Below are 72,089 nucleotides of genomic sequence, written 5' to 3' on the forward strand. Positions count from 1 at the left end.
CTCCTAAAGAAGCCTTCGCCGCTGCCATGGAATCATTGCGTCAGCGTTGTGTAAAATGTGTACGTCTGCAGGGCGATTACGTCGAGAAGTAACGCCAGTTTCATCGATTTCGGTTGGGTAGTTAATTAGAAAAAAAATCGGAGGCCTTAGAACTTGAATGCACCTCGTATCAGGACAGATTTCCAGAACGAAGGTGTGCCGACAGGAGACGTTCGAAGCAATTTATCGGCGTCTTAGGGAGCACGGAACATTCCAGCCTATGACTCGCGACTGGGGAAGACCTAGAACGACGAGGACACCTGCAATGGACAAGCCAATTATTCGTGCAGTTGACGATAACCCTAATGTCAGCGTCAGAGAAGTTGCTGTTGTACAAGGTAACGTTGACCTCGTCACTGTATGGAGAGTGCTACGGGAGAACCAGTTGTTTCCGTACAATGTACAGCGTGTGCAGGCACTATCAGCAGCTGATTTGCCTCCACGGGTACACTTCTGTGAACGGTTCATTCAACAATGTGTCAATCCTCATTTCAGTGTAAATGTTCTCTTTACGGATGAGGCTTCATTCCAACGTGATCAAATTGTAAATTTTCACAATCAACATTTGTGGGCTGACGAGAATCCGCACGCAATTGTGCAATCACGTCATCAACACAGATTTTCTGTGAACTTTCGGGCAGGCATTGTTGGTGATGTCTTGATTGGACCCCATGTTCTTCTACCTACGCTCAATGGAGCACATTATCATGATTTCATACAGGATACTCTACCTGTGCTGCTAGAACATGTGCCTTTACAAGTACGACACAACATGTGGTTCATGCACGATGAAGCACCTGCACATTTCAGTCGAAGTGTTCGTACGCTTCTCAACAACAGATTCGGTGACCGATGGATTGGTAGAGGCGGGCCAATTCCATGGCCTCCACGCTCTCCTGACCTCGACCCTCTTGACTTTCATTTATGGGGGCATTTGAAAGCTCTTGTCTACGCAACCCCGGTACCAAATGTAGAGACTCTTCGCGCTTGTATTGGGGAAGGCTGTTATACAATACGCCATTCTCCAGGGCTGCATCAGCGCATCAGGGATTCCATGCGACGGAGGGTGACTGCATGTATCCTCGCAAACGGAGGACATTTTGAACATTTCCTATAACAAAGTGTTTGAAGTCACGTTGGTACGTTCTGTTGCTGTGTGTTTTCATTCCATGATTAATGCGATTTGAAGAGGAGTAATAAAATGAGCTCTAACATGGAAAGTAAGCGTTTCCGGACACATGTCCACATAACATATTTTCTTTCTTTGTGTGTGAGGAATTTCCTGAAAGTTTGACCGTACCTTTTTGTAACACCCTGTATATCTGCTCTTATTTACTTAATGTTAAATGTAGTTTGCATATGGCACAACACATTTACTAATTTGTCATTCTTTCTTTCACAGATCATCGGCAATTTATTGCTCTTTGTTGTTATTGTATTTGTTCAATTTTGCTTTGTCTTTGTTTGATTTTGTGCTCAACTTTGATTTGCGAAAATGCCGCGAAAAACTGCTAACAGTACCTCGCGATGTGCACTGAGTGAAAAAGCCGACTCGAATAATTTGACTGATAATACTAGCAACACTCAGAGTCATAGTGATAATCCTCTAATTACAGATAATCAGTGCATGCCGATCACTAGTAATGATTTTAATCCTAATGATGAGCAAACAAATTCAATTATGTCCACAGTAAATTTAACAATTGACGACGCGGCACGTTCCGATACAGTGAACGCTGCCCAGTTTGACACAACTGATTGGCAAAATTTACACAGTGAACAGACAAATGTTTCTTAGGAAAATGAACAACGTAGTCAAAATACGTCAGATTTATTTGATTCCGATGTAGTGACCTACAGTGCACATCCATTAGCAGACCTTTTCGTGAATCAAAAATGGCTCTGAGCACTATGGGACTTAACATCTATAGCCATCAGTCCCCTAGAACTCAGAACTACTTAAACCTAACTAACCTAAGCACATCACAGAACACCCAGTCATCACGAGGCAGAAAAAAATCCCTGACCCCACTGGGAGTCGAACCCAGGAACCCGGGCACGGGAAGCGAGAACGCTACCGCACGACCACGAGCTGCGGACTTCATGAATCAGACAATGATCAAATGGTTCACAAAACGTGACACATGTAGATACACCATCACACGGCACAGAAAATAGAGTCGCTAATTTTGGCATGGATCAAGTTATAGCATTATTAGTACAACTCAATGAAAAATATGAAAAATACGACAACCATTTCAAACAACTTAATGAAAATCTGGAACAGTGGAATAAAAACCTAGACAATTATTTGAAACAACTTAATGAAAAACAAGACAACAATTATAAACAACTTAATGAATCGAACAAACAACTTAATGAAAGTTTCAAACAGTCGAATGAAAAACACGACAACCTTAATGAACAGCTCAATTAACAGCTTACAGCCATTTCCGTGCAATGTAATGAAACTAAAGAGCAATTGCGTGAAGAAATTAAGGCTTGTGCCAGGAATGGTAGTGACGAATTAAGTAATACACATGCAGCCACAACGAAATTACTTAGAGATGAAATTAGTGCAGTCGCTAAACAATGTTCAGAAAACGCAATACAGTTACGGGTCGAGTTTAAATTAATGTCAGCAGAACTTTCACGCACTCTGGATGCGAAAGTCGATAAGAAATTTGAACAACAGAACAGGCAAACTGACGAACATTTTAAAGTGACAGTTATGAAAAATATTTCTGCCTCTAACACAGCACAGCATATGCCACATCTTGAACGTTTGTCACACTCACACAGCCAGTGTAACTTAGGTAATTTACAAAGAGTACGTGACTTGGATTCCGGGCAGACACAGACAAACGGATTATCATACAATCCTGAACCAGTTCATTCAGAGACGATAATTTTGATTATAAGCACTTTCTCTCCGTGAGAAAATTTAAGGTATTTAAGAATGACAGAACACAGATACACTCTTTGGACTGGATAAAACAATTTGCTTTTGAATTTTCACCGTCATTGCCTGTAACGCAGAAACTAAAATTTATTTGCAGCGCGTAAGTGACCTCAGGGGATTCATTACACTTCGATGAATATGTACCGTAACGTGCACAGGGCCCCGAGCCGTAGTAGTGCTATTTCATCTTTAGTTTTCTGCACTGCTGCCCTCTCTTTTACTAACCTCTATATCTATCAAAACAGCTCTTCAACTATCGATCTATCTCGAATTAGGGATGAGTAAAGAAAACCTGATATGACAAGTTTTACCTGAAAGTGACGGTTTTCATTAGACGCCCCAGAAATGATAACCACCAGAACTTTAATAACAAACAAAATTTTAATCATTAGTATGTAGAAAATTTTCAGCAATCGCAGACACATTTTGGCAACAATAGAGGTTTTTCCCCACAACAACCAACAAAACAAGGTCAACCAAGCTTTAATGTTTCGCTGCCTACACGTATAGCGTCGGCCCCACCAAATAGTAACGCACAGCAACAAGGAAATCACTACGTACAGGAAACACATCATTTCAACTCCTAATGCAACGCGCCGTATAGTAATGACTATCATGACAGACGTAAAACTAATGAGCACAGTTTTCAACGTACATTTAATAACAGTCGGTCTTACCAGCAGCAGAATCATCCACAACAACAGATTATCACGAATGAACCAGACAGTCGATATCATCACGAACCTAATATGTCAGGATGAAATAGCAGAACGGTACAAGTAATCGAAATGCCACAGCATCCTCCCACAAATAACAGGACATCAGAAAGAATTTGACTAGATACAGTACAGGTTGCATCTGCCAGCAACGTAAGCAATACTTTTGACTCACAGAATCTTGTTCACAAAAATGTTATTACTTTTGACGACTTTCGAGGCACATTTTTGCATGAAAAACCTGTTATTCAAAAAATCATTTCCCACCCTGTTATTGAAGTAAAGATTGGATCATCCACATTTTCAGCAGTAACCGATTCTGGATCACCTATGTCAGTCATAAATGAAGAAACTTCCAACGAATGTAACAAAGAGAACACCTATCCTACGTTACCATCAGGCAAAACTAAAGTAAAAGGAGCAGTATCTGGTAAAGGAGTAGATGTAAATTTACAGACACACTTAATGATTTTGTGTTGCAGGTCATACGTTCCACTCAAAGTTTTGGATGGTCCCTTATGGACAACAGACTTTATTTTAGGTTCGAATTTTCTGGTACAACATGACGCAATTATTGACTTTCAAAATTCCTGTTTAATGGTCAAGGATGAAAAAGTACAACTGGCATTAGAATTTCAGCACGCTATATCTGCAGATGAACAGGCGATTAATCGAACAGAGGTCATTTCCACACCGCGTAACTCGGACTGTCATTCCACATTGTTCACAGATACATACGTACACAACTACAATACACCAGACGAAGCTGACTATGACGTTATGCACATGATTTCTGATAAAGTAAAACAGAGCAACGCAAACACAGATGACGAACGTACTGAATTACGCAAAATTATTTTACAGCAAGCTCCAGTTTTCAACAACATCCCTGGTACTATGTCCGGTTTTGTGTGTGAATTTCAAGTTAAACAGCATGACACATTTAAAGCCAAACATTATCCTATTCCGTATATCCACAGAGAACAAGTGGTGGTGGTGGTAAGTGTTTAACGTCCCGTCGACAACGAGGTCATTAGAGACGGAGCGCAAGCTCGGGTTAGGGAAGGATTGGGAAGGAAATCGGCCGTGCCCTTTCAAAGGAACCATCTCGGCATTCGCCTGAAACGATTTAGGGAAATCACGGAAAACCTAAATCAGGATGGCCGGAGACGGGAGAGAACAAGTTAGAAATGAATTGCAAGCTATGCTTCACTAAGGAATTATTGAACCGGCAGTTAGTCCGTACATAAACCCGCTCCATATTGTTAAGAAAAAGGATGGCTCACTTCACCTCGTACTTGATTCGCGTCATGTCAACGACTTTATTATTAATGGAACAGATCGTCCACAGACACTAGAAGAACTTCTACATATATTTCATGGTACTGCTATTTATTCTACATTAGATTTAAAATGGTGGTTTTGGCAAATTCAGCTCCATCCGAACTGCAGAAAGTACACAGCATTTCTCTGTTTTGGTGATTGTTATCAATTTTGCAAATTACCGTTCGGTTTAAAAATTTCTTCAGCAGCATTTATTCGCGATTGGAATACTATACTTCCGACAGAACTTAAAGACAGAATCACAACGTATGTAGACATCCTTATTGCAGAAGCTAACTGGTCTGAACACAATTTGATTCTTGAACAACTGTTGCAAACTTTTCTTGCACAAGGACTCACAGTTAATCTTAGCAAATCTCACTTTGTCAAAACTTCTATAAAATTTCTTGGACATGTAATTTCAGCAGAAGGCATTACGCCTGACCCGGGAAAACTTCAAGCTTTACGTGACATTACTGTTTCAGCGACGAAGAAACAACTAGTCAGCTTTCTGGGTTTAATTAACTTTTTCCGTAAATTCATTCATTACTCTGCTTTAGACACCCTAGATTATGCCAATTGACGGGTAAAAACGCTATTTGGTCCTGGAATAGCCAAGTACAGTCTTAATTTGTTAATCTGAAACAAGCTTTGTTGAATGCACCACTTTTATCACACCCAGATCCTACTAGAAATTTTTCCATTGCCACCGACAGTTCTAACACCGCTTTAGACGTACATATTTTTCAGGAAATTGAAGAAGACGGTACTACAGTAATTGAAAACATTGCCTTTGCAAGTCGCATTCTGTCACCTGCTGAACGTAATTATTCTGTTACAGAACTTGAAACATTATGTGTTGTATGGACATTTACCAGATTTAGGCATTTTCTTTGTGGAAGACATGCTACCGTTTACACAGATCATAGAGCTATATAGTTTTTACTTTCCGCTAAATTTACACATGACAGGTTTAGCAGATGGAAACTTTATTTACAGGAATTTAATTTTACAGTTATTCACATTCCCGGTACACAGAATATTGTAGCAGACGCACTATCCCGTTCCCTTAGCAACAATCAGCAAGACATCGCAACCAACTTCTGCCAAGCAAATTTCAGCGTCATGTATATTCAACAAGATGCATTTGAAAATTTCATTTCGTCGTCATTACGAGACATAGCACAAGAGCAGAGCAAAGACAACGTGTGGAAAGAAATTAAACACCTTTGGCAAGATAAGAATAACGTTACCATCAGAAACCATTGTACTGTGCGCAAGAACATTCTGTTTCGCCGCTCTCACCCTGACAGCAGCAACTGGTTATTATGTATTCCTGACGAACTTGTTAACAAATTAATTTGGTATACTCATTTAAGTTACGCACATTATGAAGCCAGAAAAAGTTTTCTTATACTGAGACGGAACTGTTATTTTGTCAACATGGAGAAACGTATTCGATGAGTTTTAGCGTCATGTAAAATCTGCCAGAAAGCTAAATCAGAAACGACTTCACATATTCCTCCGTTACATCCCATTGTACCCGTTAAATTGAGGCACATGGCCGCTGTAGACATTTTTGGTCCGATTCCCAGATCTAATATAGGTTTCTGTTACATCTTTGTCGCTGTTGAACTCACTTCGAAATTTGTTACCTTCACTCCGTTACGCAAAGCTACTGCTAAATCTATTTCGAATGCATTTGTAAAACATTTTTTATTCCATGTAGGACATGTATTGAAAGTAATGTCCGACAAAGGACCACAATTTCTATCTGCGATATGAAAACGTATGTTACGAGCTAGAAACATTTTTCCGATCTATATATCTAAGTATCATGCTTCTTCGAACCCTTCTGAACGATTGATGAAAGAAATCGGTAAACTATGTAGAATATACTGCCATAAAAGACATATTGATTGGGATACACACATACTCTCATTCCGGGATGTAATTAACTTCATACCAAATGAATCAACTATGCTATCTCCGACTGTTATATTGAAAAATGTTGAACCACCTAACAAAATTAAAGAATCAGTATCTTTTCCTACATCTCGTCGACTACACCACTATGAAATAATTGACATTGCGCTCAACATCAAACGTGCCGCAGAGCGCCGGAGAAGACAGTAAAAACAGGTTTTACACGCCGTGACTTTCACATTGGACAAAAGATATTAGTACGCACACACCTTTTTTCCAACAGAGGAAAGAGTAGATGCAGTAAATTTGAGCAGATGCATATAGAATTCGTAGCATTCCTCACCACAATGTAGTACATGTCGAAACTTTGAGAACCAGAAAAAGCAAGGGCAATCACCATATTTCCAATAGCCTATTAAACCCTTTATTGAATGAACATACTTTATGATTTATCACACTGTAATGCCATTTCCAGATATTTATATGACCACTTACTGATGATGATTATATTTTTTCTTGGCAAGTGCCCAGCAAGGTAAGGTTAGCAGGTCGCTCTTCTTGTCGTTATATATCAGACTGCACATTTTCCCTTCTTTTTATGAATATATGATGATTTTCCTATTGAAAGTAGAATTTTCTCTGTATGCACTATGAAATCTTTAAGATGTAACAAACAAGTTGACTTTGACATTATTGCTTTATGATATCTCAATATCTTGACTATTTTACATTTTTTACTACTACATTATGATACTGTGTGTACATTTTTTGCACTCGAAAACTGTCTATGTTTTGGCCTAATATGTTCTCTATTTTGCTATGCTGTATGCTTAGTTATCACTAGAAACAAGTTTTCATTTAATGGGTATATGATTTAAATGCAAGATATTAATCCTGATTCATCATTTTCAGAAAGCAATACTGTGTAAAAGAAGTAAATCATACAACCATAGTGGTTTACTATGAAATGGAAATTTTACCATCAGAATGAAAGAAAGAAAATGGAATACCTTCTCATGAAGAGTAAATGGATTAGAATTAACAAGCATTAACAAGAATATACTATACACACTGTATGATAGCAGTCTTGACTAATTATTTTTCTTTCAGAATACGAGGCGATTACTGCAGGCTGTCAGACAGAACTACACATGTTAATTTTAGTGCTGAAATATGCTAGAAGTAAGAAACTCTATAGTATATGAAGTAATGAATGATAATGAACACTTATATGATGAAAATGGTAATGTGAATATTGAATAATAAAGTGTCTATTTTTTGCAGATGATTATAAATGATGATGAATAGTTATATGAAGTATATGGTAATATGAAGAATGAAGTTTTTCTTTGCAGATGATGATAATGATGAAGTTAGTTAAGAAATGCTATGTAGTTATTTAAGTATTTGTTGCAGTTCCTTTTGACAGCATATCTTATGTCGCATAGTATGACTGAATCTTTTGGGAAAGACAGGTAGAGTACATACATACTGAGTACACGTTTCATTACCTGTAAATTCGCAGTTTACTACTTTTCAGCATAATATGAATACATTTCTTCTTTCAGCTGAATAATCCATGTTGCATTTTTTCCAGGAGAAGCTTTTCATGATATTAATAGGCTAGAAGCAGTTAATTATTAACACTGTTCTAGTACTTGCATTTCTTTACCCACTTGTGTCTATCATTTATGAATGTGATCACATATATTGTACTTGTTTCATAACCTTGCTACAGCTGACTCATGACGAATGATGTTATTAATCTTTATTTCCAGCAATAAGCCAAAAGTAAATATTTTCATGCAACTGACTATCGATCCCAACGCAAATGCATTGTTAGCACAAATTTTTTTTTATTACCAGTATACAACTAAATAATGCTACCAGTTTAAGATATATTTCTAGTCCTAAATATAATGCAAATTTTTCTGATGTGTTGATTCCCTTATGTCTATGTATTATTGGACTACAGACCTTGAGTAATATTTACAATGTCTTACATTTTAAATATGTCTTATGTCACTTACATGATATCATATATAAACACTAACAACTTGATGCTACACACAATAACTCTTGTTTTGAATGATGACTTCTGAATAATACTGAATGATGTTATGTAATAATGCATAAATGCTATGCCAATAATTACTGTAATGAGATGACTTATGCATAAATGCTATGCCAATAATTACTGTAATGAGATGACTTATGGATAATGTTCTGTAATACTCCATACATTCTACTTAAATGCTGTGTAAATATCCAATGAATCCCAATAATTATTCAGATCGGTTGATACACTAGTGTAATTCTGAATGACGACTAGCATAAGACTTAATGTATCCTTCACCTTCTGACCTAATTACCAGCAATTCCCGCAATATCCGTATGTCCTGTCCATCCTCATGATCATGGAGCACTATATTTGGTGTTTGCACTAATTCTGCGTTGACGTAAGACTATGGATTCTACAAGAATGTGGTGTTGACATATCAAGCTGTCCACCACCTTGAACGATGGAGATGTTATTTCGGTCCTACTGTTTGGTGTACCTGATGTACTACCAAAACGATAACATACAATAATAATACAACTTTTCAGTGTCTTGGCTACACTGATAAATACTTCGGGGAAGAGAACTTCAGATTGTCTCACTTGGTGTTGTGCTTCTGTGGAAAGATATGGACTTTCAGTGCAGCTACGTGCAACCCACTGTGCTACAACCATGATGCTGTCCTTCTCATTCCTTTCCTAGTTCATGTAAAAATGCTGAAGACTTTTACAGTGCGAGTGCACTTTATTTCACTCCTTGATATGTTTAATTCATGTAAAAATGCTAAAGACTTTTACAGTGCATGTACACTTTATTTTATTTCTTAATCCATTCAGTTCATGTAAATAAGGTAAAGACTTCTACAGTGCGAGTGCACTTTATTTCACTCCACGATGTGTTTAATTCATGTAAAAATGTTAAAAACTTTTACAGTGCATGTGCACTTTATTTCACTCCTTCATATGTTTAATTCATTTAAAAATACTAAAAAACTTTTACAGTGCGTGTGCACTTTATTTCATTTCTTAAGGTATTCAATTCTTGCAAAAAAAAAAAAAAAAGAAAAAATGCCAAATACTTTTACAGTGCATGTGCACTTTATGTCATTCGTTAATATATTTTGTACTCATTGTGTATACATTTTGTCATTCCTTAATATGTTCTGATCTCAGTGCGTGTGCACTTTTTCATTTCTTAATATGTTCTGCACTCATCAGTAATTTATGTACTCTGTGATTGTAGACTTAGTAAACTAAATAGGTTATAGAAAAATTTGTTGCTCATGGCAAATTTTTGCTCCCCCCCCCCCCCCCCCCCCCCCGACAGTGAGGTGCAGAAACGACATGTTGCCGCAAAACAGATCGACAAATTCGGCAGACTCTCTGTAGCTCAGTCGATCCAGAAGGTGACAAATAGCACCAGAGCTATTGCAAATTTGGCAGATAAGGTGGTAGATGCAACCACAACTTCTGTCCTCACGAAAGGGTTGAACTTTGCACCTGTACCAAGGACCATACCGAAACAGGACATCAGCAGCAGCGTAGAGGAAGCAATCCGGGGCCTACCCAAGGAGGAAGCTGAGCAGATCCGAAGGGAGACTTGCAGGATCATCGACAAGTCACGACTCCCTAAAGTCAACATTACTGCGCCGGAGCGAGAGGCTATCCGCGCATTGAGGGATGATGCTGACATCATGGTCCTCCCAGCAGACAAGGGAAATGCGACGGTGCTGATTCGCACAGTCGACTACCAACAGAAAATCTGCTCTCTGCTGCAAGACCCAGCCTACAGGAAACTAAACAAGGACCCTACATCGACGATGACCAGGAAAACCGTGGCGCTACTGAAGGACTCAGATCTACCAGAGGCAGTGCAGAAACGGCTGTATCCCAGAGCGCCAACGACACCGCGCCTGTATGGATTGCCCAAGATTCACAAAGATGGGGTGCCTCTACGGCCGATTCTGGGCACTATCAACTCGCACAGTTATGGACTGGCCAAATACCTGGCGACACTATTGAAACCACTGGTGGGACACTGCAGTCATCACGTGAAAAACTCCGCAGATTTCGTTAGAATACTGAAGGACATCCGAATACAGAGTGATGACCTACTCGTGAACTTCGACGTCACCTCCTTGTTCACGAAAGTACCGCTACAAGACGCCTTGGCGCTCCTTAATCAGCACTTCGAGCCTGAAACAGTGAAGCTCTTTGATATGCACTTACGACCACCTACTTCAAGTGCAATGGAGAGCATTATGAACTTGCTCCAGAGATCGCGAATCTTTATATGGAACACTTTGAGGAGGTGGCACTACAAACTGCTCACCGTAAACCCAGGCACTTCTTCCGCTATGTGGACGACACTTTCGTGATTTGGCAGCATGGCAGGCAGGCACTGGAGGAGTTTATGGACCACCTAAACGGCATACATGAGAATATCACCTTCACGATGGAAGTAGAAGAGAATGGCTGTATTCCATTCCTGGACATACTGATCAGGAAGAAACCGGATGGCACGCTGGGCCATTCAGTATATAGAAAAAAGGCGCACACAGACCTGTACCTCCATGTAACCAGCTGCCACCATCCGGCGCAACGCCAGTCAGTACTGACCACCTTGGTACATAGGGCGCATGTCATTTGTGACAAAGAAAGCCTCTCAGACGAATTACACCACCTAAGAGAGGTAATTCGGAAAAACGGGTACAGTGAAACACAGATTGGCAGGGCCTTCAAGAGGAGACAGGCTGACAAATTTCAGGAAGAGGAAGAGGAAGTTAACAAGAGACTCGCCTTTCTTCCATATTTGGGGCCCACATCAGCCAAAATCGGGAGGCTATTAAGAAAATCAAACATAAATACCGTCTTCCGACCACCGCCGAAGACGAAAGAGCTGCTGGGCTCAGCTAAAGACCCACTCAAACTAAACACACTTGGTATATACAGCATTGCCTGCGAATGTGGTGTGCAGTACATTGGTCAAACGCAGCGCTGCATCTCTAAAAGGTGCGAGGAACACATCAGGCATGTTCGACTTGGACAGATAGAGAAATCTGCTATAGCTGAACATAGCACCAAAGAGAACCACACCTTTGATTTCGAAAACACCAGGGTGCTGTGCCGAGCCGGGAGCTATTGGGATAGCGTCATTAAAGAATCAATAGAAATACGGGTCCGCGAGAATCTTGTGAACAGGGACGAAGGCTATCAACTGAGCGCGGCCTGTAATCCAGCATTAGCCGCAATGCGCCAGGAACGCAACAAGAACCGTCCGGCTCACGAGACGCGATCAGAATGCTCTGACGGAGACACGAACGGCGCACCCGCTTCCCCCTCCACCCCGCCCGCCGGCTCCTCTGGACCCAGCCTCCCGCGGCCAGGTGGTGGAGGGCACACCGCAGGTATAAAGGGACCGGCATCCGCAAAGTCTCGGCACTTCGCCAGAAGATGATGAGTATATAATTATACTTTTATCTGCTGGGAGGTTGCGACGGGAAACTCGAGACTGCAGCCTAGGTAAACTTTTAGGCTCGATGCGTAAATTAAAATGTACCGAAAGTCTCTATCATCTTTCAAGTACATAGTACAATCTTGTGAAATCGAATGAATCTTCTGAAAACATAGTGTAGATCAGCAGCGATAAATATAGCTTTCTTCAGTAAAAGAGACATATTGGTGTCGTTAATGTATGTGGGAATGAGGGAAGAAGTTCCTGAATGTGTAATGCCTAGACTGCAGCATTGCATGAAAATGAAAGATTGATCAATGGAAACCAGCAAAAAGAGACACTAGAAGACTTACAGTTTTAAACATGGCTGTCTCTTAGCAATCGTATATAAATAAATATAGCTTTTCGGTTTCTTAAAATTTCATTTTGATGAAATCATTAGAGGTGTCGAAATCTATGTCAACGTACCCAGATTATTTGCAACCAGTTGGCTGTGTGATTCCTATGCTGAGACGCTAGAAGCATTTGAAGTGTGGTGATACCGGAAAATGTTGACAATTGGATGGACAGACAAAGAACATGATGAGAAAGTACTAAAAGGGAATAGGATATCAAAGAAGTCTTTGAAAGAACTTTATCAGAAGAAAGGACAGGTTAGTGCGACAGCTAGTACAGCATCCAGAGATAGTTAACTTAGCACTGGAAGGACCAATAGAAGGAGAAGATAAGAGGAGTATACCAAGATTAAGATCTAAAAGACGAATTAGTCTAGTTTAGGTTTTGCATATTCCGTGGATTATATTCGTAAGCTCCCTACGACACGAAACTGACAAATAAGATAAATTTTCTCTGTGAAAAACATGGCTAAATGCTGGCCATTTACATGAATCTTTTTTTTAAATCTTCATCTACAATGTAATTTAATAAATCCAACCCAACTACACTAGTAGCCAAAATTAAAGCGACAAACTGCTGTTTCCCCGATCTGTGTCTAATTCACGATATAATCATACAAGTTGTCAACAGATGTCGGTACTATCGTGTTGTGAACGGAAGATGGCATTCCGAACAACTGACAACCATGCCAGCAATAACGTCAGGGCAGCTATCAAGCGGGTTAGTGTCTGCTGAGCAGTCCCACAGCCACAATCGCTGTGTACACAGTCACAGATGGTGCTGTATGGCACAGAGAACACGTCTTCAGACTCTCTGCCGTGGAGGGACATAGGAACAATGGACGTGGAAGAGTGGCAAACTGATGTGGTCCGATGGCTTAATATGAACCGTTCTGTTGTTTCTCGGATGAGGCGACAGTTTATAGAGATAGAAACTATCCCGCAGACCAGAACAGGGCCGACCACATGTGACATCAGAAAAAGTGGACTATTATTTGGCTGTAAGGGCACGAGGGTACCACCTTAGTACTGCACTGCAACTGGCATCTGACCTCGCAGCATCCTCTGGACGTGTTCCATCGAGGCAAACGGTGTAAAGACGGCTTAAGCAGAGTGGCTTTTATTGTTGGAGACCTGCAGTCTGTTTACCCCTGACGTGTCTTCAAAGAAGGGAACGTCTAGAGTGGAGCCATCAACATGCCACCTGGACAGTCGAACTGAGGGCCAGTGTTGTTTTCACAGATGGGTCTGGAGAGTGATTCGCGACGGATTCGCATCTGGAGGACACGTGGAACACGATCTCGGGACCCAAACGTTGTGGAAAGAGACCGATATCGAGGAGGATCCCTAATGGTGCAGGCAGGGATTATCTTGACTACTCGAACACCTCTTCATGAAATTGGACGGGTGAATCAGCAAGATTTGACCCTCTGTCAGGTACCGTGAGGTCTTCGAATCTCCTGCGTGGTTGGTGCGAGGTGCTGTGGGCCCAGACTTCGTAATGATCGACGATATTGTTCGACCTCATAGAGCACGGGTGGTTGATGTTTTGTAGGAAACGGAAGACATTGCACGCATGGCGTGGCCTGCTCGCTCTTCCGATTTGAATCCCATAGAGAATGTCCAGGATACACTAGGGAATGGGTTGCATCGCGTCAGCATTGTGAGCAGCTCTGCATGTGGGCGTTATTGCCTCTGCATGGGATTGATGACATTCACAGAGTTTCCCGTCGTTGTCAAGCCCGCATTGGTGCCAGCGGTGATCACACCCCATACTGAACACATTAACCCGTTGGCAGATTGTGTGTGCAAATTCACGGAATTGAAAAAAAAAAAGAAAAGAAGAACGTTTTTCTCTACCGTTATGCATGTTGCAGCTGATTGCGTTCTGTATTCTTTACATTGTTTGTAATTTACTATCACCTGTTTATATTGTTTTGTGGCAAAATAAACGCAATCTTGCAAAATATCCGTTTGTTTAAATGGTTCTGAGCACGATGCGACTTAACATCGGTCATCAATCCCCTAGAACTTAGAACTACTTAATCCTAACTAACTTAAGGACATCACACACATCCATGCCCGAGGCAGGATTCGAACCTGCGAACGTGGTAGTCGCGCGGATCCAGACTGAAGCGCCTAGAACCTCTCGGCCACACCAGCCGGCTGGCGGAAGGCACGCTTCATGGCACCTGGCACGGTGCTGTCCTTGAAGTAGTTTTTCGTAGTCCTTCTCACGGCCAACATTCGCATTTTCCAAGTTTAAATTATATATAATGCCTTTTGTTTCGGGAATATATGAGTAAGGAACAAGCTGTCAGAGTTACTTTTGCTATGAAATGGAAATCTGATGGTGGGCGGAGACTGAAACATGTCATTTGGAATAAATGCTCCAAAAAACAACCAGAACCTGTTTGTTTGCGACTACTCAGCTTTTCTAAAATCCAGTCAAGTATACTAATAATAATGGTCGCATACTTGTACCGGCAGATACAGGCTGACATGCGTAAAACTTGAAGTAACCCATTTGTAATAGTTCGTTGTGTCACTGTAGTGCCAGCTCAAGATACCTTTAGCGTCCCCTCCTTGAGGTTTTTCTGTATCCGCCACTGGTTAAAACAGCGGTATGTGGGCGAGCGTTATCCTGTTGGAAAACACCCCCCGGAATACTGTCCATGAAAGGAAGAACGACAGATCGAATGACCAGATTGATGTACAAATTTTGAGTTAGGGTGCGTGAGGTACGAAATCGCACCACAGCTCCATAACACCCTGGATACGATGTCGTCTCCCTCGGCAGTGCCACGTGACCGTGCGGAGACCGGTCTCCTTGGTGGCACCGCTGCCAACAGTCAAGTACAGTGGCTACATTCCAGGTAAGTCTTTCTGTAGTATCGCAGGAGGATCATCCAGCTTCTCGTAGCCCTATTGCAAGACCTCGTTCAAACTCAGCGAGGTGTTGATAATGCGTCTTTATTGCCCTGAAGGCATTCTTGACTAACGTACAAGTATTTAAAGCAAATCTGATTTGTATCCTCATAGTGGGCTACTAGCGGCAGTGTTAAGCGACTGGTGGGAAATTTGAACCGACGTCATGTTTTGATAGTAGAAACACGCCTACGAACTTCCGTTTATCTACATCTATATCTACATGGTTACTCTGCAATTCACACTTAAGGGGGGTAGGACGCCAAACGGGCCGACTTGGAGCAGGAGAGGCGCCACAGGACATTTGTATTTCTACTGTCTACAGTTTTATAAATAAATTCATAAAACTTTGTCAGTATGACCAGAAAGGATTCAGGATTGACTCCCATAGGAGTGGAAGTTCAGAAACACAACAAAATATTTTTTTTTACATGTGAAATTTCATCATTTTTTCACTTACTATTGGTTGCATTTGTTGCCGTAGGTACACTTTTCTTCATAAGTAAGAGAGATTCTTCGATGAATTTTGCACAGCATACAAACCATACTTACAGGTGTCTGAAACTCTAGAATTTATTTAATTTATGAAAAAATGAATGAGGTAGACATAACTTTTGGATTCGAAAGTCTGATGACATAAAAAAAAATCGTGGTATTGTTGCCAGCAAAAAACTGAAAGGATCTTACATAAGGGAGTCGATTATCTTGCTCCAGAAATGGTGCAGTTTCTGGAGAAAGATGTAGATCGTATTAATGAGAGCAGTTATTGTACGCGCTTGTTTACGACACATTGGGAGCAACCGGAATTCTGTTGCCTCACATCGGCTCGAGATCGGCCGTAAAATTTCTTTTCTTAGGCGGGCGGGCACCCACCGCCAGTAACCGACGGCTGCCTGGCGTTCACAGGTAGCGAGAATTAGAACCAGAACCACAGCCAGGACCGGCTGCCGTATCGACAGCGAACGGCGGGCGCGCCCACGGCCGGGGTCAACGCGCTTTGCCGGCTCGTGGCGGCTGCCTCTCTGGGCCAAGGACACACCGGAGGTCCGGGCCAGCCGACAGCTGGTGGTCACCTGGCCGCGGTCGGCCACGCCGGCTCAACTCCTCGGTCGAAATCGACGAACCTCGCGATTTCAGCACGAATGAACCGCGTGGGTGGAGAGGGATCGGGATATAATCATGACAAGTCTTCCGTATAAATATGAAATTTTATTGTCATTCTCTTTTGTACACGGAATGGTACACTAGCGTGCAAAAATAAAGGACAAAAAATAACTTTCACTCTCAACTACAGCTCGAGGAAACAAGGACTATACATAGAAAGCTGTAGTACACTACTGGCCATTAAAATTGCTGCACCAAGAAGAAATACAGATGATAAACGGGTATTCATTGGACAAATATATTACACTAGAACTGACATGTGATTACATTTTCACGCAATTTGGGTGCATAGACCGTGAGAAATCAGTACCCAGAACAACCACCTCTGGCCGTAATAACGGCCTTGATACGCCTGGGCATTGATTCAAACAGAGCTTGCATGGTGTGTACAGGTACAGCTGCTCATGCAGCTTCAACACGATACCACAGTTCGTCAAGAGTAGTGACTGGCGTATTGTGACGAGCCAGTTGCTCGGCCACCATTGACCAGACGTTTTCAGTTGGTGAGAGATCTGGAGAATGTGCTGGCCAGGGCAGCAGTCGAACATTTTCTGTATCCAGAAAGGCCTGTACAGGACCTGCAACATGCGGTCGTGCATTATCCTGCTGAAATGTAGGGTTTCGCAGGGATCGAATGAAGGGTAGAGCCACGGGTCGAAACACATCTGAAATGTAACGTCCACTGTTCAAAGTGCCGTCAATGCGAACAAGAGGTGGCCGAGACGTGTAACCATCATGATGCTGTAAACAGAACCTGGATTCATCCGAAAAATGACGTTTTGCCATTCGTGCACCCACGTTCGTCGTTGAATACACCATCGCAGGCGCTCCTGTCTGTGATGCAGCGTCAAGGGTAACCGCAGCCATGGTCTCAGAGCTGATAGTCCATGCTGCTGCAAACGTCGTCGAACTGTTTGTGCAGATGGATGGCTGTTGTCTTGCAAACGTCCCCATCTGTTGACTCAGGGATCGAGACGTTACAGTCATGCGGATAAGATGCCTGTCATCTTGATTGCTAGTGATACGAGGTCGTTGGGATTCAGCACGGCGTTCCGTATTACCCTCCTGAACCCACCGATTCCATATTCTGCTAACAGTCATTGGATCTCGACCAACGCGAGCAGCAATGTCGCGATACGATAAACCGCAATCGCGATAGGCTACAATCCGATCTCTATCAAAGTCGGAAACGTGATGGTACGCATTTCTCGTCCTTACACGAGGCATCACAACAACGTCTCACCAGGCAACGCCGGTCAACTGCTGTTTGTGTATGAGGAATCGGTTGGAAACTTTCCTCATGTCAGCACGTTGTAGGTGTCGCCACCTGTGCCAACCTTGTGTGAACGCTCTGAAAAGCTAATCATTTGCATATCACAGCATCTTCTTTCTGTCGGTTAAATTTCTCGTCTGTAGCACGTCATCTTCGTGGCGTAGCAATTTAAATGGCCAGTAATGTATTATGTATAATCGGTATATGCAGACTGAAGAGACGAATCAAAATTTGTACCAAGGGTGGGATTCAAACCCTTATCTCCTGCTCACTAGGCAAATGCGTTAACAACTACGCCACCCAGGAATAGTGCCTTTGTACAATTGCGTGGACTACCCTAGCATGTCTTCTTCCTCTATCCACATTACCATTCATGCTTCAGCCCACTTGGTATTCCCCCTAAACTCAAACAGTATTGCAAAGGCTCTGCAAACCTATGGGATTAGGTCTTCAGCATTGAAGGAAATGTGGGATCCTGCCTGAAACCCGGGCATATAGTTCCAGAGACTTTTGCAAGACACAAACATCATTAAATATCTGATTAAAGGGCAACTATACCTTGGTTTCAGGCACCTCATTTCGTTCGATTATGAGCTGCTGATCCAGTGTAGTTCGAGATAGGGTTCTTGATAAAATATCGAAGCATCAATATCTTTTAGTAAAGATACTGATGTGTGACCCGTCGGGTAGACCGTTCGCCGGTTGCAAGTCTTTCGATGTGACGCCACTTCGGCGACTTGCGCGTCGCTGGGGATGAAATGATGATGATTAGGACAAAACACCCAGTCCCTGAGCGGAGAAAATCTCCGATTCAGCAGGGAATCGAACGTGGGTCCTTAAGATTGACATTCCGTCGCGCTGACCACTCAGCTACTGGGGGCAGAGCATATACCAATACATAACGGCGATATTTTTTCATCGATATATCGATATCGAAATGACAATACCGACTGCCGATATTTTTATTTTATATTATATTTTTCGCAATTTTCGTTAAATATTTCTAGTTGTTCTTTTGAAATTGTAGTTGAAGATAATTTACTTTCGCTGTGTGAAGGAGTCTTACTACTTCTTGACCTTTCATCCCGTCCAGTTTTCTCCTTGACTGTGTGAAGCAATTATATATGGCACAAACCAGAAATCAGATTGCACTGTGTGTGTGTGTGTGTGTGTGTGTGTGTGTGTGTGTGTGTGAATGGAATAACAAGATATCCGACGTGAAGACATAGCACACCAGTCGCGTTAAAAAACAATTTTTAACGCAACTATTGTGCTATTTCTTCACATCGTCGTTCTCAAAAACAGCTGCCGAAACTGATGAACAAAAATCTAAATGTTAGATTGATCTTTGCGGTGGGTGGAGATGCTGACGCAATCGGCGTTCGGTACTACCAAAAGAAACTGCAACTTCTAACTTCGCCAAAATTTTGACACTAAAATTGCTGGGTCCGTGGCCCTTGTAGAAATAAAAAAAACAGGGAAGTCGACATGAAGTGTTCCAGACAAATCCGATATGTGTCGGACTCCATCGACGAACCCATCGGACACCTTTTACTGTGCCACTTACTTGCAGTTACCATTGTTAGCAAAGTGGTTATTGCCAAGTGTGAACATGCGTCATATTCTTTCCAATTATTGCTCTAAGGAGGATAAGCAGGCTGCTAGCTTGTCGATGTACAGAATATCTAATAATAAATCAATACTTAAATATATAGCTCTAAAACTGGCAGTATATTTACCATGTGCAGCCGACATTTATTTTGGCCTGTACGTCGATATTTATTCCGTAGATATATCGATAAATTTTTTTTTATATTACGAGGACCGATATTGATATTTATTGAAATCGATGCATCGGTTCCCGGTATTTTTAAAAATATCAACCGACCTGGTTGGAGAGCCTCTGCAACGCTGTTTGAGTTTAGGGGTAATATCAAGTTGGCCGACGCGTGGATCGGAATTTGGATTGAAGACAGCAGCGTACTAGGTTAGTCCGTGCAGTTTTGCAAAGCCACAGTCCCAGAATGACGTAGTAGTTAGTGCACCTCTCTTGTGAGCAGGAGACCCGCCTTCGACTCCCAGCATTGATACAAATTTGTATTCGTCACTTCAATCAGCGTATATACATAAGTGATGTTTGAGACTTGCAAGGGTCGCTGGAACCATATACTTTTATTTGCGACACTGTAGAACAGCAGGCAGCAAAGAAGTACGGAATGCGACGAACTGAAGTTACACTTTTATTCAGACAATATTTACACTAAAGTTACCTCAATTTATGATGGTCACTTGGACATTAGACGGGGGGGAACTGGTTCTTAATAGGTTGTGTGATCACAATATACGGCAATGCATGCTCTGCAACGTGTTCCCATGCAGACCACAAGGTTGGTAAAGATTTACTGTCGCAGGGCAGTCCACTCTCCCATCAATGCGGCTGACAACTGCTCGATGATCGTTGTAGCACGTGGACATGCAGTAGTACACGTCTCCTCAACGCATCCCACACGTGCTGTTGAAATTTAAGACAGGGGAATCGACAGGCCAGACCATTTGCCGAATATCCTCTCGTTCGAAGACGTCTTTCACCTGTGCAGTTCTTTCACGCATTGTCATTCATAAAAACGAAATAAGGGCCAAATGTAACCTTGAAAATAAGCAAACGGGGAACGAATAGAGCGTCACAGTTGTGTTGGCCGATGACTGTACCATATTCAAAGATTTGGAGGTCTGTACGCCCAATGGCTCCGCAAACCATAACACCTCGACCACCAAGACGACCATGTTCGTCAATAGTCCTGGGTACATTATGTAGCCTCATATGACAACAGATGGGAGCATGTAGTGGGCCCTGAAACATAGTCGAACATGATCGTCTTGGTAGTCCAGGTGTTATGGTTTTACGGAGGTACGAACTTGCATGGCCATACCGACCTCTACATCTTAATGGTCATCGTTATTCTGACACTGTATTTCATTTCCAAGTGCCTCTTTTCAGGGGTGTATTGGACCATGGGTTCATTTTTAGGGTTCCATACCTAAGTTGGTAAAAAGGGAACACTTCCAGGACCACTTCGTTTTTTCTCAGGAATGGCTGAATGTATCAACTTGAAATTTACGACGTGGTGACAAAAGTCGTGGGACAGCGACATGCACACATACAGATGGCGGTAGTATCGCATACACAAGATGTAAAAAGGCAGTGCATTGGCAAAGCTGACATTTGTACTCAGCTGATTCATGTGAAAGGGTTTCCAGCATGATTATGGCCGCACGACGGGAATTAACAGACTCTGAACGCGGTATGGTAGTTGCAGCTAGACGCATGGGATATTCCATATCGGAAATAGATAGGGGATTAAATATGCCAAGATCCACAGTGTCAAGAGCGTACCGAGAATACCAGATTTCAGACATTACCTCTGACAACGGGCAACGCAATGGCCGATGGCCTTCACTTAACGACCGAGAGCAACAGTGTTTGTGTAGAGTTGTCAGTGCTATCAGACAAGCAACACTGCATGAAGTAACCACAGAAATCAATAGAGTGGCAACATCTGGCGTTAATGGGCTATGGTAGTGTGCGGCCGACGCGAGTGCCTTTGCTAACAGCACATCGCCTGTAGTGCCTCTCCTGGGCTCGTGACCATATCGGTTGGACTCTAGACAACTGGAAAACCTTGGTCTGGTCAGATAAGTCTGGATTTAAGTTGGTAAGAGCTGATGGTACGTTTCGAGTGTGGCGCAGAATCTACGAGGCCATGGACCCAAGTTGTCAGCAAGGCACTGTTGTAAGGTGTCAGGCAAATCCAACACCTTCCATGAAAAGCAAATCCAGTAGTATGTCATATAGCTCCGAATAAATCATGACATTAAATTAACCAAAGTAATACGAGTAACGAGTGAGCAAATGGAGTACCACAGACTAACACAAGAATACCTAAATGCATGTCACACCTTCCCACCGTGAGACAGACGCAGTTCCGAGGGGAGAAACGAGAACAAAAGCCGAGAGCAGAACCGTGTTAAGCTAGAAGGCCCTACGATAAGGGACGGACACCCACGTCGCCAGCTAACCGCTAGGACCACCTCTCAGTCCATGTTAAAAGCTAGAGCCCTCCAGAAGAACAGTATGGATCTTACGATAACACTAAAAGGGCCACACCAGCCGCAAGTTTTAGCGTGAGACTTATTCGCGTCTCTGTTACGTTGCAAACGTTAAAAACATTGCCCGACCACGAAAAGTAACCGACAGGACCACCCCCCAGCCCATGTTAAAAGATAGACCCCTCCAGAAGAACAGTATAGATCTCACAATAACACTAAAAGGGCCACACCAGCTGCAAGTTTTAGCGTGAGACTTTTTCGCGTCTCTGTTACGTTGCAAACTTTAAAAACATTGCCACACCACTAAAAGTATAACGTTTCTCATTGGATGGACAGAATTTTTGTAGGCGGAGCTTAAGGTTAACATTGAGACCCTGATTGGTCAGATGAAAACACAGCCAGATAGTTTTTTTTAAACCAACTTCGGTAAATTATGGTAAGGAGAAGTTAGGAAAGAGTTGCTTCCGAGACGGCGAGGTGCGGGGAGCTGTGCCGTCCGCCGCCCCCTGACGAACACCGACAAGGTAATGAACGCACACGATGCCGCATTTTTGAGCGCATAAGGCTTCACTCAGAACTGCAGAAGTCTCATCTGTTACATCCCCATTTTACATAATACTAGTGTCGATCGTCAATTGAAGCTCATGGTATTCACATTTGCTATGTGAAGTAAAAATCTGAAACGCGATGGTTTTTCTGTTATATAATTATTGAGAAGCCACATCAGCCACTGTACTTTATGACAAGTTAAATAAGTAATTAAAGATAATTGAGGGTCACTGTAGACCATTTTGATAGTTTTCTCTTTTATGAAACTTAACTTAAATCTAGATTATAGATGTGATATGGCATAGGTCATCCTTCGATCCATTGTAGAACTTGGAATCCCATTCAGGGAATATTCGTTCACATTTTTGTTGAACGCAGTTGGTTTTTATCATCCTGTATTAAAACATTTCCTTTTATCAATAGTGCTATTTATAAACAATGTTTTGTGAATAGAATAAAATTTCCAATCGTAAACTTAACTGCTTTTTCGACGTTATTTTACCAGCTAACTAAAAATAGGAAAGCCTTGAACCCCTTCCACTAAATTTAGTTAGTATTAAGATTCTTTTACAGGGAGTGCAGTGGAGCTGACGCTGAAATCATTAAGTATTTGGTTATATCATCGCTAGTCTCACTGAACTCTTCTGAACTCTACATGTCATGTGTGGTCTGGCGTCTCCTTACCAGCAACAGGTCCCATGTTCAAACTAGTCAATTCCCTAAAAAACACGCTCAGCGCGTCGTTGCGCGAAAGTGGTAGGGAGACACGACTTAGAACAGACAGACACCACGCAGAATGTTAGAAGGCCATGGACCCAAGTTGTCAGCAAGGCACTGTGCAAGCTGGTGGTGGCTCCATAATGGTGTGGACTGTGTTTACATGCAATGGACTGGGTCCTCTGGTCCAACTGAAACGATTGATGACTGGAGACCATTTGTTGGCATTCATGGACCTCATGCTCCCAAACAACAATGTTATGTCACTGGGCCACAACTGTTCACGACTGGTTGAAGAACTTTCAGGACTATTCGAGCGAATTTGGCCACTCAGATAGCTCGACACAAGTCCCTTCGAACATTCATGGACGTAATCGAGAGGTCGGTTCATGCCCAAAATCCTGCACCGGCAACAGATTCTCAATTGTGGATGGCTAAAGCGGCAGCATGGCTCAGTATCTGTGCAGGCGATTTCCAGCGACTTGTTGAGGCCATACCACGTCAGTAGCAGCAACGGTGCGACACAATGTTAGGAGGTATCTCATGACTTTAATCACCCCTGTGTCTACGGCCCCTTGGCAGTGTGAAAAAATTTAAGCTTCCAAGTCAATTTAATTGAAAGAATGGTCATTTACGTTACGTATTTTGATATTCGCAAAGTCACTCATCAAAACCTTTAGGATACTTCCCATTGACCTATAATCATGAAACTTGGCAAGAAGGAAGTTTTCACAAAACAATTACAGGGAAGCATCCATAAACTGTTAATTTGTAAATATATCACATTAAAAATATTCATTTGTCATTTGTTGCCCATGTGTCTGTCCTTCTGTTAAAACTCCTTTTACTCATCAACGATTAGAGGTATCAAGTTTAAATTTACGTCAAATACTAAGATCTATGGTCCCTTGGCGGTGTAAAAAACATTAAAAGAATTCAAAGAAATCGAAAGATACGGACTTTTCTGCCATATATTTAGCTAATCGCGAACTCACACTTCAATATATATATATATATATATATATATATATATATATATATATATATATATATATATATAAACGCAGAACGCAGCATGTCATTCTCAATGGAGAGAAGTCTTCCGAAGTAAGAGTGAAGCTTTTTGCGGATTATGCTGTGGTATATCGAGGGGTTGTAACAACTGGAAATTGTACTGAAATGCAGGAGGATCTGCAGCGAATTGACGCATGGTGCAGGGAATGGCAATTGAATCTCAATGTAGACAAGTGTAATGTGCTGCGAGTACATAGAAAGAAAGACCCTTATCATTTACCTACAATATAGCAGGTCAGCAACTGGAAGCAGTTAATTCCATAAATTATCTGGGAGTACGCATTAGGAGTGATTTAAAATGGAATGATCATATAAAGTTGATCGTCGGTAAAGCAGATGCCACACTGAGATTCATTGGAAGAATTCTAAGGAAATGCAATCCGAAAACAAAGGAAGTAGGTTACAGTACACTTGTTCGCCCACTGCTTGAATATTGCTCACCAGCGTGGAATCCGTACCAGATGGGGTTGATAGAAGAGATATAGAAGATCCATCGGAGAGCAGCGCGCTTCGTTACAGGATCATTTGGTAATCGCGAAATGGAGATGACAGATAAACTCCAGTGGGAGACTCTGCAGGAGAGACGCTCAGTAGCTCGGTACGGGCTTTCGTTGAAGTTTCGAGAACATAACTTCACTGAGGAGTCAAGCAGTATATTGCTCCCTCCTATGTATATCTGGCGAAGAGACCATGAGGATAAAATAAGAGAGATTAGAGCCCACACAGAGGCATACCGACAATCCTTCTTTCCACGAACAATACGAGACTGGAATAGAAGGGAGAACCGATAGAGGTACTCAAAGTACCCTCCGCCGCTTGCGAAGTATGGATGTAGATGTAGAAGTCGTGTGACTGGGGCCTCCCATCGGGTAGACCGGTCGCGTGGTGCAAGTCTTTAGATTTGACGCCACATCGGCGACTTGCAGGTCGATGGGGATGAAATGGTGATGATTAGGACAACACAACACGCAGTCCCTTAGCGGAGAAAATCTCCGGCCCAGGCGGGAATCGAACATTCTGTCGCGCTGACCACTCAGCTACTGGGAGCGGACAATCTACAGATGAACCGTCTCTGTACATAATTAACTTCGTACGGAACCCTCACAACACGAGTCCTGCTCGAATTTGTCCGGTTTTTTATGGGTGACAATGTGTGACTCCATCGAACTTCACAGATGGGGGAGCTCTTGGAATGAGACTATATTCGGCGAATAGACTGACCTGCCTGTTCATCCAGTTTCAGTCCAATCGGGCACGTGATAGATGACATATTGCAGCACATCGATATGCACAAACGACTTCCCAGCGGTTAACTATCTTTGACTCCATAAAGAACAGTTGTACACAGCGACTGTATTCTACAAGAAAGGAGAGGTACACAGCAAGCAGCCGCAAAGCCATTAGTTTTTATTATTCTTGCAAGTCTACATTTCAGCTATAAACAACCATCTTCAGTGCGTTTCAGTTGCAATTCAACAGACGCGCGGCAGTACGTGTCACCGTATGTTCCTAGAGACGTATAGGCAGAAGGAAACTTCTTCTTTCCTTCTTCCTATACACCTCTAAGAACATATGGCGACACCTACTGCCGCGAGTATGTTGAATTGCAGCTCAAATGCACAGAAGATGGCTACTGATAGCCGAAATCCACATCTGCAAGAATAATAAAAAGTAATGTAATTTCGAGTGACTGCTGTGTGCCTCTACTTCCTTACTCAGCAGCTGTTAGCCTCCCTGGTCGAGGAATGGAACGCCGCTGCAGAGGAACTCCTTAAGGCTTAAGCAGTCAGTACACGGAGCGCGCTTTCGAATGTCGAAGTTGAGAGTGCAGAGTTCGACGTGTTCCATGTAGAGACTCTTCAGGATGTGATCCTCACCATTTCATGAACAGCACTGAATCGCACGGTGCCTGCACGCCAGTGACAGGGTACACCTGTCTTGACACGTTGGCGAACTACGCAGTTCCACAGATGCCTCCAGACATTATTTACCAGAAGGATGGTTGTCCTCCATCCCCCCACCCCCACCATCATGGGATTGTTAAATTGTTCCCATACTGCGAGACCTTAACTTTTCCCGGCGAATTGAATGCTCAAATAACTTACAGGTTTGCTGCCGGGTGACGTCGTCGAACACCGCCGATATTTCGACAGGAGCACACCCTGCCATTCTCAAGGCACAACTGCAAGGAGGAAGAAATGTGCAAGGAAATTTAATACCTCAGTTCACAGAGGAGAAACAAGGAAGATACCAGACACAGAACAAGTGTCAACACAAGCAAAGATAACCAACATCAGAAATATCGATAGTGACTATTAATCAACAGGTGAGGTAGCACTAATTCTGTCCCTATGTTTTTTGATGAGAGACAGAGCCGGATTCCAAGCAGCATTTAAACAAAATCCACCATCTCTGTTAATAAGGTTGCTTGATAGTTTGATTTCAACAGCTTCCTTAATAACACTATCCCAATAGCTGGACGTGCAAGCCAGAATCTCCGTGTTGTTGTGTTCCATTGGATGACCGGTATGTGACGCTTATGTTCAATACACCGGTCTTCCACAGTCCTGATTGTCTGACCAATATATGACATGCCACAACTGCACGGAATGCGATAGACTCCAGCCTTACGCAAACCAAGATCATCTTTTACGGACGCCAACAGGGCCTTAATCCTAGAAGGTGGTCGTAAAACACATTCCACATCATATTTCCGCAAAATACGGCCAACCCTGTTGGAAATGCTTCCTGCGTAATGCAAAAAGGCCGTAGACTTAGGTGCCACTTCGTTACTATCGTCACTCACCCGTTGCACAGAAGGCTGATAGTGCAACGCACGTTTGATCTGCCTCTCACTATAACCATTCCGACGAAAGGTGACTTCGAGATGTGATAGCCCAGCTGCTAAACTTTCAGGGTCTGAGATAACGTGGGCCCTGTGAACCAAGGTACAAAGTACTCCTTCACGCTGAGCTGGATGGTGACAACTATCAGCTCGCAGATACAAGTCAGTGTGGGTGGGCTTCCTATAAACAGAATGTCTTCCTTTTGACCAACACATTTAGGAAGGGAAGGCATCCATTCTATTCCACCTCCATAGTGAACTGAATATTTGGGTGGATTGAATTCAGGTGTTGCAAAAATCGGTTTAAATTCTCACTACCATGAGGCCAAATGACAAAAGTATTGTCTACATATCTGAAAAAAACACGCAGGTTTCAAGGTCGATTACTCCAATCCACGATCCTCAAAGTCCTCCATAAACAAATTGGCCACAATAGGTGACAACGGGCTTCCCATTGCAACTCCATCAGTCTGTTCGTAGTACTGACCATTGAATAAAAAGTAAGTGGAAGTCCGCACATGTCGAAACAAATTTGTTAACTCGACACCAAACTTAACCTCAATTAGCTGCAACGAATCAGAGAGAGGAACGCGAGTGAAAAGAGAAACAACATCAAAACTGACTAAAATATCAGTCATTCAAACGCAATCCCTGCAATCGACGAAAGAAATTTGCAGAGTTCTTAAGGTGGTGTTCACACGTACCTACTAGTGGGCTCAACAAACTAGCAAGATGATTAGCTACACGATATGTTGGAGCACCAATATTAGAAACAATAGGCCTCAACGGGACAGCCTCTTTATGGACCTTAGGGAGGCCATATAATATATGGTGGTACAGCACAGTAAGAATTAAGACTCTTGACAGTCTCCTGTGACAGAGAACTTTTCTTCAGGAGGTCTTTCTCTCAACACTCTTAGTAGGGTCAGCACCGATTTTGCGATACGCCGAATCAGAACGTAGACACTGCATCTTTTGAATGTAATCGTGCTTGTTCAACAAAACGGTGGCGTTTCCCTTCTCCGCAGGTAAAATAACAATATCAGGATCCATTCTGAGTGAACGTAAAGCAGCCGCCTCAGCTGCTGTAATGTTACACTTGGGTGGACGGTCAACACACGACAAGCTTCCCTTCTAACCTCTTCCGCAGCCTCGGAAGGTAGTTTATAAACAGCCTGTTCGATGGAACTAATAAAATCAACGACTGGCAAACTCTTAGGCGTCGGTGCGAAGTTCAAAGCTTTCCCCAGCACAGACAAAGCTGCGTCGTCAAACGTTTTCTCGACGTTCTGTGATCAATCTCACGGAGAAAACGTTACTTGTTACCATATTTCTGCATCGATGTTTCCTAAGCGTTGAATTGGCATAGGAGCGTCCCACTGCCGGGTCCCCTCGGTCTCCCGATCTGGTTTCACTGGATTTAGTGCAAGGGGGGAGGGGGGGGGGAGGCGGGTTTCAAGTACATTGTTTACAGAACGAGGATTCGGGATCTGGTAGATTTAAGATAACGGATCTACGCCGAAGTAGTGGACATAACACCAGCCATGGCTACGAACATGGAGCGATAAGTTGAGCATCGTTTCGATATCTTCGAGCTAGAAACGGTGTCACACACTGAACCGTAAAACACGCATAAAAATGTTTGAGTGAAATTTAAACAAATGTTTTTAGATACCTATCGCCTGGGCACCCTGGACATAAATGATCTGACGGTCAGAGGGAGCAGCAGTTTATGGCTGTTTGCTGATGACACTGTGCCGTATGGAGAGATGTTGTCGTTGAGTGACTATAGGAGGATACAAAATTTCTAGCTGAATGGTAGCTAGCTCTAAGTGTAGAAAAAAGTAAGTTAACGCAGGTGAGTAGGAAAAAGAAACCCGTAATGTTTGGATACAACAGTGGTAGTGGAGTACTTTACATAGCCACGTCGATTAAATATCTAGGCGTAACGTTGCAAAGCTATACGAAGTGGAACGAGAGATAAGGATTGTATTAGGGAAGGCGAACGGTCGAGTTTGGTTTTTCGGAAGAATTTTAGGAAAATGTGGTTCATCTGTAAAAGAAACCTCGTATAGAGCACTAGTGCGACCCATTCTTGAGTAATGCTAGAGTGTTTTGGATCCCCACCAGGTAGGATTAAAGGAAGAAATTTAGAGACGGCCAGCTAGGTTTATTACCGGTACATTTGATCATCACGCAAGTATTACTGAGATTCTTAGGGAAGTCAAATGGAAGGCGACGTAACGTTCGACGACCACTCTACAGAATATTTAGAGAATTTGAATCTTGACTGCAGAACCATTCTATTCCCGCCAACGTACGTTTCGCGTTAGGACCTGAAATGTGAGATAAGAGAAATTAGGACTCTGAGGAGGCATAGAGAAAGAAAGGTGTTAATATTGCCTTATTAGCTTAAGTACACTATAAATAAAATGTCAATAACATAATGAACACACACACGTTGCCGTCAGTGGAAATCGATGGGTAACATCTGCTCACACTCTACCTCTTTCGCTGACTGTTTCATTGCACAATCGTATGAGAATAATTGGGAAGAATAACTGTTCTGGATGATGCTTAATCTAATATTTAGTTATGTGTAATGGGGAAATTTCCAGAATGGCACTAACCAGTGCGATACAAACTATTAGTGTTGCAATGTTTGTCAGATACGCAGTGACTCTATTTACGCACTTTGCTTTATCTTAATGACCGAATATAAACGCAGTATATATTGCCATCTGTTAAATTGCTGTGAACGACGATGAAACATTATTAAATCCGAAACAGTGTCATGGTGTTGGTACTCGGTCCATGTCGCAGTTCTTAACCTTTCCGTGTGTACTTGCATCTGAGTGCTATCTCTGCTAGTAAATAATTTCCGACTACAGTTAATTAAATTTTCGTAAGCTAATGTCAATGAAATACAGGACGCAGAGTGGGAGGAAGCTTGCAACGTATATAAGGCGTTACGAAACACTGTGGAAGCGCTCTGCATTACCAGACGTTAGATCAAGTGTTACTTCAAAGCGAATGAAACATATTTCCTGTCAGTTTTAAGTAATTAAGCGCAGCGAAAATAATGAAAAATCAAGGGTAACAAGTTCTGAAATATGGTGTACAGGTTGTTCGCAATTTACCCAGAAATTTCGGAGTTAATTTTGGAGAAGAGCGTTGAAAGTTAGCTGTACAGAAGATCTGCAACGTGTGCTGTAAATCAGGAGGAACTGTTTGCAGTATTTCTCTGAAAGGTGGTCTTTCTGTTAATTGTATTTTTCGTAATGTTTAAACGATTGCAATTTTAGCTTGCAATTCCCTTTCCTCTGCCAGAAATTTTAACTTACGAACTTGCGGAAGATATTCCTATCCTCGTACAAATTTTCCTTTAAATATGGTGCACGTCTCTTTTCTACACTGTCAATGAGAAAATCAGCGTCACTGAACTCTCACGATTTTGAGAATTTTAATAAATGGTATGAAGTCCGGATCTGGTTGTTAAAAGGCATGAGAACATTCCAGATCAAGTATTCAGTCGACTGTATCCTCTTGCAATTATTCGGCCACGGATGGTTGGCTAGTGTTAGATGGTTTGGTGGACATTGTCGAAAGACTGGATTTCCAAACAGAATTAATGTAACAAGTGCGCCAAAATAACTTAATGCAACAAACCCGTCGCGAAAAACTTCATGGTTAGGTCTAGGTCTTTCTCCGTTTATTACTACTGTACACTACTGTGAGCTCAGTGAAGCAAAGACGCATCTTAGCAATTCAATTTGAGGTGGTCACATACGGAGTGTTCAAAAAGTCTCTCCGCAGTGCTAGCTGTAGCGTTACCGCCTACCACGCAGGGGGCCCGGGTTCGATTCCCGGCAGGGGACTAGGTGTGGTGTGTTCCTCATCATCATTTTCATCATCTTTGACTCTGCCATATGATTGTTAGCTGCGCGTGTCATATGCTGCAGTGAATATATCGAAATGAAACTCAGTGAAATACAAGTTATTAATTTATTGAATATTCATTTTCACTTACGAATTTTCACATTAAATGTTGAAAGTTCCTGTTGTTGACTACATAATTGAATTCGTCTAATCATGTTTCCAAACACAAGCTGTAACATTTCTTCTGTAACAGAAGCAGTGAAAGTGGATATTGCAGTTTTCAGTTCATCGATGGATTTATAGACAGTTGCTTTCGCTGCAACCCAGAAGAAACAGTCAGGGGGTGTTAGGCCAGGCGATCGTGGAGGTCCCTGTGAAATTATGTGATTACCAAAAACATCAGCAAGCAGTGACATTGAAACGCGAGCTGTATGGGCGGTTGCACCATCTTTTTGAAAATAACCGTTCAGTATTTCACTTAACTCAAGTTCTCATATGAATGGGTACAGAACATCACTGCAGTATCGTCGTGCGTTTATTGTTTCGTTGAAAAACCCAGGCAGGCGAACAATCATACGGCACGTGCGGCCAACAGTCATACGGCACTGCGGAGAGACAGTCCAGATACTACGGTAGCTAGCACACGCAGTAACCGCGTTTTTTACGTGACACCATGTCAAATGATATGCCGTGAAGGTGTCAGTTCGTGAAAAAATTCCCGTAGCCCACATCGTGTATTTGGCTGGAGTCACCGTCGACTGTTGCGTACTGTAACAGATGGCAGGTGTGTGACTCTGTAGGGTTTCAGTCCTCAGTGAAGTACTGCCAGCAACAACAAGTGAACAGCCGTGCAATCCAGATGTGTCTTGTCTTTGGTGTGGGGTGCAGTTGCCAACGCCAATTACGCGTTCCTCTGCTCACTACATGTCACAGGGCAAAGAGATTGTCACTGGTTCAGAAACACCACCAGTGAATGCTCGATCCGTGAAAAAAAGTCTTCAGAACTGATTAGCTGAAGTTTTAAACGGTACACGCTGATGGCAGCGTCTAGAAACTAAAACCACAAAAACAAACAAGAATGAAGAAGGATTGAAACCAGACAAGTTGTGGGCCTTTGTGTTTGGTATCGATCGGATGACGTCACAAATCGACCGCTGCAGTGTTACTAATAAACGTTTGGTAGTGTCGTCTACCAAAACAAGTTAAAATCTTAAAAGTAAGCAAGTACAGTTTGTTCTCTACCCAATCATGCGTTGTTGGAAGTCACTCCCTGAATGTCATACAGCCAAAACTTTAGCAACAGTCAGTTCAAAATAGAATTGCTAAGAGCGAGCTTACTCACTGTGGTAAGTAAATAAAATATTCGTTCCAAAATAGTGTCTTGATTTCATTCCTTCATTCATCATGTTCCATTGATTCCACCAAGAAGGAAATTTTCAGGGATGTAGAACGATTGAAGTTATAGACTGCAGAACACAATCAAAGGATCGTTTCTTCGAAACACCATAATTGTCTCCCATTGCGACGCATAAGTTTGAAATTGGGCTCAAAGTTGCCTACAACCTTCCTCTGTAATGGCGCAAAAGCGTGGCGTCGTGCTGTGTCATCCTCGGTCTTGGTGAAGCTTCAAACAGTAAGATGTCAACACATGCAAAAAATACGCCTCAGATCAGAAGTTCATGTGACCTGTAAGGTGGGTCTATGATGTCATATTGGCACCAATTTTCGCCACAATTCTGTCCAACGCTACCGTGGACTTCGCACACGATGGAAAGGCCGTCACAGCCCCTCTCACCCACATTTCTCCCCTTACTTTGACGCCTCTGCGATGGAGATCAAAACCGCCACACTCAGCGTTGTGTGCAAGTGGGAACCATTAGGGACAGTTCAAAATCATTCCACGAAATTCGAACGTAATCCGAAGCAGCAAAATGTGTTTATGCTTTTTCACCCCGTCTGTTTCGCGCCCTCCTACACCGTGATCACGGTAAGGGGGAGTGCAACATTGACATGTAGGTAAATAAAACGGGAACTGCATGACGAAGACGTCTCAGTTGTTGTCAGTAAATATCAGCACTGATGGTTACACCTCTTGGAAGCACTACGCAAATACGCAGTACACCACACGACCGTAATTACATTTTTTGTGGATGCGCGCACTTCTTTATGTGGGGAGTTCAGCTTTGTTTGGGCTCAACCATTACTTTCTGTTCCTTGTGTTAGCATAAAGACAACATTTCTCGTCACCAATAACGATACAGGATAGGAATGGTTAGCGTTGTTCACTAGCCAACTAATGAAGTGCAGGCAGAAAAGCACATACGGCTAACAGCTGATTATTGTGATTTTGGCTTAGAGCATGCGGTAGCATTTCAAGAGTTACAATAAATAATTTCGATGCCAGATGAAATATTACGATCTCTATAAAAACTGTAAATATGTTAAGGTTGATCTGTCACATTCTAGTATCTTTACTTTTTAGTGCTGAATAGAGCTGGCAGATGGGAGTATGTCCGGTAGTTACTTAATAATAACCATTGATGGGAAGAAATCGGCGTATACAATTATTATTGTCCTGTGGCACCTTTTACTTAGAGAAGACGAAGCAGTTTAGCTGTTCTTCGAGGATGTAAAAGGAGATAAGTGAAAACCGACTGTGCTAAAACGGCCGCTTGCGCGGTACGTAAAAATTAAGGGAGTATAATTTTCACCCTTTTCAGGAGCTTGTAGTCTTTAAATTTACGTTTCCACGGACTGAACATTAAGGAATAATAGTTTTCTCCAGATCAGCTCATCATAGAAACCCTCTGCCTCCTGCATATCGATCTAAAGCGAGACAGGTATTTTTTTCTAGGTCGTAAAACTAACCATAATCATGAAATATGGCAATAGGAAATAACTCGTTTCTACCTTTCTTGCCAATGTAAATCCAGTTTGTGTGTTGCGAGTAACGATTCCATCGACAACCACTCTCAAATGAAGAGCGTATTTGATTTCCAAAATTATTACGTTATTTTTCTCTCACCAAGCAGTCAACAATTTTTCTATCCGTATCAGTTAACGCAAGTCACACATAAGGAGATTTTACACCGCCGACTGTTTACACGACGAAAATTTATACACAGTTATCATATTTGTTATATAAAATGTACAAAGCAACAATACTACTGCTACATAAAAGTATATTTCGTATTATAAGCAACTGAGCGCATGACGCCGAGTAAACTACAGTTATGAAGAAATATTTTCCAAAATTCTGAGACAGTAAAACCAGAAGAGAAAAAATGCGGAAAAACGCCAATTCTGAAACATCTTCCCGGCGGCAGCAAAACAGCACATCAGGTAAAGAACATCATTACGCATTCGTAGCACTTGTTAATGTTAAATGTGGGTGTAGAATTGATTTTTTACGAGACCCATTCTGTGCTATGCATCGAGTTTGGTTTCTTTTCTAGTACTTTCAGTTTATTGCGTATATTTGTCGTTACGTAAATGTTTCAAAAGATGGCGGAAGCATTCTTGCAGTAGCGCGCAAAGATGTTCAGTGTGACGCAACTGTTTTGCAAAGAAATAGTTTTCAGTAGCAGAGGTAAGCATGGAGGTAAGTTACAGCCAAGCGTCATCTGTGAACTCTAAGCCCTATGGGACTTAACATCTGAGGTCAACAGTCCCCTGGACTTAGAACTACTGAAACCTAACTGACCTAAGGACATCACACACATCCATGCCCGAGGCAGGATTCGAATCTGCAACCATAGCAGCAGCGCGGTTCCGGACTGAAGCGCCTAGAACCGCTCGGCCACAGCGGATGACGTTTACGTAGCGAACAGAAGAGGAATAAGAAAGAGAATGTTGTTAAAACTTAAGTCTGAAACAACAACCATGGAAAGATCAGGGGAAGACAACACTTTAAATACTATACCCGAGAGTAATGTTGAAAATGTTCAAGGTAGAGGTACCAATGTGCCACAAAGTGGCGCAACGTCCCACCCGGTGAGCAATACTAGTTACGAAGTAGCATACCCTACACCTGACCCTTTGTACAAATATATCGAAGGACAGAAGCATTAGTCAATGTAAAACTTGATGAAAACAATAAAAAACTGGATAAAATATTTGACAAAAACAATCAAGAAAGGACAACACTTCAACAAAATTAGAGGCCTCGAGTAACGATGTTAGTAATCTTTCTCAGCTACAGAACACTATGAAAACAGAGACTGCGAATAACATCACCGAAGTGATTCGCGGCGACTTACAAGAATAACTAATGACATTTCAACACTGAAAACTACAATGAAAGGCATGTCAGAACAGATTAGAAAAGTGACAAATGATTTTGATACAATGCGGTCAGAGCATGTAACACTACAGTCCACGGTTGAAGAGATAGTCAAACAAGTAGATGACGCAGCAAATCAAACATGAAAAACAAGTTGATGATTTTTTTTTACGAGAGAAAGAGACTTTAATTGATGGTAGGTTAGAGACAGCCACAGACGGAAGTTGAGCAAACGATTACCGCAGTGTACACATAGCAGAATACGTAAGAATTAAAGATACAAATTGAGATAGGCCAGATACAAAGAACACTTAACACAGGATCTACTTAAGTGAAACGATCATGTGCAAACACAAATACTAACACAATTTGGGAAATTAGAAGAAGAATTGAATAACTAAGGAGCAAGCAAGGAAGGATAGTTACTATACAGGTAAGAATAGTGAAGAATGTCGTAGTTCAGTTTCTCACACAAATGTGTGTGCACAAAGGACAAAAGCTAGCACAAATAAGGTACCACAAAGTTCTGTTACATGAAAAGTGGGGGCAGACAGCACATTTTCGTCACTTATACTAGAAGAAGGTCTTCTAAAAAGACCAACAATTCAAGATGTTCATCCCAGAAAAGAAATCTGTTCATCCAATTATTTTAGTGAAACCTTGTAGAAGAAGCGTGTTGACTAAATCTTGGTTTGGAAAACAAAAGATCCAGTATGTATTAGGTTTTATAAAAGATGTGGGCGCGCTCTGGGCATCCGAGACGGCAGAGAGCTGTCACACATTACTACAATTTAAAAATGCATTTCTTGCGAAATACTGGTCGCACTGTGTGCAGGAAAGATTAAGAAAAATAGTGTCTAGTCCAGAGCCATACAACATCAGGCAGGAAACGTTAAGAAAATATTTCGAGAAGTATATAAAAAGACTCTTTCCCGGGATGAACCCATGGCGCTTAGCCTCTCAGTGAACCACTATTACACATTAGAGAAAAACTGGTACAGGATCAAATGGCTCTGAGCACTATGGGACTCAACTGCTGAGGTCATTAGTCCCCTAGAACGTAGAACTAGTTAAACCTAACTAACCTAAGGACATCACAAACATCCATGCCCGAGGCAGGATTCGAACCTGCGACCGTAGCGGTCTTGCGGTTCCAGACTGCAGCGCCTTTAACCGCACGGCCACTTCGGCCGGCAACTGGTACAGGTCCCAGAAGCAAACCTAGATACTTTTTGTTGGTCCACGATTCTATTGACCTTATAATCGAAGACTGAAGGCTAGTATTAACAATAATAACCAAAGTGAGTATCGTAATAGTGAGGGCGGAGGTCAGGCTACGCCCACCCGGCAGCAGTATAACTGCAACAATCACGGACGAGCACCTGACACGCGTCCCAATTCTTGTTGACACACAGCAGGCTGCACCGATGGCTGTATGTGGTCCTGTTGGCGGCAGCTCTCCGAATGATAAAAGGAGACGTATCAACGATAGTAGGTATCACCCTGGTTATTCGAACCACGGTTAACGGCAACTGGAATGACCAGACCAATAGAAGTCAGTGGGGACCACTTACAGTACAGTATGAACATGAATTTTCAGAATACTCGTTGGTAATACCACCAGTGAAACCAGCCACAATTTAATCAGGAGAGAAACACTTACCAGCAATTGGATCTGGTCCTGAATCTGCATGGGGAGTTGGAATGGAAAAATCCAAATCCAGCAGTGAATGTAATCGAGGTTACCGATAATATGCATTCGGTGGCTACAAATACGTTAAACTAGAATTGGTCATATTACACCCTCCGATGCTGACCATGGAAGGGAGTGGGGCCCTCCGCACCTGAGAAGTAACCTGTGAAGGTAAAATAATGACGCCAATATTAGAGAAGAGTTGGAAAACAAATATCATTAGAGAAGAGTTGAAAAACAAATATGAGTGTTCAGTGAAGTCAGAAGGGATTGTACAAGCTAGCATTAAAGTTATAGTAGAGAATATACCCACAACCATTTTGCTTGTCATAGGAGTGATCGTGAACGTGATTTCACTCTGTTTGTTTGAAGAAATTAATGAAATTAAAATGTTGCATATGTATCCAGCACAGAATTGTAGCATGGTGGGAGCAATAGAAGGGAAATCAAAGCTCATTAAAATTCAAACTGTAGCTGAGGTTCAGTTGCAAGAGATGATTTTCGAGTGCATTTTCTTACTAAGTGAAGGATTAATTGGAAACTGCATATTCGGATTCGAGTTTTTGCAAGGAAAGAATGCTAAGAATACCCACATAGAGAGAAATGCCATTTAGATGTTAACGGGCATGAATGTACTGTGGATCTGATAAAAGTAAAGGGAATACATGCGAAATTCTATTGTAGTATACATATGCGTAAAAGTAAAGCTACCTATCTTGATGAGGCACCTGTACACTTTGTCAGGAGATGACAAGGTATCCGAATGTCCCGAAATTTCGCATCAACAGAAGAGCGAGTTAATGGAACTACTTTGAAGTACAAACAGGTGTTCGATAAGAAAGCAGGAGTAATCAAAATGTATCCAAATCACATGGAGGGAAAACTCCATAAAACATATTGTAAGAGCATGGGCTCAATTCAGTTGACAAAATGGGAGGCAGTAGGCAAAGAGATTAAACACATGTTAGCACTGAATGTTGCAGAGACATTATTATCTCTATACAGCAGTCCGCTGCTAGCTGTAACCAAGGGATATGGAATGGTATGTGCTCGATGAACGGGAGATTAATAAAATCATAATGCTGGTACAGACACGGCTGGACAATCTAGAAGAACAATTTACGAAATTCCGTGGGGCTCAGTGCACGTCTAGTATAGACCTCCGAGGGTGCTATTGGCAAACACCTCTGGCAAAAGAAAGTAGGAAGTACACTGCCTTTATTTTCACTTGTAGGTTCTATCAATACTGTTTTATACTATTTGGCTTGAATGAGAGTGCTGGTTTCTTTATACCTTAACTGCTCCCAGCAAGGTGCTTAGCCCAGGTCTACTTGACTGTATCACAGTGTATGTAGATGATATCTTAATAGGTACGTCTACCTGGCCAAAACAAGTAGAATTGCTGGAAAGTAGTCTGGGAAAATTTTCATCTGTAGGTGTCATAGCTAATTTAGCAAAATCAAAATTTGTAGGGGGTGAAATAAAATTTCTTGGACTTCCAAAATTGCTGTTGGCAAATACCCCTGACAAAAGAAAGTAGCAAGTATACTGCCTTTATTTTCACTCATAGGTTCTATCAATACTTTGTTCTACCATTTGGCTCGAATGTGAGTGCTGGTTTCTTTATACCTTAACTGCTGTCAACAAGGTGCTCAGCCCAGATCTATTCGACTCTATCACAGTGTATGTAGATGATACCTTAGTAGGTACATCTATCTAGCTAGAACATGTAGAATTGCTCGAAGGTAATCTGGAAAAATTTTCATCTGTATGTGTTTCAGCTAATTTAGCAAAATAAAAATTTGTAAAGGGTGCAATAAAATTTCTTGGACACGTTATCTCGCTGGAGGGAGTAACACCTAATCCATATAAGCCACGTGGAGGGGCTGCACGGTTAGAGGCGCCATGTCACTGACTGCGCAGCCCCTCCCGTCAGAGGTTTGAGCCCTCCCTCGGGCATGAGTGTGTGTGTTGTCCTTAGCATAAGTTAGTTTAAGTAGTGTGTAAGTCTAGGGACCAATGACCTCAGCAGTTTGGTCCCTTAGAAATTCACACACATCTGAACACACACATTTGAACAATCCATATAAACTAATTTCAATTAGGAACTTTCCAATCCCACGTACGAGAAAACGACTTAAGGGTTTTTTGGGAATATGCTCATTTTTCCGAAAGTTCGTCCCAGACCAGCTGTTAAACAGTGATGTCCTGCTTGTGTTACTGATAAATAACAAACAATGGTTTTGTCACGATAGTGCCAGAAGGATTTTGAGGATATAAAACATGCACTGTTCCTCGCAGGAATCTTGAGGCACCATGATATGACACAAGATTTATGTGTGGCATCTGATGCGTCATCATCTGGACTGGGAGTGTGCTTGTTCCACCTCCCTGAAGGCGGGGGCATGGAAGATGTTAGAGTTATTAGTTTTGCCCGCAGAACACTGTCGCAATGCGAGAGAGTTTATTCTGCAACTGAACTTGAAGCAGTAGCCATTATCTGGGCATTCAAGAAATTCAATTATTATTTATTTGAAAAACGTGTTTGGGTGTAACTGTGACCATCAGTCCTTAGGTTTCTTACTACTGTGCAAACTGTTACAAAACTGGTTGGCACAATGGACTGTCTTCTTACAATCAGATGATTTTGAAATAATTAATATGAAAGGCAAAGATAATGTTCTAGCCAGTGAATTGTCTCGCTTACCGCAAGGGTACCTGATTCAAGGAATTGGAAAAACAAGCGTCAGAGCTCAGAATTATGTTAATGAAAGAGATAAAGTACCAATAATATTTTTTAGACATGTGTAGGAACATGACTCGTCTGCAAGAAGAGGATACCTGATGGAAAAAGGTAAGATCGATCTTGAGGGAGTAAAATCACCCATAAATTTCACAATACTACACACTATATTGGAATGTTCTGTTTTACAGAAAGAATCCAACCAACGATCTTTGTTGTGCATGTTCTAACACGTGTGAGACAGATTCTGATGTATCGTCCTTTCATAGTTGCACAAGGATGCTCTGTGAGTGTTTTAGGAATCTGGTGTTGAACCTACGGCCTGCAAGGTAGGAAGATACCATCTGACACATGCAGATTTCAGAAGAGTGCAGCAGTATGGACAGTGATGTAATCAGACAATGATCTCAATGTCAGTTCCACTACAGCCACTCTAAAGGAAACATTGCCACTAACAGAAATTAGTGTATAGGTTCAGGAGTAACTTCATGTCAGCAAAAAATTGAAAATCTTTGATTTTCGTTATTAAGGATTATTTTTACTCCAAGTATGACTTCATGACATAGCAATGTTAGCAAAATTATGTACGGGATGGTAAAATATTGATACTGGCTGTTGACAACTGTGAAGCGAAATTCCTAACTATTATAAGGTTGAAACTTCCTGGCAGATTAAAACTGTGTGCCGGACCGAGATTCGAACTCGGGACCTTTACCTTCTCGGTCCGGCACACAGTTTTAATCTTCCAGGAAGTTTCATATCAGCGCACACACCGCTGCAGAGTGAAAATCTCATTCTGGCTATTATAAGGTTCTTTAATGGTAAGATGGTTGATGACAATGTCTGGGTGTCGATAAAAATACAAAAAAATTAAATAAAATTGGGACCAGAGATCTCAATTATGCTAAAATGCATAATGAAAATACCCAAAATTCAATGGGGTCGGTAAAGAGCAATGAAAAAGAAGTACACAATTAAAACAATTCATAACTGTACCGTGGCTGATCAGTCCTTTTCGTTGGATCGGACATGTCGCATTTCTGCTTCAATTAAGCCCGACACTCGTGAATGTGTTTAACTACAGGTCATGGATGAATGTGAGAAAATTAGGAGAGATAGAGACGACCGCAGTTCTGAGTGCCAATTGAGTATCTTGAATCTCACTTGTGGGCATAGTGCGAGAGCGTGTGATTACCTTGTGTCGGTGGCAGCAGTAGCGACTGTCGGAGCGAGCTGTGAATCTGAGAATCTATTCTAAATCTCTCTCGACTGCAAAACACCAGTCTCATACATTTTCTATGTCTTCTCTTATTGACCGATGACCTCGCTGTCTGGTCTCCTTCCCCAAAACAATCAACCAATCTTCTCTTATTCCCTAGCTACTTGGCATGGTATACACTATTTGGCTGAAATAGCGCGTAAATTGAGTTAATGGTTCAGAGTAGTTTCAGGGGTAAGAAAAGGCTGCAGCCTGTCTCCACTGTTGTCCATACTATTTATGGATCATATGTTGAAAACAATAGACTGGCTGGGTGAGATGAAGATGTTGTTGTTGTTGTGGTCTTCATTCCTGAGACTGGTTTGATGCAGCTCTCCATGCTAATCTATCCTGTGCAAGCTTCTTCATCTCCCAGTACCTACTGCAGCCTACATCCTTCTGAATCTGCTTAGTGTATTCACCTCTTGGTCTCCCTCTACGATTTTTACTCTCCACGCTGCCCTCCAGTACTAAATTGGTGATCTCTTGATGCCTCAGGACATGTCCTACCAATCGATCCCTTCTTCTAGTCAAGTTGTGCCACAAACTTCTCTTCTCCCCAATCCTATTCAATATCTCCTCATTAGTTATGTGATCTACCCATCTAATCTTCAGCATTCTTCTGTAGCACCACATTTCGAAAGCTTCTATTCTCTTCTTGTCCAAACTATTTATTGTCCGTGTTTCACTTCCATACATGGCTACACTCCATACAAATACTTTCAGAAATGACTTCCTGACACTTAAATCTATGTTCGATGTTACCAAATTTCTCTTCTTCAGAAACGCTTTCCTTGCCATTGCCAGTCTACATTTTATATCCTCTCTACTTCGACCATCATCAGTTATTTTGCTCCCCAAATAGCATAACTCCTTTACTACTTTAAGTGTCTCATTTCCTAATGTAATTCCCTCAGCATCGCCCGACTTAATTCGACTACATTCCATTATCCTCGTTTTGCTTTTGTTGATGTTCATCTTATGTCCTCCCTTCAAGACACTGTCCATTCCGTTCAACTGCTCTTCCAAGTCCTTTGCTGTCTTTGACAGAATTACAATGTCATCGGCGGACCTCAAGGTTTTTATTTCTTCTCCATGGATTTTAATACCTACTCCGAATTTTTCTTTTGTTTCCTTCACTGCTTGCTCAATATACAGATTGAATAACATCGGGGAGAGGCTACAACACTGTCTCACTCCCTTCCCAACCACTGCTTCCCTTTCATGCCCCTCAATTCTTATAACTGCCATTTGGTTGCTGTACAGGTTGTAAACAGCCTTTCGTTCCCTGTGTTTTACCCCTGCCACCTTCAAAGTCTGAAAGAGAGTATTCCAGTCAACATTGTCAAAAGCTTTCTCTAAGTCTACAAATGCTAGAAATGTAGGTTTGCCTTTCCTTAATCTAGCTTCCAAGATATGTCGTAGGGTCAGTATTGCCTCACGTGTTCCAATATTTCTACAGAATTCAAACTGATCTTCCCAGAGGTCGGCTTCTACTAGTTTTTCCATTGGTCTGTAAAGAATACGCGTTAGTATTTTGCAGATGTGACTTATTAAACTGATAGTTCGGTAATTTTCACATCTGCCAACACCTGCTTTCTTTGGGATTGGAATTATTATATTCTTCTTGATGTCCGAGGGTATTTCGTCTGTCTCATACATCTTGCTCACCAGATGGTAGAGTTTTGCCAGGACTGTCTCTCCCAAGGCCGTCAGTAGTTCTAATGGAATGTTGTCTACTCCATGGGCCTTGTTTCGACTCAGATATTTCAGTGCTCTGTCAAACTCTTCACGCAGTATCATATCTCCCATTTCATCTTCATCCTCTTCCATTTCCATAATATTGTCCTCAATTACACCGCCCTTGTATAGATCCTCTATATACTCCTTCCACCTTTCTGCATTCCCTTCTTTGCTTAGAACTGGGTTTCCATCTGAACTCTTGATATTCATACAAGTGGTTCTCTTTTCTCCAAAGGTCTCTTTAATTTTCCTGTAGGCAGTATCTATCTTACCCCTAGTGAGATAAGCCTCTACATCCTTACATTTGTCCTCTAGCCATCCCTGCTTAGCCATTTTGCACTTCCTGTCGATCTCATTTTTGAGACGTTTGTATTGCTTTTTCATTTACTGCATTTTTGTATTTTCTCCTTTCATCCATTAAATTCAATATATCTTCTGTTATCCAAGGATTTCTACTAGCCCTCATCTTTTTACCTACTTGATCCTCTGCTGCTTTCACTACTTCATCCCTCAAAGCTACCCATTCTTCTTCTACTGTATTTCTTTCCCCCATTCCTGTCAATTGTTCCCTTATGCTCTCCCTGAAACTCTGTACAGCCTCTGGTTTAGTCAGTTTATCCAGGTCCCATCTCCTTAAATTCCCACCTTTTTGCAGTTTCCTCAGTTTTAATCTACAGTTCATAACCAATAGATTGTGGTCAGAGTCCACATCTGCCCCTGGAAACGTCTTACAATTTAAAACCTGGTTCCTAAATCTCTGTCTTACCATCATATAATCTATTTGAAACCTGTCAGTATCTCCAGGCTTCTTCCATGTATACAACCTTCTTTTATGATTCTTGAACCAAGTGTTAGCTATGATTAAGTTGTGCTCTGTGCAAAATTCTACCAGGCGGCTCCCTCTTACATTTCTTCCCCTCAATCCATATTCACCTACTACGTTTCCTTCTCTCCCTTTTCCTACTACCGAATTCCAGTCACTCATGACTATTAAATTTTCGTCTCCCTTCACTATCTGAAAAATTTCTTTTATTTCATCATACATTTCTTCAATTTCTTCGTCATCCGCAGAGCTAGTTGGCATATAAACTTGTACTACTGTAGTAGGCGTAGGCTTCGTGTCTATCTTGGCCACAATAATGCGTTCACTATGCTGTTTGTAGTAGCTTACCCGAACTCCTATTTCTTTATTCATTATTAAACCTACTCCTGCATTACCCCTGTTTGACTTAGTATTTATAACCCTGTATTCGCTTGACCAAAAGTCTCTTTCCTCCTGCCACCGAACTTTACTAATTCCCACTATATCAACCTTTAACCTATCCATTTCCCTTTTTAAATTTTCTAACCTACCTGCCTGATTAGGGGATCTGACATTCCACGCTCCGATACGTAGAACGCCAGTTTTCTTTCTCCTGATAACGACGTCCTCTTGAGTAGTCCCCGCCCGGAGATACGAATGGGAGACTATTTTACCTCCGGAACATTTTACCCAAGAGGACGCCATCATCATTATCCATACAGTAGAGCTGCATGCCCTCGGGAAAAATTAAGGTCGTAGTTTCCCCTTGCTTTCAACCGTTCGCAGTACCAGCACAGCAAGGCCCTTTTGGTTAGTGTTACAAGGCCAGATCAATCATCCAGACTGTTGCCCCTGCAAGTACTGAAAGGGCTGCTGCCCCTCTTCAGGAACCACACGTTTGTCTGGCCTCTCAACAGATACCCCTCCGTTGTGGTTGCACCTACGGTACGGCTATCTGTATCGCTGAGGCACGCAAGCCTCCCCACCAACGGCAAGGTCCATGGTTCATGGAGATTAAGATATGTGAACACAAAATAAGCAATCTCGCATATGCGGATGACTTAGTTGTGATGGCAGATTCGATTGGAAGTTTGCAAAGTAATATTTCAGAGCTACATCCGAAATGTAAGGACTATGGTATGAAGATTAGCATCTCCAAAACGAAAGTAATGTCAGTGGGAAAGAGATATAAACGGATTGAGTGCCAAATAGGAGGAACAAAGTTAGAACAGGTGGACGGTTTGAAGTACTTAGGATGCATATTCTCACAGGATGGCAACATAGTGAAAGAACTGGAGGCGAGGTGCAGCAAAGCTAATGCAGTGAGCGCTCACTACGAACTATTCTCTTCTGCAAGAAGGAAGTCAATACCAAGACTAAGTTAGCCGTGCACCGTTGAATCTTTCGACCAACTTTGTTGTATGGGAGCGAAAGCTGGGTGGATTCAGGTTACCTTATCAATAAGGTTGAGATTACGGATATGAAAGTGGCTAGGATGATTGCAGGTACTAGTAGATGGGAACAATGGAAGGAGGGTGTCCAAAATGAGGAAATCAAAGAAAAACTGGGAATGAACTCAATAGATGTAGCAGTCAGGGCGAACAGGCTTAGATGGTGCGGTCATGTTATAGCATGGGAGAAGCAAGGTTACCCAAGAGACTCATGGGTTCTGCAGTAGAGGGTAGGAGGAGTCGGGGCAGACCAAGGAGAAGGTACCTGGATTCGGTTAAGAATGATTTTGAAGTAATAGGTTTAACATCAGAAGAGGCACCAATGTTAACACGGAATAGGGGATCATGGAGGAATTTTATAAGGGGGACTATGTTCCAGAGTGAACGCTGAAAGGCATAATCAGTCTTAAATGATGATGATGATGATGATGATGATGATGAGCGCCTATGTGATTGTCCTCAAATTGCTCGCAAGCGTAACTGTAAGTGATCGATGTGATTCTCTGTACTAGGAGACTTTACAGTTCAATTCCTTACATGTTACGACGAGCCTGTGAACACGTGTTCACATAATGACTCTTGCAATCATCTCAGTGCAGCGCGAGTTGCCTTCTTAAACTCTCGACGATTTTCTGCAGTTTGACTGTATCAAAGCTGGTGGCCATGTGTTTTCTTTCTAGACAATCAAGCCGTTCGTACTTGTTTTATCTCCACCCACTAGAGTTTTTGTAGCCTATCAAAGACGCCATTTCTTTCGTAGGGCAGAGATTCACTTCTGCTATGTAATACTGAGATAAGTAACTTTTCTTTCATGCAAGTTTTAACACAGGTGGCTACAGTGAGTCACCAATGTTTTGAATTGGGTTTCTCCGGACGTTTATCTGCGATCTCAGGCCGTGTTCTTGTAGAAAGGCTGTATTAAGGTCATCATTAAAAGCAAGGACAAGAGCTGCTTTTGCCAGTGGCCTGCGCAGTGGCTGCGGCTTCTCAATGTGTCCACAAGGCGTCCTGTGGCAAGAGTTTCAGCTGCGCGAGATGGTGTGCCGTCGTAAAATTCTCCTTTCCCTCAGAACTGCGTCTTGCAGCTTGGGTCGGGGAAATTACTTGGGTGCAATTACTAGCGTGAGTGTCAGTGGTTAACAAAATGTTGTTTTGTTTATTCGCTACACTTTGCCTATCAATAAAATTCTTGCATTTTCACGTAACTATGTCCATGAACCATAGACCTTGCCGTTGCGTGCCTCAGCGACACAGATAGCCGTAGAGTAGGTGCAACCACAACGGAGGGGTAGCTGTTGGTTCCTGAAGAGGGGCAGCAGCCTTTTCAGTAGTTGCAGGGGCAACAGTCTGGATGATTGACTGATCTGGCCTTGTAACATTAACCAAAACGGGCTTGCTGTGCTGGTACTGTGAACGGCTGAAAGCAAGGGGAAACTACGGCCGTAATTTTTCCAGAGGGCATGCAGCTTTACTGTGTGGACAGATGATGATGGCGTCCTCTTGGGTAAAATATTCTGGAGGTGAAATGGTCGCCCATTCGGATCTCCGGGCGGGGACTACTCAAAGAAAACTGGCGTTCTACGGATCGGAGCGTGGAATGTCAGATCCCTTAATCGGGCAGGTAGGTTAGAAAATTTGAAAGGGGAAATGGATAGGTTAAAGTTAGATATAGTGGGAATTAGCGAAGTTCGGTGGCAGGAGGAACAAGACTTTTGGTCAGGCGAATACAGGGTTATAATACAAAATCAAATGCAGGAGTGGGTTTCATAATGAATAAAAAAATATGAGTGCGGGTAAGCTACTACAAACAACATAGTGAACGCATTATTGTGGCCAAGACTTCAAGAAGAATATAATAATTCCAATCCCAAAGAAAGCAGGTGTTGACAGATGTGAAAATTACCGAACTATCAGCTTAATAAGTCACAGCTGCAAAATACTAACACGAATTCTTTACAGACGAATGGAAAAACTAGTAGAAGCCTACCTCGGGGAAGATCAGTTTGGATTCCGTAGAAATATTGGAACAGGCGAGGCAATATCGACCCTACGGCTTATCTTAGAAGCTAGATTAAGGAAAGGCAAACCTACGTTTCTAGCATTTGTAGACTTAGAGAAGGCTTTTGACAATGTTGACTGGAATACTCTCTTTCAAATTCTGAAGGTGGCAGGGGTAAAATACAGGGAGCGAAAGGCTATTTACAGTTTGTACAGAAACCAGATGGCTATTATAAGAGTCGAGGGACATGAAAGGAAAGCAGTGGTTGGGATGGGAGTGAGACAGGGTTGTAGCCTCTCCCCCATGTTATTCAATCTGTATATTGAGCAAGCAGTGAAGGAAAAAAAAGAAAAATTCGGAGTAGGTATTGAAATCCATGGAGAAGAAATAAAAACTTTGAGGTTCGCCGATGACATTGTAATTCTGTCAGAGACCGCAAAGGACTTGGAAGAACGGAATGGACAGTGTCTTGAAGGGAGGATATAAGATGAACATCAACAAAAGCAAAACGAGGATAATGGAATGTAGTCGAATTAAGTCGGGCGATGCTGAGGGAATTACATTAGGAAATGAGACACTTAAAGCAGTAAAGGAGTTTTGTAATTTGGGGAGCAAAGTAACTGATGATGGTCGAAATAGAGAGGATATAGAATGTAGATTGGCAATAGCAAGGAAAGCGTTTCTAATGAAGAAAAACTTGTTAACGTCGAGTATAGATTTAAATGTCAGGAAGTCGTTTCTGAAAGTATTTGTATGGAGTGTAGCCATGTATGGAAGTGAAACATGGATGGTAAATAGTTTGGACAAGAAGAGAATAGAAGCCTTTGAAATGTGGTGCAACAGAGGAATGCTGAAGATTAGATGGGTAGATCACGTAACAAATGAGGAAGTATTGAATAGGATTGGGGAGAAGAGGTGTTTGTGGCACAACTTGACAAGAAGAAGGGATCGGTTAGTAGGACATGTTCTGAGGCATCAAGGGATCACCAATTTAGTATTGGAGGGCAGTGTGGAGGGTAAAAATCGTAGAGGGAGACCAAGAGATGCATACACTAAACAGATTCAGAAGGATTTAGGCTGCAATACGAATTGGGAGATGAAGAAGCTTGCACAGGATAGAGTAGCATGGAGAGCTGCATCAAACCAGTCTCAGGACTGAAGACCACGACAATAACAACAACATGTCGTGTGACATATTAAGCTAACTGGAATTGTTTCAGGAATTCAATGTAAGGTGTGTTATTTGTTTGACACCTTACAATGTATACTGGCATCTTGCGAGGATAAACTAATCTGGCACACACACTACACTTGGGGACACCATGGTTCTCGCAAATGTTGTCAGATTAGTGTTTACTGTCATTTGCCAGATATGATTCAGGACACATTGCAAATATTGGAAAACCTGCGTAATTTCTTAAAGGCTAAGCCGCCAAACCAGAATTGTAAAACAGAGGTACACCCAATCAATACAAAAGGACCCTTCGATCTTTATGTATTGACATAACAAGACCCCTTCCACTTTCACAAGGAGAAATGAGATGTATCGTTGGATTATATTATGTATTCTCTATATATATTAAACTTCATGCTACAAAATCTGCTTCTGCCACGCCCATAGCGAAGCATATTGCAAGTGATTATGTCTCTATGGTCAGTAAGCCTGTGGCTACGTTGTCAGACAACACGTCAAACTTTACCTACAATTCATGGATGGAATTTTCGAGGCACCAGCAAATTGAGCAAATTATTAATTTCTTAATTTAGTCCTCAGCCCAACCCAATTAAAAGAATTTTTCATGAGTTCAACAGATTCATGAGAACACATGTAGCCACCAAACAGACTAAGTGTGTGGAGTTTTCAGCGTGTTTGAGCAGATCATTAAGAACATTTTGTTGTATAATACACCATATACACTATTAGATCTAATACACAAAAACAAGGGAAAGAACGAGTGAATTCCACAGATTCCACATATAGCTAGGTATGATGTAGCCCTTGAAGGAAAGATAAGGCAAGTATTAATATCTTTAACAGAAAGTGCCAAGGTGTGAAAGAATTATTCCAACAAGCACCTTTGTAGGGTTAATCAGTTTTCTGTTGGGGAAACTGTACTGCTAAAGACTTACTGTAAACCATCATTGTTACAAAAGAAACATAATAAATTGCAACTGATGTATACCGGTCCTTTTCACATATCCGCAGAGTGGGAATATAAAAAGTTTTTAGGCACATCGCGACATGAAGAAGTACTTCCAGTAGCAAAACGTAAAGAAAACTAACAGTAAAGACAGTGCTAGTGTAAGTAACGCTAAGATAAAAAAAAACAGAAAGAAGGAAGTAAAACTGTAGATCGCAGCACAAAATTAAAGACCAAAATCACAGCAACAGAAACATACTGGTGCTATGCTATCTTTCGCACAGTACCTAAATAAAGCAAAAAATTGGTACACTTATGTGTCGAATGACGCTGGATTATAAAACGGAAATTGGACTAGGATACATCTGTGGCTAGCAGATAAGAAGCAAGGACATGAAATTGTCATGTAGGATAGTATATTGATCACTGTAGATTAGGTTAAGTAATAGGGGAATTCAGAGTCTATGGACAGGGACTTTGCAAATTAATTTACTACAGCTTGATTAAGATGAGTGGACAAAGGACGGGACAAAAAATTGACCTCCTTAAAAGAGTACAATAGAGGAATAGATACAGGTAGTGTGCTAATATAATTAGTTTTTCATTTTTTCAGTTTTCAGTTTCTTTTGCATTCATTAGTCATATAAATTAAAGGCAAGTATTTACACAATTTGTTTTGTAATCTTGGTGTGTCTTTAGTAGTATCGAAAGCAACACTGCTAATTACCATAACTTTTGTTATAAATTGTATGAGAGAGATTTCTATTATGTGAAATGGCAAGGGACTGGAGTCCAGCTGTATAATGTATTTGCCCTTAAATCTGATTTAAATTGTCCAAGTAAAATTATGGTATGGTACGTCATACTGCTTGGAAGCTTAAAACTTTGATAATGCGTGTAGTTGCCTCATAAATAACTCAGAACCGTCAGATAGAGTCCAGTGTATGGCGACTATGGCTATGCAATTCTACTTCTGCAGTACAAGTTTCAAAATGCTAATCACTGCAAAATGGAAGAGTGTGCTTTGTATTGCTTCTTAATATAAACGGCAACTCCGGCCTCAACTTCACTTTTCAGAGTGGCTTGTCGTCCCTGGATAATTATAAATTGTAGCGTAAGTTTCTTAGCCTCAGCAAAGTAAAACGAATCAAAACTGCAAAATCGCGCTTAATAACTAAACAAGTTAGGATTGTGCTCAGGAGCGAGGACGGTATGAATGAAGATTGTTACGACGTTAATTAAAAAAAAGAAAAGATTATAAACTGAGTGCTTACATCAAGTAGTGCAAATATTGTGAAATGAAGACTGTGGTTTAAGGAGGTTTTGTTCCCGTTGTGAAGGACAGGTTGATCCGGACATGCAACGGTGCACAGTAAAAATTTCTAAAGACAGTATGGCTCACGCAAATAAACATTAACCTGTGTTACTTACCGGGATGGACTCTCGGCTTCTTCAAGAACCTTGCTACTCTTCTCTGGGTATGGTGGAGACCGGTACACGTAAATCCACGATGGAAGAAAGCACTTGGCAACCCATGCACAGTTACAACGTGTGCCGCACAGCTCAAATGTGGTGGATAGGAGGACCAATTGCCGCGCTGTGGTACCGTATTGATTGGTGCGTATCCACTCATGCACGCGCCAGCATTCTTGCCTTCCAGCCGATGTAGGGACAGTGTTAATTTAAGAATAGGAAGCGAACTTCCCAGCCACTTATCCAAGTGCATCTTGAAGGAATTTGTAAAGTTTGGAATAAATGTATCCTGACTAAAAGCTCATAAGTTAACACAAAAGAAGAAATCTCGAGACACTCCAGAACTACGATCAGCGAGAATGAAGATGATGACGTTATAAAGGAGAATGCAGTATTTTTATGTATATGTATGAATTATAAGATGTTATCTAATTTCTGGGAAAATGTTTGTTTCATGTGAACTATCGTTTGGTAAAGGATGGACACTCCTCAAATGTGTTGGGTACCATGGGCAGACTTGGATATCAAAAAACTACGCATTGAAGGCCTTTTCACGGATGGATCAAGAGGCATTCCAATTATCGAACCCATTCCTGATTCATCCTATGACTTTAACATCCAGTAAGTCACCCGAAGAGAACGTACCTATATATGAATCTTGTCTTGTATTTTTTTTCTTTTTTCCGTTTCAGGTACGAAGAACTGTAAAACTGGGTTTTGTTTTATTATTGGAATACGAATGTATGAAATATGTCTAAAGAGAGAAATCACCTGGCAACGAAGCTAAGTGATAAGATATAATTTTTGCGATGTAATTAAATAAGTTAGGATGATTTCTTGTGTGTAACAATATTGTGTGTGTTACTATAGTTGACAAAAGAGAACGAAAGACCATTTTATATTAGTGGAAAAACTGTCACGTGAAAGAACCACAAACGAGATCACCGAACCTCAAAGCAACATGGACAATAAAATCAAAGCATCATGGACAATAATCACTACTAAGATTTTAAATTATCCGAGGACACTCTGGCATAAGTGAAAGACAGTATGTAACAAACATTCTCTGAAGCAAAAAAATTGCGTACATCCATCTGAGTGAACTTGCACAAACTTAGCCCAAGGGGACAGTGAAGGTTTACAATAGTTTCGGTGCCAGATGGAGTATTATTATAGGCTATCTGTAGAAAACAGTAGATAGGTTAAGGTTGATCTTGTTTTGTCACACTCTGGCATCTTCAATTTTTAGGTTCAACAGAACTTGGGCAAATGGAAGTATGTCGGTTCATTATTTAATAATAACTAAAGTGACCAGACGTCCCGATTTAGCCGGGACAGTTCCTGATTTTGGAGTCCTGTCCCCCAGTCCCGACCGGACCGCCTAAATGTTCCGGTTTTTACAAATCAAATCCAAATCTCGGTCTTGGGATGTTTCAACATGTAACTTCTCACATTTTTAGTATTGTAAAAGTGTTTTACACTTTGTTTCCATACCATATCCCAAACTTAACATACCACATTATAGAATGCGCTTACACGACCTGTCTGCTGACACGTTCAAGTCAGAGACCTTCAATAACACTTGCGCTGAAGTTAGTATTACTGACCTGGATTTCTCTAGCGGCAGCTCTTTCGTGATTGTTTTGTTGGTGTGAGTATTGTAGCGGGTGTAGATTGTAACCAGCTTCGCAATGCCCACACGTCACTGCGTTTTCAGTTCCAAACTTCAAAAGAGATAAGTAACATATTCATAATTCAGTGTAATAAACGCCATGGTAGCTCTGATTCCTCAACTACTATGGATCGTCTCTGAGAGCGCAGCAAATTTTTTTTATTATGATATGACACACCCACGCAAACTGAAGGGGGCTCTTCCTATTGGTTGTGATGCGTGGATGCCCGAACTCTAGAACTCTCATAAGACTATGAATCGTGTTATGTAGCGTATTATCGTGGGAGCTAGGGAAAACTTTTTTACTTAAAATTTATCTGGTGAAATTTGAACTTCTGTACAACCTTTCATGGAACAGAGCTCAGAACCATTCTGATTAAGCCAGCTGCCAAACAAGAAAACTGCCTTAAAATTGGAAGTTATGATGCCACTGACATACACACACAAAAACACTTTAAACTTGTAACGCCGCTCTGTTTGAGTCGCCGGTTGATAAGGAAAAAAGTGCTGAAATAATCTAGAGTTCGGGTATCCACGGATCACATCCAATGGCAAGAGCCCACTTCAGTTTGCGTGGGTGAGTCATATATCACAATAAAAAAAAATTTATGCGCTCTGAGAGACGATCCATAGTAGTTGAGGGATCAGAGCTACCACGGCGTTTATTACACTGAATTGTGAATATGTTACTTATCTCTTTTGAAGTTCGGAACTGAAAATGCAGTGACGTTTGGGCATTGCGAAGCTGGTTACAATCTACACGCGCTACAGTACTCACGCCAACAAAACAATCACGAAAGAGCTGCCGCTAGAGAAATCCAGGTCAGTAATACTAATTTCAGCGCAGGTGTTATTGAAGGTCTCTGACTTGAACGCGTCAGCAGACAGGTCGTGTAAACGCATTCTATACCGTAATGTGGTATGTTAGGTAGTGCCAGATTGTAGAGCTTAAGACGTTGCCTGCCAACTACAAGTTATGTCGTACGAACGAACTGGCCACTGGCGCCAACTGCGAGTTAACTCGCAGGAAGTGGGTTTCTGCATAAAGCCAGATACGAAAACATTCGTAGCAAATACGTGTGGTTTACAGGTTTTGGGCGTCAGGAACAGGTATAGTAAGTCATATGGACTTGGTGAAACAGAATTTTTATTTTCCCATTTGGAATACATTAAGAGAAAAGTGCGCACAAAATTTCATACAAATGTTATAGTTTCAGACGAAAAATGTATACTGTGTGTCGCTAATCGCAATGGCAACGAAGGTTTTTTTAATAGTTAATATGTCTTAAAGCAGAGGTTCCCAAATTTTTTTATCCTGGCCCGATTATTTTTTTCCCTTCCTGAACCACCGAAAAACATTTTTACTATACATTAGAACATTTGAAAGGGCTACCGCCACCACCACTAGTTCTTCTCCTGCCTTTCCACATAGATGCCAACACTTGCGAGAATATAGTCTTTAGCACAGAGGAGGTACGTTACTGAAGTGTGTGAGCTCTGCGCAAGTGAAAGTTGTCAGACCTACTGCATTGCCCCTTCTCCTTCACAGCCTGCGCAGGTGAACTTATAAAAAAAAGTGATTTGGCATTACAGGGACTTATTTACATATACAGCACAGGTAAGTAGCAAAGAAAATGAAATTAAATTCAACTTGTTATTGTAACAACACTTTGCCACGCAGCTATAGTGTAAAAATTGTTAGAACTAATCACGTTGGTAACAATGAGAAAGTGAGCACAGCTGACACGATTAACATTTCTAATGATGCCGCCAAGACCCCAACAGCACTTATAGGATGCAGAAAGTTCAAATTCTCGTGTGGCTGATAATGAAGCAAATTAAAACACTTTCTAAATTCTACACAGTATACAATATATTGTAAGCGCCAGCTTTTAACAATAAAATGATAATTAAAGCTTCACAGTTATATCACCTTAGCTGTCCTCTATTAGTGAGAAGTATGCAGCTGTTTATTTTTAATTATGAACTCCAAATTCGGTTCAAAAGACGTTATCCTTAGGTCTGGTTCAAATTCCAATCGGTTTATAAACGCCTACTTATTTCTTGAGGAACACCAATGTTGAAAACCCTGATTCACAATTGTGTATGGAGTCTAAAGACATTAGAAATTTCATCGCTTGTTCTCCTAAAAGCGTGATCTCTTGGCGACAAGATATCCAAAAATCTATCACACGACAGCACAGTTAACGAGTCAGCATTTGAATCTGACCAAATACAGGATTCTAAATTGACTGAAAATAGGTTCCTTCTCCATATTCGGCTGCTGTTGATTGAAGGAAAATATTATTTCAGAATAGTGTCCACTGTCCAGTTCCAGCAAATGCCCCTTGATAAGAGTTGTTGTATCGTGCGGGAATGAACCTATGTTGTACTCTCTGAAATTCTCTTAGCTTTGTAAGCCTCAGTGTTTGGCCAAACGCAGCACGATCGTCAGTAAAGTAGTATCTTAACGACGCACAATTTCATTATTTACTAGAATGAGTACGACTTTTATGTAACATGCAACTGTCATGTGATTCACTTTAGAAGCTAACTTTTTAAATGAACTTACTAAAATGTAATTATTTAATAACGTATGTAACTGTAAACTGCCAATTACGACAAGGAGATATTTGTGCGACCCGAAATTTTATTTTCATGTCCCGGTGCTGGGGCGCGAACCTTTAGTTGGGGAACGCTGTCTTAAGCCATTCTTCCACGCAGCCTTAGCGTTTCTTTACAAACAGGACAAAAAACCACGAGATAGCTTGTAAAAGGCGATTATCGGTAAGGTCATTTAATAAGTACACAGACGTACAAAACTCATCTGGCAAATGTACTTTCTCCTTCTGCTCCATTTCTTTAAGGTGTAAGACGATATTACGGCGCATCTGAGCTGAACTTTCCACTCTTTACGCCAACCATAAGATAATTTGCAGGCTCTATTTTCTTGTCGATAATTGCTACAACTGAGATGACGGTTCAATCTGTATGAACCGTTTAACATGGATTTTGGGAGCAGTACACTCATTTTGGCCGTGGCTGTCAACATGTTAAAAAGATGTAAATTAAAGTCTTCGAGAATGTATGTTTATCTTATACGACTGACCGACGATGATAATTTCTGTTTTTTGTAGTTGCTCGTTTCAGCACTTACAAAGCAGAAAAAAACATGGAATCACAAACATGTATATTGACCAGAGCAATTGTTTTACATATGTTTTACGTAAAAAAATAAAAAGGCGATCTGATAGACACATACGTACTAATTGTGTTTCTGTAGACGGGTTAAATCAAATTTAATCTAACAAACCCTCATACCCTATCATTTATTTATTTTTCACACAGGAAGTATCCATCCATAGTCCGTTGCACGAAATATGGAGGAGAATTTTCTGTTTCTCATGGAGGGAAGTACGGCACAGAGTATCACTTGAAGATGGCCAAACACAAGTCATCAGATACCATATAACACTGCAGTATGTAGCTTATGCAATCAAATACCAAATTTGGTTTATCACGTATTGTGCCCCAACAGAAGAAATAGTCCTGTCACAGAAAAGCCACGTCCGCTACTGCTATACCATAACCTTAAAGTTTGAGGCCGTGAAATAAAACTATCTTGTTAAAGTAATTATGGTACAAAGTAACAGAGCAGTGTTACCCTCTGAGAGGAATTTTGTTATGCTGACCGTGTTGTACCTAAAGGAGGTGGTTTATCGGAAGTGAAAGTAGAATTATGTAAATATTTAATCAGTAACAAACAATATTTTACCCATCTACACTGTTCAAAGAATGAAGAAAACGGTCGTCAGCCTAATTAGGCAAGAGAATGATTGACATTCTTGTTCAAGAAAATAAGTATGAGTAACTTTAACGGACAAACCCAACCTATATTTTGCCACACGCGAGTGCAATGAACTCTGGCACCTGCATATGTTCACGTTAAAGAAAGTGCTAACAGTTATAAGATAACATGGATATTTGCATAATGGTAACAGATAACGACATATACTTTTGCCTTCAAGGCTTGTTCAAACTGAATGGTCTCAATAATATTACTATCAATATTGACTGTAGAATCATAAAATAGACATAGGTTCAATATTACTTTTCAAACATTTTCCTATCTGACAAAAAATTGTAAATGTAGTTCACTGCAAAATTATGAACTGCTCATAAGTTAATTCTCTCTCTCAGCTAAATACTTTTCTATTTAGAATGAAAGTTAAATGTATTTCACTAACAAAAAATTTCTCACTGAATTTTGAATAAGAGAAGCTACTGTTTTTATAGATAGTGGTCTTTCTATTAATTGTTATTTAGCATGGGCACAATAGACAAACTATAGATCCTGTTACAACATTAATATTCACTTTTAATACACAAGTTCTAAAATTAAGTAACTTTGTGCCTTTGAACTACTTTCAGTGGAGGGGGCCCTTAATCTTGACCACTGTAACAGAGCATACTAAACACACTTTCAATACACTAAAGAAACAAGGTATTAGGTCTCAACTCTTACTGCACTAAAACACAACTTGACATATCTGTAAGAAACTGACTCACCTTTTGCGATTTGCAATAAGCAGCAATGTGATCATTTACTAAGCAAAACTTTACCATCCTCAGTTTTAAGAACTTTTAATTTTGAAATTGGCATCAACATATTAATAAGCAGTTTTAATAGAAAATTTATTTTCAGCAAGCATAATGTATTTTAGGTTACTCTCTTGCCACATTAACTTTAACTTTCCTTTCTATAAAGGACACTCGGCAAACACTTAAGCGTGGGAGGGATCCTAAGTGGATATGTGACTGAGGATAAATCACGGTAGGTACAAGAGTTCAGTTAAAATTTACCTTGTATTTGAGTACACTAAACATCCAATGCGCTGATCCTTCACTGTACATTACTATAGTGTTCCGTTACAGTGATTGCGCAATGTGGTGGCGATTGCATGTTGGTAAGTGGATTTGTAGGTAGAATTGCCAGACTCTGTCATTTCTTGGTGGCGATGATAGACATCAATTCCAGAATAGCTCCAGCTCTTTACCCATCCATCCGAGGCATTGGAAAGCGCCAGGAAAAGCCTCTCTCAGAACCAACACAATACACAACATTTACATGAGCAGTTGACAGTTTGGTAGCTCGTCCCCGACTGGCTCTTACCTGTTAGTTCCACCTTTTCTACCTAGGCCAACCACAATTTACGCGTGCTACACAGTTCCGTTCCCGAGGGGAACCACAACACCTTTTACATACAAAATAACTAAGAACCCGAAGTGAAGGTCAGCAATTTACATAAGAGCAAACAAACATATTAAATAAAACAGAACATTTGCACATATTGGTATTTCTACAAAAAAATTATTTAAACAAAATTATTCAATCTCAAAGATAAGCAAAGACATTACGTGAGAAAGACAAACATATGATTTGCTCATATCGTACATATTACATAGGTCAAACTTCCCACATTCTAAAAGACATCAAAGTTTATAACAGAGAAAAGAATAAACACTCTCGTGGTATGGATTCAATCCAACAACATTTACAGAAACTCAATGATATAACATTAAATAAAACAAAAGACAAAATAAATCAGTAGAGCAGCAGAGCTATGGTGTTACAACCAGTGCCACATCTTCGAGAAGTTTAACAGACTTCTTTCGGCAAGTTGTTCCAAGTGACCACGAACTTAAACTAGCTGCAGCGGAAGGCACATGGGCCTTCCGTTTAGTGCAAGAGAACCATAGCTTTCGTTCAAGTGACTGACATCTAAATTCACCCGGAAGTGTTTCGACTTTAAGTACACTTGTGGCCGTACAAAATGCGAAGCTATTGTTGTTAACGTAATTGCTCCACACTGTCGTGATGAATTGTAGCCAGAAATATGCAAAGTGAATTGCATTATTATTATTCTTTCTGACGCATCCAATCATGGAAACACAAAGCTCTTCCTTGTATTTGTTCGATATTTCTTGACTCTTGAAAGCATATGTATGAAAATTCTCGAGTTTAAAGAGCAGTATAATTTGAATGACAAGATTGTAGAATGCGGGGACAATCCCAACATAAACTTTGGTGGACGGTCTCGAAAAGATATTTTCCACGAATTGAAGGGCTGTCGTGGTCATGACATCATTGGTGTAGGAAATGCAGCACACATAGTGCATAATGCTATAAACACAGCTGCAGATGGTTTGCCAGTCGATCTAGAGTGTGTCATTCACAAGATTTACTTGTATTATTACTTCAACATACATTCTGTGCATGTAGAAAGTCTAAAAGAATTTTGTACATTTTTAGACGTAGAGTACAAACAATTACTTGGATACAGTAGTACCAGATGATTGGCCTTGATCACAGCCATTGAGAGAGTTTTACGGACCACTAAAATAATGCTTTTTGAGTAAAGAAAAATGAAATGCTAAGGAACAATACTAAGGAATTTTTTGAAAACCCATGGGGTGAAGTCCTTATGTTTTCGCATAATCAAGCGTCAACTTTTCATGCAGCAGTATTGAAGATAGAAGGTCAGCGTGTTTCATATGAAGAGGTCTGGGAAGCACTTCATGATTTCAAAGTGAAAATGACAGAAAAACGAAAAAGCAGATTCGTGCCACACGTTATAAGAAGTACTTTAAGCAAACTTGAATCTGAGGGGGACATAAACGTTATGAAGATCACTGAAACCATTTGTGAATTTTACGACAGCAGTGCAAAATACATTTAGCAGTGGACGGATCATTTTAACGCCTTTTCGAACTTCAAATGGGTTCTTTTAAACGATGTAACTACGTGGGCTGAAGTCCAAAAATGCTACGCATCTCTCATAAACGTACTGCCAAACTGTAACATCAATGACAGTGAATTATTTCGAGACTGTATTAATATGCAGCAGTTCGCCACCCCTCAGAAAATGGGAAAATGGAACGTAGAAAAAACTGACACTGATATGCGATGGGTACAGATGTTTCAACACTTCATATCGAAACAAATTCCTTACGAGAGTATTTCAAGGGTTGTGTCTTCCAGGTACAACAAATGAAGCAGTCGAGCGTGTTTTTTCTTCAATGAATAAGATATGGAGATCTGAGACAACTCAAATGAAAATAGAGAATTTGAAATCAATTCTGACGGTTAAAATTAATCTGAAATACAGTTATTTAGAATTTTATGATTTTCTAAACTTAAAAGAGAGCAAACATTTATTAAATAAAATTCATTCATCACAGAACTGTGGGGGTACGAGCAACTGAATTTTTAAAAGTTGTACGTAGTTATCTAAGCAAATGTTTTATTAACTTTTGATACTTTGGTGCATCATTATTATACAGCAACTGTGATTGTGTCTTATGTTTTATATTACATTTGTTATATTGTCGGCCGGAGTGGCCGTGCGGTTCTAGGAGCTACAGTCTGGAGCCGAGCGACCGCTACGGTCGCAGGTTCGAATCCTGCCTCGGGCATGGATGTGTGTGATGTCCTTAGGTTAGTTAGGTTTAATTAGTTCTAAATTCTAGGCGACTGATGACCTCAGAAGTTAAGTCGCATAGTGCTCAGAGCCATCTGAACCAGCCATTTTGTGATATTGTCATTTGATGCCTGCTACTTATTTCAGCGTAAACTTTAATGAAGTGTAACAATTATAGAACACTGTTGTATTCCGAGTAGTAAGTAGTTACTGTATAAAAACTGGTCCCCAAGGACGCCCATATCATAGTTTGCAGGTGGGGGAGGGGGCTTCTCTGTCATAAACACACACATTTTCGATTATTCCCTTTTGAGAGAGCGATTGAACTTGAGCAGTCATGATTTCTTCTTCTTTATTCGTTCTTCCCAAATTCTCTTCATACGTTCACTGTGTTCTGTCTTTCGTTCTTCCGGCAATCTTTTTCCCGTTCTGTTCTCCGTATATTCTTGTTTACGTGTGTGTTCCTTTATGGTGTTTCTAAACCGTTCTCTATTGTTTATGTTGTCTTGTGTGATCCCCAGTTCTTTACTGTTGTCTTCTGCTTCAGTGATCCACTTTGTCTTGTTTTTGCTCTTGTTTACTGTCTCAAAGATTTGTCTTGTGAGCCTGGTTTTATTCATTCTGTTGATATGTCCATAAAATTTCATCCTTCTTTTTCTAATGGTGTCTGTTATTGTTCGTATGTCTTTGTAAAGCTCTCTAGTTGGCCTCTTCATCCAGATTCCTTCCCGAAACACTGGTCCATATATTTTCCTCAGAATTTTTCTTTCCTTCTTTTCCATCTCTCTGATCTGACAGAAACAGATTTCTTATTATAGTGATTCCAAGTGAGTTTATCTTTATTGGCTATTGAGTTCAGTCCTGATGGTTGGATTACCTCTTCCAGATATCTGAAATGGGCAACTTGTGCCACTTTTCCGTATTGAGTAGTAATGGGGAGATTATCTACAGGTTTGTTTTCCATATACTGCGTTTTCTCGTAGGAGATTTGTAGCTCAATTTTCTGTGAGATTTCGTGTAGTTTTTCCAATGCAAGTTTGGCTTCCTTTCTATTGCTCGGGCAAGATCGTCTGCGAAAGCCAAACACTTCACCCTAATTCTCCGTTCTTTTTTAATCCCAAGCTGAATTCCTTTTATTTCCTTTTCCCATGTCCTCACAATTTTTTCAAACTTTGTAATAAATTTATTGAATTAAATTCATGTAACTACAGCATAGTTTTTCCTTTCCCTGAAATCTGGGGGACGGGTAGGGAGGCACGGCCTCCCTTGCCCTCCTGTGTGGCCACCAATGTTGGTTCCAGCTTGGACTTCCAAAAATATGGCCACCTTGTAATAACCAGTCAAGTGAAGAAACCGGAGTGCACAATTCTTATTGTACTGTGGCATCTTTTACTGTAGAGAAGGCGAAGGAAGTTAGTTGTTCTTCAAGGCTTAAAAGGAGGTAAGTGGAAACGGATTAATTTCTGGCTAGCTTGGACTGTGTCAAAATGGCCGCTTGCGCGGTACATAAAAATTGTGCGAGCATAATTTTCTCCCTTTTCAAGAGTTTGCAGTCTTTTAACTTTCCGATTTCACGGTCAGAACATAAAAGGAATGATAGTTTTTTCCAGGTCAGCTCACCAGAGAGGCCCCCTGCCTCCTGCATATCGATCTAAAGCAAGACAGATTTTTTTTTTTTTTATAGATTGTAAAACTAGCCATGAATATAAAATATGGCACCTGGAAATAATCCGTTCGTAGCTCTCTCTCTAACATAAATTGCTTTTGTGTGCTGCGACGAACGATTCCACCCAGAATCATCATCAAGTTGCGGGCGTATTTGATTTCTAAAATTATTAAATTATTTTTCCCCACTGTATACAAATGTCGCACGATGGTGGAATGATACAGTTCATCATATCTGACAGAACTTCAGTACACTGACGTCCATCATTGTGGATTAATGTGTTTAAATGATCTTCAACAAAACCCGAAGACCTTCCTAAGATGGAGAGTCACTAATGTCAAAACGATCCTCCTTAAAACGAGAAAACCGTTTTCCTGTCGTGCTGTGTCCAGTGACATTTTCCCCATACACAGCACAAATGTTTCTGGCTGCCTCCGCTGTTGTCACTCCTCTATTGAATACAAAGAGAAGAATATGTCGAGAACGTTCCGATTTCTCCACTTAGCGCTCCAATTTCTAGCACCCACAGCTCCACTCACTATCTCCAGATGACAAATTGACAATATGTTAACTCAAATAACAACAGTGAATTGCAAGAAAAAAAATGACAATCGATAAATAAACCAACAACTATCGGAATACCAACATACAAAACAAATATGCTACGAACTTATGCACCAACGCAGTAGTTACATTAATAACAAACATTACATTACTAGCAAACTCTGCTCATAACGATCCCGTTACACAATACGTAACTTAACCACAACTCAGAACAACTCTCTCTACCACACTTCGCGCCAACATATTATCAAAGACAATAATTTATCAAAGAGAAATTTTAAAGTTGTTACATTTATACGAAAATGTAAACTGTGATAATAATTTTTTGGTACATTAAAATGTAGATATTCCTTCGTTATTATAGAATATGATTTGTATTAATACTTATGATAAGTATTTCAACCAACTCTGTTTTAATTGGATGTAAGAATCCCCGGATGACTAATATTTTCGGAGTTACAGTAATTATGTCTTGTGAAAATATAGAAAATGCTCAAATAAACTTCAAATAAGACGAAGGACTGCTAATAATCGAAAATAATACTCCTGCATCGAATTACTCTGCAGAAACTGGGATACACAGGAATTCACACAAACCGGTACTGGTAATTTCAGGTGAGAAAATGGGCATCGATAGACGCAGTAAAGAAAAAAGCGCTGGTAATTCCTTTACATAAGAAGGGTAAAAGGACGGACCAATAACCTTAACATCAGTTTGCTGCAGAATGCTTGAACATATTCCCAGTTCGAATATGATAAATTTCCTTGAAAGAGATAAACGTTCTGTCCACAAATCAGCACGATTTTAGAAAGCATCAGCCGTGCGAAACTCATCTCGTCCTTTTCTACGTGATACACTGCGAACTGTGGATAAAGGGCAGCAGGTGGAGTCCATATTCCTAGATTTCCTTAAAGCATTTGACACGGTGCCACACTGCCGAGTATTAATGAAGGTGCAAGCATACGGAATAGATACCGAGATACGTGCGTGACTCGAAGACTTCTTCTTAAGTGAGAGAACCCAGTATAATGTCCTCGTTCTCATTCACACTCTTCCTGCACATCTGCGCTGCAAAAGGTGGTTATTTAGGCAAAGGTGGTTATTCACTCAATATTTTAAGAGATGTTTATAGAAGAATGGCTGATTAAGAGGCGTGATATTAAGGCTGTGACCCGTACAACGATGGTCTCTCACAGAAACATCTTAGTCCCATGAATGAGGTACAAGATTTTTCCACGTTTCGCAATGTCACAACTGATAGCAACATAACAATACTCAATAGTCGACGGTATTGTCACTTTATAAAATGCTTCGTTAAACATTAAACAGCGAACAGACCTGAAGAATGAAACAGGGTAGTATATCGCATGGGTTGTATACCGAGAACACAGGGGATGGTCAGCTAAGCGTCTAGCGTCTTTCACTGGGGGAGAAAAACAATCCAGATTTTTCGCATACGGTGGCTTCCAACCAACAAATAGCACTCGAATGAAATCATCATAATTAAAATTATACAGTAGAAACAGCATTTTATATGTTAACTCATGGACGTTTTTGGGAACAAACACGTTATCGACATTCAGACGTGTCGCAGAATGGAAGCAAGTTAGGAAATGAAATTTACGTGATTCAGTTGTATGACCGTAAATATTCAGTTACAGCACGCACAGATGATGTCTATCATTCACTTTTCGATATTACACAGGTTGCAATCACTTCCTGTCCACACTGCAAAAGCTCGTACATAAAACTGCTAAGGACGCAGGTAGCAAGGCATGTTTTGAAAAACAGCTTACAAACTCAGAACCACACTCTCGTATGTTCTGAAAAACCCTTCAGTGAAATAACCAATTATACTTCTGCTTCGGTCCAGATATCTCTCCAGACAGTTCAAGATTCGACTATACCCAACCCTGATCCAGCCTGTTGTTCTATATGGCTGTGAGACGTGAGTATACGAAATAGGAATTCCATAAGTTCCTCGTTTTTGAGAGAAAAGTGCGTCGGTGCGATTCTGGATCCAGACACAGGGGAATGGGTTATCAGACACAATCAAGAGCTTGAGGAACTATACCAGCGGCCCAAGATGGCAGGAACTGTCAAAGCCAAACGAATGCAGTAGGCCGGCCACGTGGCCCCGGATGGAAGATCACAGATGGCCTCGGAAGCCCTTGGATTTCACACCTAAAGGAAAGAGACGCCAGGGAGACCCAAGAAGCGTTGGAGGGATCGCCTCCATGAAGATTTAAACCAAGCATCAGTAGTTGTGGACGCATTGGCGGACAGCAGCAACGGACAGAATAAAATGGAGGAGGAAACTTGTAACATTGTGTGGTCCACTGGGCCTGATCACATAGAAGAAGAAGAAGAACCAATTATGCTTCATATTTTTAAATCGTTAAAGACACATGTGTGGCGAGAAAGTCTTCATCGTTCATTATTTCATGACTGAATTCAGAAGATTTTGGCGATTTAGTGTGGTAAAAAAGTTATAAACACTGGAGTCGTATTGACAGTCAACACGTTTCCACACAAGACGTTCAGTTCTATGTGGTATTATTACAAGTTGAAACTTCCCCTTAGAAAAATCAAGAATGACTGTGTTGATCAACTTCTACGTTATTTCATTTTCAAACAGCTGAGTAAAACTCAACGTACTCAAACAGTTTTCTCTTTACCTATTCTGATCATCACTAAACTGACACACAATGGTTTTAGCGCAACGCAGTCTGACTTTCAGTAATCCTTACAAAAGAATGGCCCTGACTAACAATAACCTATAACTTTCATGAATCACTTACCTCACAAAAATCTTCGTTACTCGAACTACTGCAATACAGCGAGCGCCAATACTGCCAGCTAAATAAAGATTCTATATACTGAAGGAACTAACTACTGATAGGCATAGTTAGCAAATGAAAGATTCTGATAGAGAACAAACAATGTATTTACCTTAATAGCGTTCAAAAGTCATTATATATATATATATATATATATATATATATATATATATATATATATATACTTTTGTGACATTCAATTAAACAAATTTCCTTTTTCTGACGGACACACGTCCAGATCGTCTGCTCAAAACTCTGGTATCTCTCTCCCCACATTCACCACTGCTGGCGGCTCACCTCCAACTGAACAACGCTACGCGCTGTTCACATCCAACTGCTCAACATTACAATAACGAATATTCCGACAATGCTAACCAGCCACAGACTGCATACAGCACAGTCAGTGATTTTCGTTCAGAGCGCTACGTGGCGGTACCAACATAAAAACGTAAACAGCCTACTTACAAAGTTTCTCGATGATACAGTCACAAATATTTCGAAGATTATTTATAATATCTGTACACGAGCACCGAAAGCGACAGCACTTTTCACTTGTTAATTATAAAAATACTTCCGTCCTACTATATTCACAACAGTCAAGTCACAATTCAACATATCCAATTGAGGCATTCCAATTTTGCGTTCCTCAAATAAATATATAACCTTTAAATGTCACATATTCCTGGAAACAATAGTCTTTCTTCAGCCAGACGCTCTAGCTGACATTGTGTGGACAGTCTGCTCATTTTTGTTTACGATTTCCGCGCTTGCTGGCGAACATAGCCCATTATTTTCGGCGACAACCTCTTAATTAAAATCACTATATCGCCGGTTCCCTACTTAAATGTTAAATAATCAGAAAGAAGAGATGGCAATTCCCTCGTCGGATGACTAATTCGTGCTGCAGGATAACTTAATTAAAATTAAATACCGCCAGCAAGATGACATAAAATATTAGCACACTTCGCAACAAAGTGACAGCGATGTACAGGTACCACTGATAATTATTTGATCCCATTATGGTGTTAACACACGTAGAAGTTACGTCATCCGCGTCTCGTAACTTCAGACAAATTATATAAAATCTACTTGTTCGCAATGTAACAGTTTGCAGTACGAAAATGCTTCCTGGGTATTATTTAACACACGTACAACAATACGTGTCACCCAAACAGGTGATAGACTTATCTTTTTCTAGCATTTTAAAATAAGAAGTAGCTGACAAAAGCGTATAAGTGGTTTTCTGACAATTTCATGACGTACACAGTCAATTAAAATGACTGAATCCAAGTCTTTTATTGCAAGAGCATATTATAGATCAGCGAGAATAAAAATGGATGTCTGTCATCATTTTCTCATACAAAATAATGTACGATCCAATCTTCTGATCATAAATAAATTGATTCGTCTGACACATTAACTTAAACCTATGAAAACATCCATATTGCACGAGATAAACCTTGTCACAACATCAACCACTACGCTAAAAACCATCTCAGTTCAAAGAAGCATCCTTAAATAATTTTAGGTAATTAATATTCTTTAAAACGTTATTAAGATTAACAGTGAAACACGTGAAATATATTCGCAGTTGCAAATATCGGCAAGCTTCAGCTATGTAATGGAATGACGACATTGAAAATTTGTGCCGGATAAAAACCTTAGAACTGTTGAGCGCGTAACATTATGTACGAATTAATTTGCGTTGTGATTGTTAAAGGGCTTCTTTCACATCGTTTCGATATTTCGTGCAAAATGATGCCTGGAACATGAAATTAACTAGCTAAGTAACTTGGGACATGGCCCATACTTCCCTTTTGTTTTGAGCGGTCACCTTAACCACTTCGGCTCTCCAGGCTCACTTCACGGCCACATATGTAGTCCTCCATATGTCTATAACCTGGACTCGTACATTCATTATGTACATTCCCAATAATACGCAGATCAGTTTGTCCATCTATTACTTGCTCAGGCTCTCCACTTGAGTAGGTGTTTAGCAGTCGTGTTGTGTTACCGCGTGGTTAATACAACCATCCATCTAGATTCGAATTTTCCTAAACCGATTAAGGTGAAAGCCGGGGTTGTCTCTTCGAAAGAGCATGGTCGATTTTTTCCCTCATCGTTCATCAGCAGAGCTTGTGCTCAAGTTCTAATGACCTCATCGTCGACGAGCGATAAATTCTAATACCATTTATTTTGAGTTCTGTGTTTAATCACAGCTGTAGTATATGCTAGCGGCCATTAAAACTTCAACATCACGAAGGTGGCATGCAACAGTCGTCAAATTTACCTGAAGTGTGCTAAATGCTTGGCTATGCAAACGATTGGCACTGTAGCGAAATAACGCAAAGCGGATAGGAATAATGCCATCTACATTCTGTAAGCAAAAAAAGATTACGCCACAGGTTTATCGCTCAGAAACAGCACCTGAAAGTGCTTGCTCGTCTAAGTAATTCTGAACTGCCAAAAACATGATGCGTCTGGGTCCCGTAAGACTTACCTCTTCCCTTCATGAGAGTTCACAACTGACTCAAGCCACAAATATTTCAGGAAATTAGGCTACTTCTTTCTTGAACATTAGAAAAACTTTTTGTCAACCAGCGATACGGGTACAACGCTGTTGTTTCGGTGATTACTCCGAAGCCTAGTTTGTTGTAGCTCTCCACATTAGTCCGGCTTGTTCAACTCTTGATATTCGTGAATTGTTTCACCCCACATCCATCTGAATTGGATTAATGTTGTCAAGCCTTGGTATCCCACAATTTTTATTCCCTCACACTTTCTTCCATTACGAACTCTTCTCGTATTCATCAGCAAGTCTCCAATCAGCCTACAGATTCTTATAGTCGAGTTTTGGAGTACGGCTGTTTTCTCTCAAGTTCTATTCAGCATCTCTTTTTTACTTACCCGATCCACTAATTTACAGCATTCTGTTACAATATCACATTTCAAAAGTTCTAATCCTTTTATTGTTCTTACTTTTTAATGCCCACGTTACCCTTCTACACAAGGCTACGCTATAAGAAGACACTTTCAGGAAATGCTTCCTAATACCTGAATTTACATTGGACGTTCACACATTATTGTTACAGCCTACATGTTATATTCTCGTCACTTCTGCTATTGTCAGCTATTTTTCTGCCAAATAACAAAATTCGGCCGGCCGTTGTGGCCGAGCGGTTCTAGGCGCTTCAGTCTGGAGCCGAGCGACCGCTACGGTCGCAGGTTCGAATCCTGCCTAGGGCATGGATGTGTGTGATGTCCTTAGGTTAGCTAGGTTTAAGTAGTTCAAAGTTCTAGGGGACTGAAGACCTCATATGATAAGTCCCATAGTGCACAAAGCCATTTGAACCATTTTTTGAACAAAACTCGTCTACTACTGTCTCTATCTCATTCCATAGTCCAGTCCCTCAGCATAGTCTGATTTTATTGAAAGACACCCCATTACCGTTGGTTTACTATTGTTTCAGGACGTTATACATTGTGTTCAAGTGATATTGCGAGTCCTCTGTTGTCTCTGACAAAAACAGAAGCTCATTGGCAAGTCTTTCAGTTTTCGTTTCTTCCCAGATTTTTCCTTAGTTTACATTACTACTTGCTCCTGCACCATGTACAGATTGAATAACGTGTGGGGTACGTTACAATGTTGTCTCACTTCCTGTTCCCCTGCTTCTACCGTTTCACCTCCTTAGAGTCGTATAATTGCAGTCTGTTTTTTGTACAAGAAGCCAGCGTGTCGCTCCCTCTATTTTATTTCTGATAACTTTAGAATTTCAAAGAGCGTATTCTAGTGCACATTGCGAAAACTTTTCAGAACGATTGGAGTACGTATTTATTATATGAGTATTCTCATTGGTCCAAAGCCCTCTACAGCACGTAGCAAACCTTATTTTCAGTGCTGCCGCTTGGCAGAGCCAATTAGTGGACCCACTTTGGCATACTAATGACTGGAAAGCTCCCTTGAAATCACGGAAAAGCTTTCGAAAACGGATTGAAGTTGGGGCTGGGCCCGAAACTGCAGCAAGGTTTCTCGCCAAGCTCGAATGTTGCGAAGCACTCCCCCCCCCCCCCCCCCCCCCCCGCCACCCCACCAGCCCACCACAAACACAGACACACACACACACACACACACACACACCACCACCACCACCACCACCACCACCACCGCCGCCGCGGCAGATTTCTGATAAAGAGTTTCTCGCTCCTGTGCTGTTAGGAAAACTTCTAGAAATTTCGCTGAAGTTACCGTTCGTCTTGAAGACGCTTCCGGGAGCCTCTCGCATTGTAATCAACGTATGTAAAATTACTCTGGCCACATAACATGAAATCGTCTTACTTGATCTGCTTTGTGGTACATTGAATGAATGCGATACTGAGGAATGGATACATAACTGGACTTACCGTGTAGCGTGTTGTAAGTGTAAGTGGTGTGCTTACTCTTCGTCATTGGTGGTTAAAACTTTATATGAACTAATTGGGCAATGAAACTCCTAATACCAATAAAGAAATACAGTCACTACAAAATACATTCAGCCCTTTAGCCACTGAATCCTCTGGCCATGTTCATAACTGATAACTTTGGTCCCTGTGCACATGACAAATAAATTAAATTGTCTTACTTCTAAAGCAGCAACCGTGGAACGCGATATATTCTGGCTTCTCGTGAAAAAATAAAATATTCCAGCTACAGGCCCAGCAGTATACAGTGCGTGCCATAATACTTTGAAATGCACATGAAATTCTTTTGGCTGATAAATGAAAACACTGAAGAAAAATCCAACTTCTTTGAAAAACATATGACCTGGACAGGGAGGCGGTACTAATTGTGGTGAAGTACACTGACTTTTTTGTGTAATTATATTCCAAGATAAGTTCGGCTTTTCAAAAACATCTGACAATTGAAGTTACATTAGTCAGAGACATCATATTTACTAACTGATTCACGAACAATGAGATTTATACAGCAAGTATTATCTAAGCTCAGTAAACCAGCATAAATGCAAATCATCAAATTCAAAAAATGGTTCAAATGGCTCTGAGCACTATGGGACTTAACATCTATGGTCATCAGTCCCCTAGAACTTAGAACTACTTAAACCTAACTAACCTAAGGACATCACACAACACCCAGCCATCACGAGGCAGAGAAAATCCCTGACCCCGCCGGGAATCGAACCCGGGAACCCGGGCGTGGGAAGCGAGAACGCTACCGCACGACCACGAGATGCGGGTTAAATCATCAAATTACATATAGCTCTGTCAACAAATCTTAGAAACATTAAAAAAGTGAAATATCTAACTAGCCTTTCTATCAGTCAGTGTACATGCGTTCTAGGGTTACTCAACAATTACAAATTATCAGCTCACTCATCTATACTAACGCGCTGGCGAAACGAAAATCATAATCATTTAACATCTTTACCTTGCTTGCATAAAGACTTCTGTTTCCATGTTCTCGTAATTCCTACATTAATCTAACACTTGGTAGCTTCACAGAGAACGTCACAAAAACTGCCTACACCATCCTCTTTCACTCACAGACAGCTACCTACAACAGTGGGCCAAGCGATCTCTTACTCCAACACTACTATCTTGGACCAGAAACAGTATCTTTGGCCCTGCGTTCGTTCACAGTCAGCGATCCGCATTATAAAGCCTGTCACAGACGTACATTGTTTATAGTATACTAGTTTCATTCTAGTTGACATTAATATTATCATATTCGGGTGCCCCATACAAGTGTGCCCCACTAGACTCCTTTCAGACTCCTGTATTTAGTACCTTATCAGGATGTGTTATGTTTCTCGCTGTTTAGGATTATCGCACCTTTTCTTCTGACGATTTACTATTTGTTCGACAAACACGATAGCCAATTGCATGTAGATGTAGCTGTTAATACAGAACAAGACACGCATTTTTATTGCTCGCCGAACAGTGAACACACAAACTGTATATTGGAAAATTCATCGAAAAGTTAAGTGTTCCCAATTTAGTGAGTCAGATGTTCGCTCATAGGTGTTAGAGTCATATGACGTAACGACTCTTAATGGAGGTCAGGGAACAGAGACATTTTCGCTGAAGAGTAACACGAAAGCAAGGATATAGTGAGAGAAAACCTTTTCAATAGAATAACACGGGAGAGAGAGAAGAACGTCCCTTATCAACTAAGTAGAACTCTATTCTGGCAGATGCCGGGGCTTGACTCCGTCACACAATGAATTCTCACAATCGAACTTTTTATTGGAACTTGTACACAGTAGACAGTGGCAAACACTTGGAAAATCGATGTTGAGATAAGCATTTGGAAAGTCAGAACAACAAGCACCGACTGGTCCATCAGCATGATGTAGAGCCTACAGAGACACCTGATGAAGACAGGTGGAAACAAAAGAAGTGTATTCTCTTCAAAGTTATGTGAGGCATTCTGTTGGGAGATCCTCTTTGAAGATTCTGCGTCAAACACGATTGGAACTCGTTACAGATGCCACAAATTTTAGAATTTATCGTGCTAAACAGAGAGCAACATAAGGAACAGTTTAAACTACAGCACGTTCAGTTCCATACAACTATAACAACACCAACAGTTACTGTCGTATATGAGCAAGAGTCAGCGAACTTTGTTCCAAATCTTTGAGTGTGTTATGTCGAAAATCTTTGTTGCAGAAACGTGCTAATAGGCTTTACGAACAGCTAACTACAGTAACTTTTGCTCTCCACATTATGTCTAGTTCTGGAAGTAAGGAAGTCCACATCGTAACATTTTGTATTTTTCAACACATTAATGTGAAATCATCCCTTACGAATAATTTATTGGCCAAATCGACCATTGAGAATAATAGTTGATGTACAGCCACAGTCATACTGTGGGCAT

Source organism: Schistocerca serialis, chromosome 8 (assembly GCF_023864345.2).
Source record: "Schistocerca serialis cubense isolate TAMUIC-IGC-003099 chromosome 8, iqSchSeri2.2, whole genome shotgun sequence".
Lineage (NCBI taxonomy): Eukaryota > Metazoa > Arthropoda > Insecta > Orthoptera > Acrididae > Schistocerca > Schistocerca serialis.